General features: G+C 33.8%; 1 protein-coding gene and 1 long non-coding RNA gene across 2 annotated transcripts; one reads left to right on the forward strand and one right to left on the reverse strand.

Annotated features, from left to right (window-relative positions):
* Window positions 1–22,100: 22,100 nt before the first annotated feature.
* LOC119528783 lies at window positions 22,101–38,129 on the reverse strand. Its single transcript, XR_005215765.1, has 3 exons — window positions 38,073–38,129; window positions 23,534–23,590; window positions 22,101–22,179 (listed from the first exon to the last, which is right to left on the reverse strand). It is a non-coding gene; the product is annotated as an uncharacterized LOC119528783 (long non-coding RNA).
* Window positions 28,813–30,341, forward strand: LOC119528782 (MAPK-interacting and spindle-stabilizing protein-like). Its single transcript, XM_037829042.1, has one exon. The coding sequence runs from the start codon at window positions 28,918–28,920 to the stop codon at window positions 29,641–29,643; it is 726 nt and encodes a 241-aa protein (XP_037684970.1). The 5' UTR covers window positions 28,813–28,917; the 3' UTR covers window positions 29,644–30,341.
* Window positions 38,130–72,089: the final 33,960 nt, after the last annotated feature.

Consider the following 72,089-nt stretch of genomic DNA (forward strand, 5'->3'; position numbering starts at 1 on the left):
TAAAATTTATATTTATCAACTTCTAATCAGATGGACACAGAAGAAATGTGTGTGTATGTGTGCATGTGTGAGAGTTTGGGGATTTGGAAGGGTAGGAGCAAATCTTATAGGACTAATATTCAATAAGCATATTTATTTTTATATGTATGAATATAATTGTCTTGCTTTACTTCAAAGAATTCTCTATTTTTAATATTTCAAGCATGCATACATATTTATTTCACAATTCTGTGACTAATATCAATGTCCTTAGGTCTTCATGCTATTTTAACACTAATAACATTTTAATGTGGATATTTAAAAAAAATACCTTTGGCTTGAATTTTACATTTTATATCTATATTAATAAAATCAAAATATTTAAGAGGATAATACAGAATGTGTTTAACTGAGTATTAGTGGCATCATGATATCAAATTTACTACCACTGCATTCAACAGTGACTAATTAATATTTTAAAATATTCCATCACTTGTGTGCTGATTTGAATGTATTATGTCCCACAAAATGCCATTATCTTTGATGCAAACTTGTGTAGGCAGACATATTAGTGTTTAGATTTTGGCATCCTTTGGGTGTTTCCATGGAGATGTGATTCAATCAACTGTGGACAAGACCTTAGGATGAATAATTCCCATGGAGGTGTTGCCCCACGCACTCAGGGTGGGTCTGAATCAAATTACTGGAGCACTTTATAAGCTCTGACAGAAGGAGCAAGCTTGCTACAGCCAAGAGGGACATTTTGAAGAATGCACTGGAACTGAGAGAGGGGCTTTAGCTCATAGAGACATTGTGGAGATTGCTTTTGAAAGCAGACTTTTGCTATGGAGGAGCTAAGAGAGGACTAATGCATCAAGAGCAACTAAGAGTGACATTTTTGAGGAGCTGAAGCCTAGAGAGGAACGTCTTGGGAGAAAGCCATTTTGAAACCAGAACTCCAGAACAGATGCCAGCCACATGCCTTCCAAGCTAACAGAGGTTTTCAGGATGCCATTGGTCATTCTGCAGTGAATGTACTCGATTGTTGATGCATTACCTTGGACACATTATGGCCTTAAGACTGTAACTGTGTAACCAAATAAACCTGCTTTTATAAAAACCAATCCATTTCTGGTGTTTTGCATTCTGGCAGCATTAGCAAACTAGAACAACTTGTTTGAGGTTGAACAGAGTTCTTAGGTGACATAATAAAAAAATGTGGAATTATCATTGAAAATATTTTCTGCATTGTTTGTTGCCAACTTAATTATTAGCAAAACAAGGAATAAAAAAATATTCCATTGTTTCTTGTGGGTGATATTTTGCAATACAGGATGTGTTCCATGCATATTTTGTCAATGTCACATCTCCAGCTATTGAAATTAATTATATTCAAGTTAAATTTTGCAATTAGCCTACAAAGATGTGTTTAAATATTGTGGTTTTTTTCATCTAAGGAATGATATGCACCCATAGAAACACTTGGGAGGTTCTCAAATTTAATAATTGCTAACTTTCATTAGGTGTTGTATCTAAAACAAATTGAGTGATATTTTGATATTCCTTACTTTATTCAAATGATTTCTTTGTTGTGTATTCTATATTTAATTAATTTGTATATAACTTTCTCCAACCAGCATATAGAATTATTGTTGCTTAAAACTTGCATATCCTGCTTTGTTGTTTTCAATGTTATATATAGTTTAAGTCAAATTTTTCAAATCCTAATATTAAGATCATATTTCTTGGATGACTCCCTTAATGCTACAAGAACCACATCAAATGTTGTATCATGTATAATATTTATGCAATAAATATAAACCAATATTTTCAGTGTAATATAGCCCATGATTTGTAACATCAAAAGTAGTATCTACGTATAAGTAGAAATCTTTCTATATCTATAATTACAGTTCAAAATGGACTTAAATTTGAATATTTTACACCAGATACATGGGCATTATGCTGTATTTTACCCAAGGACATTACTGTTATGCAAACATATAGTAAATAATGCATCTCATCCTCCTCCCTCCCTTTTTTTTTTTTTTTTTTTTTACCATTTTAACCAATTTAAAGTGTAGCATTCAGTGACATTTAGCAAATTCACAGTGTTGTGCAACCATCATCACTCTCCATATCCTGAACATTTTCATCACCATAAAAGGTCAATCATATCCATTAAGCCGTCACTGCTCATTCTCCTTCCTTCCAGCCCCTACAAACCACCAATCTGCTTTCTGTTTCTATGAATTTTCCTATGGAGATATTTCATATAAATGGAATCATGCAATATGTGGCCCTTTGTACCAGGAGTTTTTCAATTAACATACTGTTTTCAAAGTTCATCCGTGGTACAGCTTGTATCAGTACCTCATTCCTTTTTATGGATGAATAGTATTTAATCATATGGATATACTACATTTTGTTTATCCTCTCATCTGATGATGGACACTTAGTTGCTACCAACTTTTAGCTACTGTGAATAGTGCTATTATTAATATTAAGGTATAAGTTTTAGTTTGAATTTTTTTTTCATTTTTTAAGGTATATACATAGGATTCAAATTGCTTGATCAAAAGGTAATTTGAAGTTTAACTTCTTCAAGAAATTGTTTTTAACAGCAGATGCACCATCTTAAATTCCCAACAGCATTGTAAGAGTATTTCAATTTCTCCACATCCTCACAAACACTTGTCATTATATTTTAATTATTATTATAGCCATCCTGGTTTGTATGAAGTGGCATTTCACTGTGGTTTGATTTGATTTCCATAATGATAAATGATGGTGAGCATAAATTTGCAAATATTTTCTCCATTTGGTGTATTGTTGTTTAGCTTTCCTGATAGTGTTCTTGGAGGAAGGAAAGTTTTTAATTTTGATGACAGCCAATTTATTTTGATGAAATCCTTTTGTTACTCATACTTTGGTGACATATCTAAGAAAGTATTACCAAATCCAAAGTTAACCTTATGTTTTCCTCTAAGAGTTTTAAAGTGTTAGTGCTTACATTAAGGTCTTTGATCCATTGTGAGTTACTTTTCAATATCATGTAAGGTAAGCATTGCACTTCATTCTTTTGCATGTGAATATCCAGTTGCTCAAGCACTATTAGTTGAAGAGATTATCATCTCCCCATTGAATGATATTGACACCCTTAACAAAAAGTGATTGACCAACCAGTAGCCATTGATTGTACACTTAGGATGGATTGTATGGTGTGTGAATAAAATTGTTTAAAGAAAAAACACAATTGACCAGAGATGCATGGTTTATTTCTCTAGCTTTAATTGTACTCCATTTATCTATATATCTATACTTATGCCAGTTCTACACTGTTTTGATTATTGTAGTTTTGTAGTAAGTTTCGAAAGCTGGAAGTGTAAGAACTCAATGTTTTGACTGTTCAGGGTCCCTTGCAATTCTGTATTGAGTTTAGAATGGAACTTTTCATTTCTGCAAACAAGGCTATGTGGATGTTGATAGGGTTTTCATATTGCCATTTTTAAATATTAAGTATCATAATCCATGACCTTGGGATGCCTTTGCATCTATTTAGATCTTTGTAACTTTCACCATACAAGTATTTCATAAAATTAATTAAATTTGTTACTATTTATTCTTTTTGATATTACTATAAATAGTGTTGTCTTATTAATTTTCTTGTGAGATTGTTCATTGCTACTGAGTAGAAATGCACCTGGTTTTCATTTGTTGATATTGCATCCTGAAAATTTGCTGAATTTGTTTATTAGCACTAATTTTTCATGGATTCTTTAGTGTTTCTGTATATAATATCATGTATTCTGTGAACAGAAATATTTTTATATCTTCCTTTGCAGTTCAGATGTCTTTTATTTCTTTTTCTTTCAGAATAGCTTTGGATACACCTTCTAGAACAATGTTAAATAAAAGAAGAAAAATGAGAACCTTTGTATTCCTCTTCATCTAGTGGGAAAGATTTTAGTCATTTACCACTGAATATAATGCTTGCTCTAACTTTTTCATGAATAACCATTATCATGTTGACATAGTTCCCTTCTACTCCTACTTTATTGAGTGTTTTTATCATAAAAGGTGTTGGAATTTCTCAACTATTTTTTTCATCAATTGAGAAAATCATGTGGTTTTATGTTGGAGATAGAATAATGTACCCCACAAAAGATGTATGCTTAATTTTAGTTCACATTCCTGTAGGTGTGAACTCATTTTTAAATAGGACCTTTTGAAGATATTATTAGTTAATGTGCAGCCAAATTGAATCAGGTTGCATCTTCATCCATATTACTGGAGGCCTTACACAGAGAGGAAGTTTGGACACTGTCAGAGAAAGTCACAGTAAGAAGCCTGTGGAGTCGGAGAAAAAAGGCACAGGAGAACATCAAAGACCTGACCATGTGACAGAGGACTGAAATACCCAGAATGCTATTGGCTCCAGGAGAAAGCATGGCTTTGGTGACATCTTGACTTTGGAATTCTAGTCTCCAAACTGAGCCAATGAATTATTGCTATTTAAGCCACCATTGTGTAGTATTTGTCGTAGAAGCTTTAGTAAACTAAAACAGTTTTAATTTTCCTTTTTTCCATTAATGTGGTGTATTGATTGATTTTCTTATGTTGAATAACAATTGCATTACTGGGATAAATCCCACCTGGTAAAAAAAAAAAAAAGCCTAATCATGTTAATATGCTTGATTTGTTTGACTAGCATTTTTTTTAGGATTTTGCAACTGTATTCATAAGGGAAATTCTTCTGTAGTTTCTTTTTACCTGTGATTTCTTTATGTGGCTTTGGTATTATAGCAAAGCTGACATGAGAGAATGTGTTAGAGAGTGTTCTCTCCCCTTCAAATTATTTGTAAGAATTTGAGAATGATTGGTTGAATTCACCAGTGAGATCAACTGGTACTACATTTGTCTTTCTTGGGAAACTTCTTATTGCCAATTTTGTCTCATTATTAATTTGTTCAGATTTTCTTTTCCCTTGATTGTGTTTTATGCTGTATGTTTGTAGAAATTTGTTGAATTTATCTAGGTTATCTAATTTATGGGTGGTTAATTGTTCTTTGTATTCTTTTAGGATTTTTTTCTTGATTTTTGTAAAATCAGTGGTGATGTCCCCATTTTAACCTCTGATTTTAGTAAATTGAATCTCCTCTGTTTTTCTTAGTCTAGCTAAATATTTGTCAATGATTTATTGAAACAGTTTTTTTGTTTGTTGATTCTATTGTTTTTCAGTTCTCTATTTTATCTCCACTCTATTCTTATTATTTCCTCCCTTCTGCTAGCTTTGGGTTAGTTTGCTCCTATTTTAATAGTTCCTTAGTGTATAAAATAAAGTTATTGATTTGAGATGTTTCCTCTTTTGTAATAGAGGCATTTAAACATATAAATTTCCCCCTAAGCACTGTTTTTGCTATATTGCATATGTTTGATATTTTATATTTTTACTTTTACTGGTATCTAAGTATTTTCTAATTTCCTGTATGAGTTCTTCTTTGACAAACTGAATGTTTGAGAATATGTTATTTTATTTCCATTCTAGTTTTGTCCCACTGTGGTCAAAATAAGTACTTTGTATGTTCTCAAATGTTTAAAAATATATTGAGATGCATTCTGTGGCCTAATATATGGTCTACCTTACAGAATGTTCCAACAGCCCTTGAGAAGAATGTTCACAATGCTGTTTTTTGTGTGTGTGTGTGGCAGATTCTATATATGTCTGTGAGTCTAGTCGGTACAGTCCTGTTTAGGTCCTCTATTTCCTTATTGATCTTCTGTCTAGTTGTTCTACCCATTTTTGAAAGTGGATAATTGAAGTTTCAAATTTCAAATGTAGAACTGTCTATTTCTCTCTTCAATTCTGTCAATGAATTGCTTCATATATTTTGGTTCATATCTTTTGGTTCTTAATTTTTAGATGTATATATGTATAACACTCATATCTTCTATATACTGACCATTTTATATATATATAATGCCTTTCTTTACAGATGCAAAAGGTAAATATTCATGTTGGCCATTATTGATACATTAGTTAGAAAATACCATAAACTGAGTACAATAAGAAACTCTGTCCTTTCATCTAACTATAGAGGGAGACACTCACTTGTACAATATATTCTAAAAAATATTTATATGAATTTTAAGTAATGTCTTCTGAGTCTTCTAGTATTATAAAGTGAGATCAGCATTTGTTTCAGTGTACTACTCTATTTCCTTCTATGCATCACTAACTATTATTACCACAGCAGTACGTGTGTCTCGGTGTTATGGAACATCCTGAATTTTACTATTAAGCAAGAAACATTAAAGTTGATTCTAAATACTCCACAATAAATTTAGTGAAATAGTGAATTGGCTACTATTGACTTCAACATAAATGAAAGTTGTAGCAGTTTGGTTCCATGTACAGAATATATATATTTGATAAGTTTTAATATTGTGAATGGTTTCATGTGATATTTAAAATCTCAAGACAGTGTACACAATAGCTTATTATAACATCATTGTTTTTCTGGTGAAAAGTGTTCAGATCAGGAATAAGAGTGTTGTGACCACCATTTTCTTGCAATTTGTTTGCATTTGCATTATTTGTATTATTTTGGATTTATGTATATGGATATCTGTTTATAGAGCCCAGATGTCTGTGTTTCTTTCCAGCACATCCCTAGCCAGACCATGACAGCTTCTTCAATAGTCCTTTTTTTGTACCTGTTCTAATTCATCAATTGAGATATTTATTTCTATTATGCTCACACTAAAAACAAATAATTCCTTGAAGTAGAACAAAGATGAAAATCTGTATTCACTGTTTCATTATATTGAATAATTCATGAGTGATACATTTTTAAATACTGTTTATTTGTACTGACTTTTGGAAATAATTTTCAATAAGGATGTATGTCCTATTGTTTAATATTTGGAACATATTACCAAGTACCCAGATGAGAAGAATGTTCATGGCATTTCACGGATAGTTTTCAAATTTAGTATTTCATAGATGGTCTGTTAGGGTTGTGAGTGAAATAAAAATTCAGGTGAAATATTTATCTATCACTGTTATTATCTGTTCCATATTCAATTTTCTTCCAAAAATATATACAAGTATATAAATAATTATCATTACCTACTTTTCTAACAGCTTTCTGTTTTGTTTTCCTGATTTTGCTTCTCTCTCACAGTGGAGACAACATAATAGTTAATACTTAATTAGTTATAATATTTTAAATTAACTGCATACAATATTAAATTTAACAGCTTATTTTTGCACTTATTGAAATACCACCAAAAGAAAAAAAAGAAACAATCACTAATATATAATTAGGGAATCATTATTAGCCAACACTTATTTATGGCCTTATAATATTTCATGATTTTTTAAATGAATATCAGTTATTACATAGAGATTTTTCCATAATAAAAATACATTCAATTTTAATTTGGAACTCAGCTACACCTTCCAACACAATAAAGTCTTAGATAAATGAAGTGAAATATAAAAACGTAGCATTTAGGTAATAGATAATACAAATAAACTTATAGATATTCTAAGGTCTTCAAATTACATTGCAAGAGTAGTTTCTTATATGGCTATTTTATATATTTTAGATGGACTAAGCTTTACAATGTTTTCCTTCATTGTAAACTGAAGCAAAAGAATACATTTTATATTGGATTGAGACAGTTACTTCACGTGTAATTCAAACATTTGAATAAAAAATGCAATAAAACATGATATTTTTTAATAAGGTAACTATTCTTATGCTATGAATGCTGTTCCCTTGGATGTAGTACCTTGTGCAATATACAGCCTGCGCAACTGCACAAGGCAACCTTAAATGGAAAGTAAAGATACGGTGCTCTCACATTTTCAACAACATAGAGCGTATTGTGATGTAGTTAATTTTCCAAGATACATTGATTAACAAAATGTAGTTTTAAATAAGTTGCCCTTCACAATGTCATATTCCTTAGGAATTCTTGAATAAAAGCATGCAGAGAGATCCAAGGTAATGTAAACACAAGCAAATTGCAAGAAAATGATGGTCTTGACACTTATTCCTGATCAGAACACTTTTCATCAAAAAAAAATGAAAACAATGATTTTGTAATAACTTGTTTCTGGCTATGAGCCCAAAACATTCACTACTATCAGGAAGATTATTATAAACACAGATATTGAATCTCTATATTTAATAATGAAACATGAACTGATTTGTATATTGTCATGAGATTTTTAACTACTATGTAAAACCATTCACAATAGCAAAACTCATCAAGTGTACATATTCTATACGTGAAACTAACCCTTTACAATTTTTCATTTATGTTGAAGGCAATAGTAGTCAGTTCACACTTTGCACCAAAGCAAGTGAAATTTCTTCACTGCATTATTTATGGGCAATCTATTGCAGCAATTAAGTTGGGGCCCAAAAAGGACAAAGTGCCACATAGTGGGGCAAATTTTCTGAAATATAGGACTCTAAATATCTTAGGAAATAGAGAGGAAAATATTGCATAAAACTAGAGGTTCATATGTTTTCTTATTACAAAGCACTCTAAAAAGGTTTACAAGTAGAAATGAGTTGTAAATTATTATTTTAAAAAGACAGATAGTTTCAGATTTTTTAATCTTTACTAGATTAGTAAATCTCCATTAGTAAAGACAAATGCTCCAACAATTTAATCTGTCCTTCATGACATTACATATTTTAACATTACCTGGGACAGTCACTGCTTTGCTACATTAAATTATATTACAGTCAGAGATTAATTGAAAAGACAGGTACATATAACAACTTGGAATATGTTTTCTAACTTGAATAGAAAATTATGAAAGGAAGAAATTAGTAGTATGGAATCAATTGTTGGGGGTGGAAGGAAACAGTTCATAGGACAATTGTAGAAGTGTTTGACATGTGAAAAGATGAAAATTTACCAGCTGAATTTCAACAACACCATAAACAACTAAAACTTTGTGTATAATTAGTTATTATGATTTACATGACTGTAATATTTTGGAAGGAACTGCCAATACAGGTCAATTCTTAAAGCATTGCACTTCTAAAACCTATTATTCTATGGCAACCATTAAAATTGTATACTAAAATGCATCAAAGTTTAACCCAAAATTTTAAATTGCTCATACATACAAAATTCCTTTTTACATAATTTTTAATCTATGTTTGAAATTTTATCAATTTTATTACATAATTTATTTAATTACATACCTGAAATGACATATGTAATTTTCTTATTTTAATGATTGGTGGGTGTAAACAAAGAACATACTGCTTAGTTATTTCATTTCATTTTTTATTTTTTGAGAAGTAGAAATCCATAGGAAAAGCCAAGCTGAATATATATTTCCCAGCCCCTTGTAAAGCAGGAAAATTATATTTTCTGTGTGTCTGAAAATCAATAGTTGATCATATCTGAAATTATTTTACTGTAAAGCAATATTTGTGTAAAATTATAAAAATTATATTCAAGTTAAGCTGAGTATACAATCAAATTAAAATATATTATTCATCTAAAATATAGTATGTAAACATATTCAATATAATTTGTCAATTATCAAGCTAATAATAACTTTGAGCTTTTATTTATTATAGTATTAAATGAAAGCTCAGGTTATATCAGATAAGAAATGATAGAGGATTGTAGGAAGATAGGAGAGTATGACTTCTAGGACTCAGTCCTTCCACCACAACAACTATTAGAGGCAGGAACTGTCTGAAACAACAATTTGAAACTCTATAGGCCAGAAGAACACTGTGCAACATCCGGGGAAAAACAGGAGAGGCTGGTAAATCATGATAAAGAACTGTAAATTGTCTGTGTGGCAGCTCCCAGCAACCAGCCACCACTCTTGCATCAAGCTGCTGTAGGGTCTGGCTCCTGGCCAGCTAGCCAGCGAGAGGAAGGGACATTGAAATCCTCTACCCCATGACCAGGAGTGGGCATGGTCAATCTCTGACCATGCTTTTTATTAGTTAATTTGAATCACAGGAAATCCAGCTCTGAGGGAAGTCATTGTTTCAACTCTTCCCAGATAAGGGCAGCAGAAGCCACTGTTTCAACACACCCAGACAAAAACAGCAGCAGCCATTATTTCATCAGGCCCCAGACAGGGACAGTGATAGTGGAGATGTAAGGATGCTGCATTTCCTCAGGCCTGCTGGAGAAAGTTAGCTGAAGGGCTACGTTTGCTGTTCAAGCCAGGAAAGCTCAACTTTGGGGAGCTATTGGAGAAGTTCTTGGCATCCTTCCTGATCTGCTCCCCAAGGCACTTTGGAGCTAGCATGCACCAGTTTTGAGTTCTTGGTCCCACTTTTGATAGGGAAAGACTGACTTTGGAAAGTCCTCCTGGCAGGCCCCTCCTCCCAGAATTTGCTCATGAGACAAAGCAGCTTGAGAAGAGAGAAAGGGGCAGAAGGATAATTCAAAGAAATAATGAGAGGACTTCCCAAACTTAGTAAAAGATGTGAATTTGCACATCCAAGAAGCCCAGGAAAACCAAGTAGGATAAACATGAAAAAAATACACCCTGTCATTTATCGATCACACTATGTAATGCAAAGGAAAAGGAAAGAGTTCTGCAAGCTGCAAGAGAAAAGCAATGTTTTACATACAAGGGAATCAAAATTAGATTGAGTGCTGATTTCTCATCAGAAACCACAGAGGCAAAAAGTTTAAAGTACATAAAGTTCTGCAAGAAAACCACTGTCAGCCAATAATTTTATGTCTTAGAAGACTGTCTTTCAAAAAAAGGGGAGAGATTAAGACATTTTCAGATAAACATAAGCTGAGGGATTTCATCACCACTAGACCTGCCCTACAAGCAATACAAAAGGGAATTCTTCAGACTGAAAGTAAAGTACACTAGACAGTGGTTCGAAGCAGCATAAAGAAATAAAGACCTGTGGTAAAGGTAACCATCTGGTGATTATAAATGCCAGTACAATTATTGTGAGATATGTAATGGCACATCTTCTTACAGGTACTAAAATGCAAATGCAGACAAAGTAAACATAGATCTATGGTTTTGCATACAAAATGTATAAAGATATGAATGGTAACCAGTACAAAAAAAGTTGGGGGAAGGGGGAGGAGGACAGAGGAATATGGGAACGTATTTGTGCATGCTATTAAACTTAAGTTGGCCATCAAACCAAATATGATTCCTGTATATTTAGGATGGTAAATTTTAATCCTATGGTAATCTCAAGGGAAATAGATGAAAAAATACATCTGGATAGAAATGAGAAGGCAATAACACAACATGCAATAAAAATCAAATAAATATGAAAGTAAGTATTAACAGAAGTGATGTACAAAAAGGTATATTATAAAGCTAAATAGAAAAATGGCAGAAAAAAGTCCTGTATTAGCAGTAGTGACATTAATGTAAATGGATTAAACTCTCTAGTCAAAAGGCAGAAATTGACAGAATGGATTAAAAAGTACAGTTCAACTATATGCTGTTTACAAGAGACTCACCTTAAATTCAAAACATATGTAGGTTGGGACCGAAAGGATGGAAAAATATACCATGAAAGTATTAAGCAAAAGAGAGCTTGGGTAACTATCCTAATATTAGATAAAACAGACTTTAAGTCAAAAACAGTTATGAAGGAAAAAGACGGTCATTATATATTGATAAAGGGACAATTCAGCAAGGAAATGTTACAATTATAAATATATATGTGCTTAACAGCAAAGCCCCAAAATATATGAAGCAAATACTGACATATTTGAAGGGAGAACTTGATGGATCCGCATTAATAGTAGGAGACTTTAATACACCAATGTCAGTAAGGGAAGGAACATCTAGTCAGAATATCTATGAGGAAATATGAAACTTGAATAATATTCTAAACCAACTAGACCTAACAGACATATGTAGAACACTTCACTCAGAAAAGTACAGAATATACAATCTTCTCAAGTGCACATGGATTATTTTCCAGCTTAGACCCTATGTTATGTCCCAAAACAAGTCTTGATGAGTTCAAAAATATTGGAATCATGCAATGAATATTCTTCAACCACAAAGGAATGAGGCAAGAGATCTATACCAGAGGGAGAAATGGAAAATTCACGAATATGTGGAAATTAAACAATACACTATTAAACAGCCAAAATGTTAAAGAGGAAATGAGGAGCAAAATTAGGAAATATATTGAGGCAAAATCCATTACTGGGAAAGCAGTGCAGAGAGGGAAACTTTTAGCTCTAAATCTTTACCTTAAAAAGGAAGAAAGGCATCAAATCAGAAACTTAACACAAAAACTGTAATAACTAGAAATAGAAGAGTAAACTAAACACAAAGTGAGAAGGAAGGAAATAACAATGATTATAGTGCAGATAAATGAAATGGGAAATTAAACTGTAGAGAAAATTTAAAAAAAGCCATGAGTTCATTATTTGAAAAACAAAAAAACAACAAAACTGGTACACTTTTAGCTAGGGTGACAAAGGAAAAAGGGGATAAAATTAATTAAAATCAGAAATTTTAAAGGAGCATTACTGCTAACCCCACTGAAATAAAAAAAAAAGGATCACAAGAGGATACTATGATCAACTGTATGTCAATAAATTAGATAACCTAGATTAAATGGAAGAAATCTTAGAAACAAAAAACTACTCCATCGACTTCAGAAGAAATAGATCTCAACAAACCAATAACTAGTAAAGAGATTGAATTGGTATTCTAAAACTTACAAACAAAGAAAAGCCTGGGACCAGATGGCTTCACAGGCCAATTCTACCAAATATTCCATGAAGACTTACCCCCAGTTATGCGCAATCTTTTCCAAAAAATTGAAGAAGACAGAATACTCCTTAACTCATTCTATGAGACCAACATCACCATTATACCAAATAAAATATGCCAGATGAAAAACTACAAGAAAATTAAACTACAGACCAATATCACTTTTGAATATAAGTGCAAAAATCCTCAACAAAATACTAATATAATAATATCTAACAGCATATTAAAAGAATTATACACTGTAATCAAGGGAGATATATCCCTGGTATGCAAAGATGGTTCAACATTAAAAAATCAGTTAATATAATACAGCATATTAACAGAATGAAGGAGAAAAAAAACACACATGATTCTCTCAATTAATGCAAAAAAGGCATTTGACTTTCTTGATAAAAATCCAGCACCCTTTCTTGACAAAAACACTGAGAAATCTAGGAATAAATGGATCTTAGTCAACATGAAAAGAGCATATATGAAAAGCACACAGCAAACATCCTACTTAATGTTGAAAGAGTGAAAGCATTCACTCTAAGATCAGGAACAAGGTAAGGATGTCCACTGTCGCCCCTATTACTGAACACTTCACTGAAAGTTCTTGCCAGAGCATTTAAACAAGAAAAAGAAATGAAAGGCATCCAAATTGGAAAGGAAGCAGTAAAACTTTCCCTATTTGCATATATATCCTGTATACAGATAATCCAAAAAAATCCATAATAAAGCTCCTAGGGTAATGAATGAATTCAGCAAGTGCCAGGTGCAAGATCAACACCCAAAAATCAGGAGTGTTTTATACACAATCAATGAACAATAATAAGAAGAAATCAAGAAAAAATCCCATCACAATAGCATCTAAAATTATCAAACATCTAGGAGTAAATCTAACAAAGAATATAAAGGGCTTGTACACAGAGAACTACAAAACTTGCTAAAAGAAATCAAAGGAAACCTAAATAAATGGAAAAACATTCAATATTCAGGGATCAGAAGGAAAAATGTCATTATGATATCAGTCTTACAAAAATGATTTATAGATTCAACAAAATTCCAATCAAAATTGCAACCTCTTATTTGCAGAAATGGAAAACCTGACCATCAAATTTATTTGAAAGGGAAAGGACCCTGAATAGCCCAAGCTATCTTGAAAAAGAAGAATGAAGTTGGAAGACTCACACTTAATCTTAAAATGCATTACAAAGCCACAGTAATCAAAACAGCATGTTACTGGCCAAAGACAGATATATAGTGCAATGGAACTGAAGTGAGAGCTCAGAAATCAAGTCTCATATTTATGGGCACTCCACAGGGAAATAATGTCTCTTCAACAAGTGTTGCTGAGAAAACTGGATCTCCATTTGAAAACACACACATACATACACACACACACACACACACACACAGGAGGACCTCTACTTCACAATGCATACAAACAACATTAACTCAAAATCAATGAAATGAAAGACATAAACATAAGATCTAAGAATATCAAACTGCTAGAAGAAAACACAGGGAATCATCTTCAGTAACTTGTATTGGACAATGTTTCCATAGAATTTACACCTAAAGCACAAGCAACAAAAGAAAAAGGTAGGTAAATGGGACATGAACAAAATTAAAAACTTTCGTTCCTCAATGTCCTTCATCATGAAAGTAAACTGACAACATAGGAGAAAATATTTGGAAACCATATATCCAGTAAAGGTTTAATATCTGGATTCTATAAAGAAATCCTCCAACTTAAAAACCAAAAGCAGACACCAAATTAAAAAATGGGCAAAAGACTTAAGCAGACCTTTCTCCAAAGATGATATACAAATTACCGGAAAGCACATGAAAAGATGGTCTACATCATTAGCCATCAAGCAAGTGCAAATCAAAACCACAGTGATACCATTTCACATGCATTAAAATGGCTGCTTAAAAAAAAAAAAAGGAAAGAATGAGTATTGGAAAGGATGTAGAGAAGAAGGAACACTCATTCCTTGCTGCTGAGAATGTAAAATTGTACAGCCACTGTGGAAGACGATTTGGCAATTTTTCAAAAAGCTCAGAAAGCTAACTTCCATAGGATCTGGCCATCCCAATACTAGGTATATACCCAAAAGAATTGAAAGCAGAGACTTGAAAAGATACTTGCACACAGATGTTAATAATGGCATTATTCACAATTGGCAACATTTGGAAGCAACCCAAGAGTCCATCAACTCATGATTTGATAAATAAAATGAGGTACGTACAGACAATGGAATATTATTCATCCATAAAAAGGAATGAAGTCCTGATACATGAGACAACCTTAAAGACATCATGTTGAGTGTAATAAGCCATTCACACAAGGACAAATATTTTATGATCTCACTGATTTGAATAAGCAAATTCATAGGGTCATAATCTAGACTATAGTTTACCAGGGTATGGTGTGGGGATAAGGAATGGGAAGTTAAGGCTTAAAATGTTACAGGGCTCCTATTTGGAATGCTGGAAATATTTTGATAATGGATGGTGATGATTGTAGCCCATCTTTGTGAAGATAATTGACAGCATTGAAATATATCTGTGAATGTGATTAAAGGGGGAAATGTTAGATTGAATATATAGTAACAGAATAAAAAATTTAAAAAAAATTCCCTGGAACTACACTACATAGTGAATCCCAAGTTAAACCATGAACTATAGTTAATAGTACAATTAGAAAAATATGCTATTAATTTTAACAAATGTCCTCCACCAATGCAAGATGTTAATATTGGGTGGTATATGGGAATCCTGTAGTTTATGTATAATGTTTTTGTAAATGCATATCTTTGATATAGAAAAAAATAAACATAAAATAAAAATGTTAAATCTAACATTCAAAATTGTTTTAAATACTGCAATTAGTAAAAATATATACTTTTAAGAGCAATGGACTTACTTTGGTAAACCAATGAGTCCAATTTTTTTCACTTATCAATATTAATAATGTAGTGATTCTCTTATTTTACTGTATTTGTTGTTGTTTTCATTCTATTCTAGAGAGGAAGTGATTGTTATGTGGTTTTGATATTTTCTTCATGACTATGTATATTATATTTGTGTTATGACACATATTTCTTAGAATCAAAGTTCAGGTAAAAAAAGAAAAAAACATTTTATTTCAGAATATGAATAGCAGGGTTTCTGGAAGATATAGAATAAATTAAATGTTATAAAATGGTCTTGCACTTATATTAATTTTTCTGTTACATTTGTATCACTGCACTGGATAAAGAAATGCTAATGATATTAAAAACTCATTTCATGGTTATAACTCATTTAGTCTGAATTGATAATTTACCTGTGTAAAATTTTAAACTAAATAATTATACAGTAAATGCTGCTTTAGTGTGCAGCAAATTATACATATACCTCACTCTAAAAGACTAAACTTTTGCATACCTATGGTAAGACTAAAGAAATTCCATTAGCTCTGCAAGAATATACCAAAATAATGAGAACATCAAAATATACTTTAATGGAGATTTTGTTTCTTTGGTATTTTTTTTTTTAGTATAAATCCCAAGGGTTTTGAAATAGCTACAGACATAAATAGCAGGAGGAAACACTGTAAACATATTACACACACACACACGCAAAAAGCTAGCATTTAAAATGTGTATCTGAGATATTTATATCCACAGGGATATAGATAAGTAGATTTCAGTCTGAAACAACAGTGATGTAAGATTTCATCTCATGAAGGTTGGAAGTGTTGGGCATATATATTTAATGAATGTAGAAAATGGAAATAATAAAGATAAGAGCAGAATCAAATAGAAAAGAACATGAATATATAATTGTAAATCTAAAGTGTGGTTCTTTGACAAAAAAATAATGAAACTGAAAATTCCTATAACTAGCAAAGAGAAAAAACTGGAATCACAAATTACCAATATAAGGAAAAATACTTTCATATAAGGTGGTATACATATTAAAATCTCTTTGGAAAGCCACTATACATGCAACAAAATGTCTAAAATAAAAAGACATATCCAAGCATTTGCAAGGGTATGGAGCAATTAATTGTGAGTGTGCTTACTTTACATGCATTTGGGGACCTGGCAGTGTCCAAAGGTGGATATACACATAAAATATGGATCTAACCTTTCCATTTTTAGTTTTACACTCAATAATATTATATGTATTAGTGCCCTCAAAGTGTAAAGATCCTATGGTAGCATTATTTATGAAAGCTAAAACCTGGGAACAGCTCAAATGCCCATCACAAATAGAATAGAAAAGTAAATTGTTATATGTTCAGGAAAAAGAGAATGCAGATAAACAAACTTGAGTTACATGTGTTAAATAAAGTGGCTACTCACACTGGGCGTTACCCTCTTTCTGTGAAATGGCAGATTTTCCTGAAGACAAAACACTTGACTACAAGGATGGGACTTTCTGAGAAAATGGAACATTTCCAATAAAGTTGCAGTTTGGGCAACCCTTAGATGCTTAGTAATAAACTGGCTTCAGTCTGGTAGAGATAGCCATGGAAATGGGTTAATATATCATACTAACCAACATACATCTCTTCCCCATTGTGTAAGACCTTCTTAAATAATAAGAAACTTAAATGTGAACCTATCATTGTAACTTCCCTCTTGCAAATATCATAAGTGCCTTTATAAAGTGCTATGAGCAGATGGATATTGACTCTCTCTTTGACTTTCCCAGGTTTGACATCTCCCTGCTCAAGCAGTTTCTCTTTCAATAAAAGTGTTACTTTAATCACAATGGATTACATTAACTTTGTTTCTTTTGTCACATGAAACAACACGGAAAAAAATCTCGTAAATATTATACCTAGGGAAAGAAGCCAGAGACAAAAGAATAAATACTGCATGATTCCATTTAAACAACATCCAAAAACAGGAAAACTAATTTGTGCTGTTAAAGTCAGGATAGTGAGTCCCCTCTCAGGAACTGTAAGTTGGAGGGAGCATCATGTAATTTCTGGATCCAGGGGCTAACAGGATTGCATTCACCTTGTGAAACATCAAATGCAACCTTGTGATTGGTGCACATTTTTCTATATTTGTTAAACTGTAACACAATTTTGCTAAAAAAATTGCAAGGTAAAATTTTAGGATTTCAAAAGATTATTTTGTTAGTGTTTTGTCTGGAAATACAATTTAAGTTAGGAACAAAATATGAAATCAAAACCACTTGAAACACATTCTAGGAGGTAAATATTTATTTCATAAACAAAAGTTGACTTGGCAGAATGAATATTCAATGCACATGTGAAAGAATACTAAAAGTTCATAAATAAAAACCCAATCCTATATTTGAAGGGTTGATGGCTTATTAATTTCTCTAATAGGTAGTGACATTGATACAAATAAGATTTATTATGTTAGTCAAATTAAAACACCTGTGATGAACACAGAATTTTAACTGTCAGTACCTGCACAACAAGCCTCATTAAATGGTGTGTCATTGAAGAAGATTTAAATGAGAAGATAATGAAGCAAAACTCTTGAAATATGTTTAGCAGAATAAATTCTGAAAGCATTGGAAGTTTTTTAAAGCTGAGAATATAGCTTCCTACTTTAATAACTACATGTTACACTGCATTTTTAAACACTGCACATAAATGCCTTGAAACAATTTTATAACAGAAACTGTCATTTCATATTTGCTTCTACCATTAGAAAAAAATGTGTAAAATAGTATCTGTAAATAGCTTCAATAAGTTAATAGAATAATAGCACTCTACCTGAATTAAGTTGTAGTAACACATACATGATGTTACAACACCTGAAAGAAAATTTAAAAATGCAATCAATGGGATATGAACGTGGGTCACATGTAAGCATGTGTTGTTTCTGGCTTATTTGATAATAAAGGCTTTCATTAATATAAATACTTTGATGTTAGAAAAATGATAATCTAGAGATTTGAAAATATAAGCACACAAGAATTTTCTTCTATTAGTAAAACCATGACTAAATTTGGTTTATGCAGGGTTTGAAACAGTGAACATAATGAAATCTGTCTCTTTTTGGCAATTAGTTTTATTTCTTATGTTTCAATTTTTTCATTAGTAAAAGGGAGACAAAAATGCATCAAACCTGATAGGGTTCTTTTGAGAAGTAAACAAAGTGGTCATATATGTTAGCTATTATTTTTATTGTTGCTTTTTACTATACATACATTAACAAGCAAAAGCATGAGGGAAAACTCAACAAAGCATGCAAAAATTATTAACTTTTTGGTATGGCAATTGTGGAAATAAACGCAACAATTATATTAAATGTAAATAGGAAAGAGCTCTTTATAGACACAAATCATAAAAAAAAGTAACAGGAAACAAAAATATAATTAAAAATTAAGAAACTAAGTCCCTACATCAGCATTTTGAATATTCACAGTCTGAACTAATGAGATCTCTAATAACAATCTAGATAAGAAAAAAAAATAAGTTGAAATTTATGTCTATATAAATTCAAAACAATTCTGTAGCAAACTTATGAAACTTTTACTTCTTTTATTCTTTTATAAACATTTGAATATAGATATTTGCCATTAAATAGAAATATATTCAGTTGATTGTTTTACACAATATTTGTGAAATCCCATATTTATTCAAAGAACTTACTGTATTTTATTATGTATTCAAGAGTTATACAAGGGGAAAATTCTACTAAATTCTTGTTTTAGGAGGTTTTTGATCATTATTCCTCAGGGTAAAATATCTAAAAATAAAAATTGTATATCAATTGTTTATACCAAACATTAAAGACATATTTATTTAATCCAAGTCTTATGACCAGGAACCTTTTATACAAGATACAAACATTTTAGAATTGTTAAATTCAATTTAGACAACTCTGGCCTAACATAAAGACCAAACTTTATTTTACAATTTTTCCTCTCCCTCTCCCTCTCTGTCCCTGTCTCTCTCAACTCTGTCTGGAAAACAGAGAAGATTTATAGAAAAAGCTGACATTTCCTTATTTCATTTAAAAAGTGAAAATCTGGTACAGAATCCAAGGCCATTGGCTACAACAACAAAAATAGACTGGAAATAACCTTCACCTGAACAACTCTTTTGCTTTCCATTTTTTTCACCATGGCATTTGCACTTTGAAGCAAACAGTGAAGGGGCATTGAAGGGTCTCTCTCCATATTCCATGTTGCAGGTACTTAATTGTTCAGGAAAGTTACTTATCTGAGAAATAAAACTTTAATGTTTCTGTATCTTCGCTGGTCTTCCCCAAAGGAGAACAAGAATTACCAATATTCCAAAGGCAGCTGATCTATACTTGGCACTTCAGTAGAAAATAGATGCTTTTCTGGTTATAATTTCATAATTGAAGATGTTCTCCCCAAAACCTTAGTTATTCTTATCAATGACTTGATATGTTTAACTTCTATCTAGATAATGCATTTATTTTATTCAAGTCCTAGTTCATTTAATACACATATTGGAAAATCACCTTAGGATTTAAAATAAATTCCTTCTAAAATGTGTTTGAAGGTAAACACAGCAATTACAGGGAACTGTATTAGTCAGGGTTCTCTAGGGAAACAGAACTAACAGAAGATATCTGTAAATATTCTGAGATTTTATACAAGTGTTTCATGCAACTGTGGTGATACACGAGTCCATGTTCCTTGGGGTAGACTGCAAGCTGGCACTCGGATGAAGGTTTTTAATGACTTCTCCATGAGAGGGTAGCTGGGTGAAGTAGAGATGAAAGTTATCTCTTCTGTCTGCTGAAGTTATCACCTCCCCAGGAAAAGCCTTCAACTGATTAGATTAAATGCATCTCATTGTGGAAGACACTCCTCTTAGCCAACTCTAGATGTAATCAGCATATTGATGATTTAAGTCCACAAAATGTTCTTGCAGCAACAGATAAGCCAGAAAACTGGGCACCATCACCTGGCCAAGCTGACACATGAACGCATGAACCTAACTATCACAGGAACTTAGATCCTATAAGTCTAAGATTTTCACATAAAGTATGTTATCAAAGTAAGTCACTTTTATAGACAATCAGTTTATTAAAAAAAAACAGTTTCAAATCTTACAAACCTTAATCTTCTCAAAAAGAAAAAAGCCCAAAAGAAACTAAAAAAAAATACACAAACATATCTTTCTTGAATTTAAATCATAATTCCCAGAATCCTTTTAGATATTTTATTTATTACTGATACTTTATCATTAAAAGTAATTATGTCTTCATCCTCTGAATAATGATAATATAACAATTATTTTATATGTTGATTACTTCTGTGGTTTTATCTATGATAGAGGTACAATTTAATGAAATCTGTTTTTGTTTTGTATATTAAGCACTTGTACCATGCACACCTTTGGAGGGAATGTCAAAATACATCATCTCTGAATGTTTCATGTTTTAGAAATCGTATTCTCCTTGTCAGAACAAGATATTTTCAAGATCTCAAAAGTTTTCACAAGAGGATTTTAATATTAGCATCCATGTCCTGAAGCATTAGAATTTAACTTGAATCAGTTGCTTGGACTATCACCACGTAAGACACTCAGCTGATAATTTGACAATAACTTGGTTGCTTTCCAGTATATGGCAATAGCGTGACTGAGATAATTACTATTTGAAAGAGACAGTTTAAACAACTTGATAATTGTACATTCTTTTAGATCACTGGCTCTCAAGTGTTAGTATGTGTAAAATGACCTGTTAATATTCAAACCTTCTTTCCTATGATTTGATGCATATTGATTAGAAAGATGATATTTGTATCCTTTTCTTTTCATTTCCTCCTTGGCACAGGAGAAGGAATTTTATCCCTTTTCCTCTGCTACTCTTCATCCTCAGTCTTCTCCCCTCATTCATCTCCTTTAATAAGATGGAGTCTGAGATCCCCACTGACACATGTTTAAATGGATACAGTTGCTGTTTCTTAGTTACAAACCAGATCTTACCCTCCCTTTTTTTTTTTTTTTTTAACTTATTGTGCCAAGGTCAGAAGAATTCTTGCTATTTCCAAGGTCCACTCAGTTGTCAATAAACTAGAGCTAGACATTAAGGTCTGGGGATGGAACAGGCTTTATGAGGTGCTTGATGTTTTCTTTCTTCCTTTTTATTACTACTTTTTTTAATTTTCATTCACCCATTGGAAAGAAAGAAGGAAGGGTATCCCTGCATGATGGCTTGTCCAGGAATTGGTTTTTGAGCTTGTTTTGTAGTCTTCAAGAGATTTGTGAAGATAGAGAAGAGAAATAAATGAACTCAACAGAGGGCACAGTTAATTAGAAAGATCTCAAAACAAAGGAGAGGGTCCACATGTTTATAGAACTTTAGAATCTGTTGTACAAACAAGTTTGAAGCTCTGTGATGTTGAGTGGAAGTTTTAGGATCACTCACCTATCTTGGCAACAGGTACACTTTAAACAGACATTCTGGAAGCTATTGGAGAGAGGGAGAAATGGGTAGATGTTATTTTACTGAAATTGAAATTCATTTTTAACATTGAGTCTTGAAAGACAAAGCAAAATTTAAGCTATTCTGTTATAAATATGGATGTTTCAAGCAACGTCATCAAAAATGTTCATCTGCATATGAAATATTTCCCATAAGACCAAAAGTTATGACACCTTCTATGGGTTTTGCAAACACATACATACATACATACAATCACAAATAAGTAAAATAATAGGGTGTGCCTTGATGCCAGTTTTCCCATAGAAAAATGTCTTTCAAGTTGATCTTTTCAACAATCTATAAATGTTAAATGAGTTCTGGTAAGAATATTGAATTTAGTTCCCCAAAGCTTTTCATATACTGATTTGGCAAATAATCCCAGTGACCATGGATCTGTTTCACCTATTAAAGGCCTGTCTCTGTTTAGAATTTAGTTCCACTAGACTTCTTAACAATCACAATTATTTGAGGTGTTATCAAAAATTTGCTATTCATTTTCCTCAGTTCCTTTTTGTTGTTTCTGTAATTGTGTTCATCTATTATGATTTTCTACATCTTAATCATAAGCAGACCTTCTCTAATGCCCCATGTTATTTTGAGTCTGCAAATTTATGAACATTTCAGAACCAACTACAGTATGGTTACCTCTATGTACCAGCATCGGATTTGGCAAAATAGAAATTATAAATTAATCATTTTTTTATTTCCCATAACATTAGTAGAGTTTTATGCTAGTATTATTATATAATAAAGAATGAAACTCATGGCTTTAGACTGAATCACCAGTGACACTCCATTAGCCCCTAATCACTGTCACCTACATACCTTTGTCAGTAATTTCAAAATTTTCATACTTGGCTTACTTTCATTCTTTCTAATACTACTTTCTACAAAATGTTGGGCAATGTCAATATTCACAATGATGATCCTTCTCGTACTCTGATTTGCCTCAGAATTCCTTAAACTAAACACCTCTCCAACAAATCTTCTAGCTTTCACAACTCACTTCCATTTTTCCCCAGATTTTATAGTTAATAATGAGTGCAGCCTATTCAAATTTCAAACTGAAATATTAATTTTTCTTCCATTTCTTGCCACATCTCTTAACTTTTTACAACATTTGGGAATACATTTCTTTTATCCCCAATTTATTTCCCTTCCTCTCTTTATGTTCTCACTTATTTTTGTAACACACTTGATTCAGTGATTGAAGAAGCAAAATAAATAAGCACTATTAGAAACCAGAGATGTAGAGCAGTAGCTATAGGCGAAGGTCACCATATAGGATATGTAACCTTTATCAGTAGAACTCAGACACTGTCCCCATTTGACCACTTACCTTTTTCTGGTCAACCCAACCAGAGGCTGAAAAGTTAGGGTGTCTAGCTGATGAAATCTACAGAAAACAGAAAATACAAGTGCTGAGAAGAGTCTATTCTTTTTGCTCCTTATCGTTTACACTTTTCCCTTATTCTTGGCCAAATTCCTTAGAACACAAGCCTAAGGCCAATTTTTGTGATATGTTTTACTTGAAAATTGGGGTGCCTTCATTTTCCAAGGCTGCTCTGATAAACATCACACTATGGCTTGGCTTAAAAACATGAATTTATTGACTCATGGCATGAAACATTAGATGTCCAAAATCAAGGCATCAGCAAAGCCCTGCTTTCATCTTGAGGTCTGTAAGGTCTGCAGCATTTTGGAGCTGACTTGCTGCAGTGCTTGGAGTCCCTTGGCTTGCATCTCTGCCTCCCATCACATGATAATGTCTTTATCTCCTCCTATGGCTTTCTCAGAAATCTGCATCTGAATTTTTTCTGCTTATAAAGGACTCCAGTAATATGGGTTAAGGTTCACTGTCATTCATTTGGGCCATAACTAAAACATGACTTTAGAAGATCCTATTCACAAATGAGTCCATAATTTAACTGTTAATATTTCTTCCTAAGGTCCTATTTGCAAATGGGTTTTCACACCAACAAGGACACAGATGAAGACTGAGAACATGTCTTTGTTGGTGTACATAATTCAGTCTACAACAGGGGGCTACAATAAAAGGCAATAATTTTTACAGGGGAAAGGGAATTGAAGTAGGGAGGGATGGAAAGCAAATACAAGCGTGTTTATTACTGAGTTGACTGTAGCTTCACAAGAAAACACAGCTGATTATTCAATTATATGGGATACCTCCAGAAAAGCAGTACAATTATGCCTTCGAAAAGTTCATTAGGGGGATGGGCAGGAAGAAAAGGTGTGGGCATGATTTATCTTTCCATTCCTTCCTATCTTCAGTTTCCCATTAGATAAAATTTGTTGCAAGTTTTTTAATTCCTCCATGCAATTTCAGATTGTGTTACCTAGCACTTCTGCCTGCCAGACAGTAAATGTGCATACATATACATGAGAATCTTGTACTTAATATTGTGTATTAAATTATTTAAAATATATGTAGAGGCAAAAAATGAAATTGTTCCATTAATCTCAAAGATAACTGCTAGAAAGGACTGCAGAAATGACCTGTCTCTACAAGGATATAAAAACAATAGCTTAAAATATTTTTAATTTCTAAGAAATTTTATGTTCTTAGAAACATGATGGAATATCCTTGCTCTCACAGTGAAAGAGAATTGAAACAACTTAACCAAACTCTCCAGTACATAAATAATAATATAACTAAATAAGAAGAGTATGACTGTCAAACAAAGTGATGTGATTGAAATTCCTTAGTGGAGTTTATTTAAAACAAGACAATGGGTGCTTAGAAGACAATAAACTTTCATAATTTTATTGTTTGTATTCATATTTCATTGATACTTGGAGATTTTATTACTTAGGAGAAAGCTTCAAACTTAGCTTAAAGATTGAAGAATTAGGTCATGTTTATAACTTAAATGTAAAGAAAGGGACTAAGTGAAGTTAGGGAATCATGAAGACCCATGTGGACGGCAAGATCCTACCTCCTAGTAGGATCGCAAATAAGAAAAGAGATGAGAGCAAGTATACTAAAGCTTTGTTAGTATATAACATCAATTACTGGTATGTTAATTTGTTTCCTTAAGTGGATATAGATTTTCAGTGTGGAATGATTTAGAATTAACTATCAAAATATTAGGAGTATCAGACCTGTACTGTGAATATTGTGTTTTAAGAAGGAAGATATCTGCTCTTAGTTATTTATGTGCTTGTTAAATAATTTACCCTGGTGGAAAATAGCCATGTAAATTTAATATAAAATTTGTATTTAATTAATAAATTTAGTCATAATTTTAGCATAAGTTCTTGCTTAGTTATTCTCATTATTGATGCATCTAACAGAAATTTGTAATTTTATGCATTTATTTATTGGATTTATAAAAATCAAGAGAATTTTTTTGTTGTTGTTATATCAGGCAATTGAATCACTTAAAAGGAAAATGTCTGAGATGATGCAACAACTAAGACTGTTTCCCGCAAAAAACATCATCCATCAACATTGGTACCATATTTTATTCCCCAGCCCCTAAGTATCTAACCAACAAATGTAGGCCATGGTAAAGACCTGAAACTGAGAAGTTGGCTTTCTCCAGCCTTTACCTAGCCTCTGGCTACATTCAGTGAAATTCACATGGGTTCTACTTCTTTCCTCCCTGTTCTACTTCAGAAATTCCACTTAATTGCACATTACTGAAAATCATAATGTCTCATATAAATTAAAATAATTAATGATATATTAAAATAAATATTAAAATAAAAAGGAAATAGTCATTTACCATCACTTCTATTATTGACTTTAGCCATAACTAAAATCAAAATTATTATTAAAATAAATTTTAAAAAAATATTTTCAGTGTTTGTTAAGAAGGCTTTCATTAGTAAATGAGAGTATCATATGAGTAAAGGCTTAGGATTTGGAGGTTCATTTCAGAGGTAATATTATTTTTAAATGTTATTCCTTGCTTGTTATCTATTTTATGGGTCATTTTAATTTATAATATAAACGCAATATTGTTTCCACAAGACACTACTTGATTCCAGATACTGTGAATTTTACCTTGTTGGATGATGGGAATTTTTATTGCTTCCATATGTTCTCGATCTTTGTTCTAGGAGGCAGTTAAATTACTTGGAAACAGCTTGATGATTTCAAGCCTTGCCATTAAACTTTGTTAGGTGGAGCCAGACATCTTTTATTCTAACCCTAAGTTTTCCTCACTCCTGGGTGATAACCTTCTGAATACTCTACCTGATGCTCCATGATTTATAAGGTGTTACACTCTGCCTTTTATGAGCCCTGGGGATTGTTCCCTCTGTTTATTTTAGTTGGTTTTCTAACACAAGTGTACTGATCATTATTCAATTGAAGATTCTTCTTCTTGGATACTCTGTCCTTCAGAGGCTAGCCAGTGGCCTCCTTGGGCTACCATATCTGTCTCCTCTTCTGAGACAGATGGGTTTCACATGGGTTCTGCATACCTGTGCTGTTGCCTGGAATTTCTTTCCAGGAAGTAAACTTAGCTAAGCATCTTCTTCTCTGTATTGGTTTCACATCTCTCAGGGATCACAGTCCTTTTTTGCCTGATGCTTAGTGTCTAAAAATCATTTCCTGTATTTTTTTACAGTTTTTAAAAATTGCATCAGGTAGGAATTTAAATTTGGTCCCTGTTACCAAATCTTGGATGGTGACAGAAGAGCAAAGGAGAATTCTTTGGGTTGTGCTCTGCAAAACATTCTGGAAGGAAAACAACGAAAATTGTACTTGAGGGTTAAATGAGTAAAAGGAGAGTAACTTCACAATAAACTCATGAACACCATGGCCATAGTCGCATGGATGGTCCTGGGTTCAACAACATGGAAAATTTTTCAACAAATTTGACTGGCTTATATCACAAAGAAGTAAGCCAATTGGTAACAGCAACTACTGACCCCGAGTCCCTGAAAAGATAGTACATCTTGAGAGAACAGACAAGTCATCATGAGAAAGGTTCATTTGTGTACTACTTCCACTCCAGAGATAATAACAATGCATCCTTGGTGAAGTAGGAAATTATTTTCAGCTCCAAATACTTTTCCTAAACTCCCTTTCTTCTGCTAGCATCATCATCTATTCACTCAGTGCATGACTTACATCATGGCATTCCACACAATTTTGCTTCTGGGCACAGAATTCACTATTTTTCAAAAGAAGTTAAGTAAAAAGAGCTAAGAAATTATGTGTTTCTGTGGGTTTCTTTTGTCTTTGGTGTATCACATCACCATAAACAGGAGGTCTGAAATCATGGCAGAACGTTCTACTAAAGACTTTGCAGTTGTGTAAGTTGACATATTAGAATTCGTGCATTTGAGACACTGCCCTGAGAATCCTATTCATGCTCTGAAGAAGCTAACAAATATATGGCAGCTTTTCCAAAAGTTTGGATATTGGATCCAAAGAGTTTGAAGTGAGTGGAATCTCTCATTACTTTCTTAAGAACTTATAAATTATTTTTCCATCCCATTGACTCTAAGTTCTCTGAGATTTTTGCATCCAATTATGACTGCTTGTGTTAAGGAACAAATCAAAGCTTGTATTAGATTAGACATAATTACTGGCCTTTTAGGATATTCATGGTGACCCAAAAATATGTGTTGTCTGGGGTTTTCATCTTAACCCTAATAGGGAAATGAGTTTGGTGCTTCATAGTGGGGGCAGGGAGAAGTACGGATAGAACTAAGGTTATTATCTAGGATTCCTCAATACTGTCACTTTCGATCATGAAAATGTACTAGAAGACTTTTGAAACCCTATAAAGGAATATGATTCCAGGAAGGAAACAGAACCTTCAGGAATGACTCTTTGGATCATGTTATTAAATAAAGATCCCTGCTAGCACAGTGTACAGAACATGAACTAGTGATTGGTGAGGAAAGCCACATTTGCCAAATACAGCCTTTGCACAGGTTTCTCTTTCCTAACAATCAAAACTTTGTGTGCTGCCTCAACATCCATCTCATTTCAGCTAAGCCATTTGCCTCAGCACTTTGGCCTAGTTATTAAACAACTCTCCACCCTTGGGGCATAAACTTCCCCAGAACTCAAACCCACATCTGCAGCCACTGAGTGTACCACCCACATGCCTCACCCAGAATCCAAGCTGGCCCCAAATGAGTAGCTAACCATCCCTACTACCCTCGGGCCCCCAGTCTCTTTCCCTTTCTCAGTGCATTTGTTTTAAACTAACCTATCCTTGATTCCCTCAGGAAATCTACTAACCTCCAACCCTGGATAACAATAAAGGCACAAGCCCACATGTCCCTCTCACTCTGCTTGTGTGCTCCACACCCACTGTTGAGCCACCCCATCCAATTGCACTTCCTGGAGACTCCTCATTGCACCCTTCTCTCCCTGGGACCTGTGAAAAGTAAACCATCTTTCTCAGGCATTCCTGTCTTGGTCCACCATTTGTCCTTAGTTAAATTAAAATCCAACTTAACTAATCCAAAACATTCTCCATATTTTCTTACTTACTATTTCATTTAAACTAAGGTGCTCTGATTCCTTTTCCCACTATTTTCACATAATATGTCATTGGTTGATAACTTTGTAATTTAAGCCATAGGTTCCAGAATATTAAAAAGGCATCATGGAGGCTGCCGCCGCTTCTGCCGCCGTCGCCCGCCAGGCTGCGTTCGGTTCGTCAGTGTTCAGTTCCTTCGTACCCATCGCCGCTTCTAAACCTTGCTACGGGATCGGATCCTGCCGGGAAAATGTCTGAAGAGTTTTCGTTGGCAGATGCACTACCCGAACACTCCCCTGCCAAAACCTCTACTGTTAGCAATACAAAACCTGGTCAACCTCCTCAAGGCTGGCCAAGTTCCAACCCTTGGAATAACCCAAGTGCTCCACCTTCTGTGCCGTCTGGACTCCCACCAAGTGCAACACCTTCTGTGCCTTTTGGACCTGCACCAACTGGAATGTATCCCTCTGTGCCTCCCACCGGACCGCCTCCAGCACCTTTTCCTCCTTCTGGACCATCATGTCCTCCACCTGGTGGTCCTTACCCAGCCCCAAGTGTGCCAGGCCCTGGCCCCACTGGGCCATATCCTACACCAAATATGCCCTTTCCAGAGCTTCCTAGACCATATGGTGCACCCACAGATCCAGCTGCAGCTGGTCCTTTAGGTCCATGGGGTTCCATGTCTTCTGGACCATGGGCACCAGGAATGGGAGGGCAGTATCCTACCCCTAATATGCCATACCCATCTCCAGGGCCATATCCCATTCCTCCTCCTCCCCAAGCACCAGGGGGAGCACCACCTGTACCATGGGGCACTGTCCCACCAGGAGCGTGGGGACCACCAGCACCATATCCTGCCCCTGCAGGCTCATATCCCACACCAGGACTCTATCCTACCCCCAGTAATCCTTTTCAAGTGCCTTCGGGACCTTCTGGTGCTCCACCAATGCCTGGTGGCCCCCATTCTTACCATTAAGTTAATGGATGAAGAGATGACGCTTTGCTTTTTGAAGTACATATATATATGCACATGACTGCATATATAAAAATTGCTGATTTCACTATTCTTAGAGGGCATTCGTGAAAGAACAACTCTTGCACCTCTCAGAGAAGATATCTGCCTCTTGTACTTGGATGTACATTTGGAACAATCAGATAAAAACGTAAATCATTCAAATGTGATTTTTATTTGGTTTTCATGGAAAGTTAAAGTGATTAAGTATATTGAATAGCTCTTTAATAGAATTTGTTTAAAACATGAAACTACACACTTAAAAATCTAAGATGATGTGGACTGTTGTTAGAATCTATTTCATTGGCAAGTTAGTTCAAGTATTTTTCTATGATCACTTTTTCCCTAAATAAACACACTTTGAAAACAGTCATATGGCCATAATTTAAACAAGTGATGCCTCTAAACATTTTGAGCTGCTCTATCTATAGGATAAATAAATCTGGTCCTCTTGAGGTTATATTTTGGATATACATTTTAAAACTGTCAGTAATTATTGCCACATGTTGAGTTAATTAACCAGCCAATGTTCTTTGTTATCCTTGAGCTTTGATTAGAAAAAACTTTTTCTTCATTTTGAGTTCCACTTAGCCTGTTTTGTTTTTAGCCAGATGGGTCGTACACCTGTAAAATCTGCCATTTTTGAAAAAAACAATTCTTTTTAATCCTGGCCAACGTGTACATAAATTATGTTCTTACAGAATTGGTGATGTCTTTTTATTCTTTTAGAATATATTATGAGATACCCATATTGCTTTGAGAAGAGCTCAAGGAAAGAAAAATTTTCTTCTTTGTTTTGAACCTCAAGCCAGAGGAAACCCCGGGAATTGCTTCATAGCAACAAGTAATTTGCGTTCCCACAAAACCTGAGGCAGCTATGCTGCCCAGACCATTCCCTGTAGCCCCACTCTCAGTTCTTTAGAAGGAGCACATCATTAATTCCTCCCTGATAATGGAAAACTGGCACACTCCTAGGGATCTACCATAAACATATCGCAGTTACATTTAGAGAACCTTAAGTCATACAAGCATGACTGTTCTCTTTGTACAAGTGCGAATCAAAATATGTATCTGTCTTTCAGTCTGGTTATAATGTGTCGTTTGTCTCCTGCATAGTTTCCTGAATCTGTTTGTAAAGCTTATGGCTAACAGTTCAGTTCTGTATTTGTTGACAGGTAAATAGTTGAATTGCGTGCCATCCATGAAAAAATTATCTAACACATGAAAATAAAAAATTGTAGAACTCTGCAGTTGAGTTTAAAGCAGTGTGACTATGTTGCTTAAATATTGAATATTGTTTGTAACTACCAAAACAACCTACATAGCTTTTTGGCAAAAGATAATGTTCTTAGATTTAGAATAAATGAGTGACAGTAGAGCTGACCTTGTTATTTGTCAGATAACATTTTGAAACTTTTTAATGTATCCATTGGACTTCTAAAATGTATTGTGGATTTCTTGGACCAGTATCGGAGAGATTTATGCTGGATTGCGCTGTTTTTTGTTAGAAATAAAGTATTTAGTAGTTTATTTCTCTTATAATTAAAATGTCAAGAATGCCAAATGCAGCCAATTTAATGGTTTAACAGCTACCTCCTTTTAAGAAAGCAAGATGATCACCCTTGAAAAGGACATTTAGTGTTTAAGCCTTGTTGTAAGTAGATGATAGATTTCAACCTTTCAGAATTGATAAAAGTGGAAAACTAATTTGTTTAGATATTTTCAGATGGGAATGTAGGCAGCTCTTAGTGTGCCATAAAGGGTCTTTTTTCTTTACTTCAAGGGCGAGTAGCAGCTATCTACAACATTCTTGGATTCTGTTGTCTAAGCAGTCTAATTTACAGGGCAGGTGGCTATAGGAGTTGTCATAGTTTAAATTACCAGTCAATATCATAATGTCAGTTAATTGGAAGGATAGGATGACAGGTAAAGTGAGATGGTAGCAAGACTCCTCTCCTTATAGTTTTGGTTGTCTTTACATTGAGATAAGTTGCCATCTCTGGCTTTAAACGCAATCGTTAATGTCATGCTGTAGAGGATGTAGTTTGACTAAAGTAGCAAGTTTGGGAATCTGTAATTACAGAATCCATTGTCTTGGTTATGGGAGAAAATTTTTTATTAAAGAATTTGTAGGGACATAAACACGAGATTAGAGATTACTGCTTCCCATTAGTATAACATTTTTAGTGTCCCACACTACCCTAGATCACTGCCATTTTAGCCCTTTGTTTTTAAGGATTTTCCAAGTGATATTAGGGAGATATTTGTTTGTTTTAATGTAAGAGTAAAATCAGAGGAATAATAAAATTTGCTTTTATATTCTCTCTTTCTGCAAAGCATAATTTCTCTCATTGGGGAAGTTCTTAATTCTTATGGGCATTCTGGACCAAATTTTTAGGTTCAGGGTGGAGTTAAAAGCAGAAGAGGTTTCAGTGAAGGAAGGGGGAAGAGCATCTAGGATTTTTTTTTTTTCTTTACAAAGGAATAATATTGTTTTCAAAACAAGTCATGCTAGGCTGAGATTGGTTTATGGAAAAGAATGCTTGTTAGAAAGTATGTTTGGTCTTGAGGGAACCCAAATTATGGAATATGTATTTGATGAGATAGTTGAGGTATTGAGGAATCGTGTTTCTGTGGTTAGAATCATAGATTTCAAAATAAAATATGTAAGCAGTGCTGAGGTTAAACATAAAAATGATTGAAAAAATAAAACTTTTAAGTGGAAATTTTGCAAGATACAGTATATCTGCCTTAGGTCTTCATTGATACACTCAGTTCTCAAGACTCAAGTGCTCTTTAAAGGAGTACTTAAAATGCTTTGGCTCTTTTTTTTTCTGCAGGACTCAGCCTTACATCGTTTTATGCTTGTGAAGCACTGTTTATAGCTCTAACTCCACAGCCCTGTTTTGTGTAAAGTGTAATGTATTTATCATTCAGGAATAGCCAATACATTTTTTAATTACCTAAGGAGTTCTTTTGTCCGTATTACTATTTATTGTCTTCAGTAGAGAATCATAATAGGGTAGAGAAGAAGGGGTGAATTTTTGGCCTAGGTGAATCACACAACCACAGTGGAAAATGGAATATTTTCTAGGAGAAAAGCTAGTTATACCCATGATATTTTCTCACACAAATAATTAGTGCCACCTACCTATACTCAAGTGTACAACTTTTGAAACCATCTGTGTAGGTGAACATAGCTCTATTTAAAGTTTAAAACACTGTGCCTAATTTGCATATCAATCAGTTGCCTCTTCCTTCTAAATGATTAGTGCCAACGTTTTCCTTCCTCATCCTGAATGATGTAGAACTGGTTTTATAAAATGCCAGAGTTATAAACTCTGGAAATTAAACTTAAGCACAGAGCTTCAAGTGTTTTTTGAAAAGCATAAGCTGTAAATTCAGATAAATTATACTATTAAGCTGTACTATGCATAGAAGGTAGTGAGTGGTTTTCAGGAAAGACTATAATCTTAAAGCAATATTTAATATTGAAGATAGACACTGTTGGTTTGTAGAGTCCTGCCAAGTAGAACAAAAATTGCCAATAAAATCAGTATTAGTAAAGAAATGCCATGCAAACTTCAGGCTCTAGAAGACATCTGAGAACTGCCTTCATTCAATAAACATTTAAATGTTAATGGTCCAAGTGCTATTCCAGATGCCTGAGTTACAGAAATGAAAGATAATCCCTGTTCTTGGGAGGCTCACTCTTAAGGGGTGACATTACTGAATTGATTAGTACATCCATTAGTTTACATAGGTGAACATAGTGTTGCTGGTAGAAATTATGTGTCAGTCTTTGGACATTTTTTAAGGGCAAAGTATGGTTTGGTTTTTTTTTTTTTTTTTTTTTTAGGTAAGAAATTTGATTTTTTTCAAAAGTGTGGTGCTAGTGCAGCTATTCACATGTGCTAAGTAATGTGTTTTTCCTCTCACTTTTCCCCTGGATGAAGGCACTTTCTCTGCCTGTCACTGATTAGCAGATACTGACTTGTTGCCATTAAGTCAACTTGACTTTTTATGCGTGTTCTATACTTTTTTGTATTTTTTCCTGAAATTGTGATCTTTCATCAACTTTTTAATGACAAATTTAATGTATGTAATTGTCTATGCATTTTAAGTTAAACTGCCTAAAATGTGATTTGACACATGTACATTTGTTTGTATTAAGAACTGTAAACAATCTGAGATGTTAGGTTTTATCACCTGCTGCTGTGTTTGTAAACAAAGACAAATGTTGCTTTAAGAAGTAATTATAATTAGGAATAGTCTATGGATGTGATACTTAATATTTTTTAAGATAAACTTGTTTGCTTTTGTGTATTATACCTGAAAATTTTTTTAAAAAATGTATTTTCATGGCTAAAAAAAAAAAAAAAAAAAAAAAAAAAAAAAAAGGCATCATGGAAAGCTAGAGAAGAAATGAGTATCACCAAATGATTTGACGTTGAAGCTGATGCAGTCAGTATCTGGTGAGATTTTGGGTCAACATCTTGGGGGGATAAAGTTATTGATTATACATGCATTGTGCAGGGATATTTTAAAGGGCTAAGGTAAATTTATTTATGTAAAGATAAATTTACTTTGGACAGCTAGCATGATGACAATTGCTTAGCATCTGAACATCCTGAGTATGTTTGGGGGATTGTCCTTGTTATTAGTCTCAGTGGGACACAGATTTAGCTTACCTTGCAAATGCTATATGTACCTCAGACTTCATTAATTAGATTTTGTCAAAAATAAGCAAGAGTCATGTGGAAAAATCTCTCTGACGTGGAAATTGTTATAGCAGGACCAGACCACTTGTTCAGCGGATGCAGCAGTGGGAGGACAAACATCTACTGCTTGGTAAATGCAACAGAGGTGTCTTCACTAGATCAGCAATGTAGCTTGATATGAGGCATTTTCCTACCTCTGTAGCTTTAAACCTAAAATTTTCTGACTTTCCTGAAGATTATGTGAGAAGCACAATACCTTTTTAAAAATTCCTTTTCTACTTATATCATCCACCACAATATATTTGTCTTAACTGAAGTTAAAAATATAAATGATATACTCAGTTTGCAAGTTTCAGTGTAGGACCTCATGTAATACCCTCCTATCTACTCAGTCATTCCTCCTAGAGGATGCAGGAGTAGCTTCCATGACTAGTCTCCTTCCTTTCTTTTGGGACTTCCTGTTCAGCTAGGGTAGATATTCCGCAGGTCTTACATGCTATATGTTTTATAGAAACGGGCCATCCCATGGAAACCTGGCAATTATCTAGCAGTGTGTTAATTAGATGGACAAGGTGGACTGTTTCAGGGGTGAAATAATAGGTCTATTTTCCTACAGAGATAACATACCAGTTCATTTCCCCATAGGTCTAAGGCAGAAAAAAAATTGACAATCCAAGCCACTTTTTTTCTGCCTCCTACATCTATATCCCAAGGATTCTAAACTATGGTGAAGTTATAGAAAATATGTTATTTATTAGCCCCTTAGCTGTAACACAAAAAAGATTTTATATGTAACTGGTATAGTAAAATACAAATGAATTTCTTTGAGAATACAATTGAAGAAACTGTATTTTATAGATTAGTCACTCTGATGTTATACTCTATCGATATTATCAAATTTACCTCAGTGGCTTAGAAATTGAGTATAACATTTGTTGTTTTGAATTTGACATATAAAACTTTATAGGTTCCTATAGTAAAACCTGATGAAGCTAAAAATAAAAACCAAAATCACATATAGATAATAAATCTTTATCCTTCCACATGAAACACAGAAAACTGCTGCCATTACTTTCTAATAAATGAAGAAAAATGGTATATGGAATAGACAAAGTTTTCTTTAGTTTCATATTTATATTTGGAAAATATAAAAAGTCTCAAGCAGAGTCTCACACTTCATTGACTCCATTAATCTTCTTTATTCTTATTATTGTTATTTTTGTTTCCTTCACCTCAGCCACCACATGAATTGTGTGCCTTAGGTATTTTCACTGCTCTGTATTTCTTTATCTCTAATAACCCAACACTCAGAAATAGCTGACCAAAACTTTTTGTCTATTACTCTTCTCTCATTTTCACAGTTCTACTGAAACTGTTCATTCTTTTAAATACTTAATTCCTTTAATTCCTAGATGTTATATTAGTTTTCTCTTCTCATCTGGCTTTGTTTCTCTCCCTATATTCCTCCTGCTATAATCAGAAACTTGAACAATCCATTCACTAATTTTCTAGAATCTCTCTCATTTTGAATTCTTCTCAACTGCTACACCAATCCTTTTATATATCCGTGATCTCCTCTATTCAGCCACCTACTTGATATATTTGATCAAATAAAGGTATAATTAAATTAATATATTTGAAATTGAATGTTTGATTCCCATGGCTCAACCTTCTGTGTGTCCCACCCTCTTCTTCTCTACCATGGTAAATGTCTCCAACAACCTCACAGTTGTCAAGTGAGAAGTTTTAGAGTTACTGATTTTTCTCTTTATTTTAGCCCTAACTTTTTATGCTTCTAATTCCAAAAGTCATTTCAGGTTTTGTCCATTGTTAATTTCCATTCAGAGCACATGTGTACAGTCCCCAAAATTTCATTTGGTGTGATGGTTTGAACCTATGTACTTCAGAAAATTACGTTCTTAAAGTTAATCCAATACTGTTGGTGTGGACCCATTGTAAGTAGGATTTTTGGTGAGTAGGATCTTAACTTAAGTTGAAATGTGACCCACCTCATTCAGGATGGGCCTTCTTCCTCTTATTGGAGTCCTTTATTAGCATGAAATTCAGACACAGAAAAAGCTGCAGAAGATAAGAGAGCAAACCCCAGAAGCCAGAAGTTGAAAGCAATGAAACCCAGAAGAGAAGAGAGAAGCCAGCAGATGCTGCCATGTGCCTTGCCATGTGATAGAGGAGTCAAGGGTTGCTGGTAGCTGGTCTATGGGGAGAAAGTGTTGCCTGATGATGCCTTAACTTGGACATTTTAATGGCCTTAGAACTGTAAGCTTGAAAGCTAATATATCCCCATTGTTAAAAGCTAGTCCAATTCTGTTATATTGCATTTTGGCAGCCCAGCAGACTAAAACACCTGGTAACTTTATTGAAATGGTTTCCTAACGGTTCTTTATCCCTTCCTTCTTGGTGTCCCAGGTACACCACCACCAGTAACAAAAGTCATGGTAAAAATTAAATGTGATCTCATAACTTCCCACCTAAAACCTTTCTAAGATTTCCAGTGTTCTTATTGCTAACTAATTTTGTTCCCTTCATGAGCATTCCTCTAAGGACCAGCATAAACTCATCTCATGCCACCAAATCACTACTCAGTTCTTTGCATGTTCCTTATTTCAGTTGTTTGCATGTACCAAGCACTTTTCTACTTCAACACAGAAAATTTTGTTATCCCTGATTTCATCTTTTCACATGTTTCCTCTTCATTCTTTAAAATAACAGCTTAAATTCTTTCTCCCAAAAGAGCTTTTTTGACAGCTGCAGAAATGGTTCAAGCTATCATAAATTTGTTTCTGTTTTGCTTTTGCTTTCACCATGATTGCTCTCATTATAGTACTCAGCAGAATTAATTAACATTTAATATATTAGTTTATTTATTTATATAATCTCTTTACTACATCACAAGCTTCCTGAGGGGATAATATTTGGAGAACTTTCCATTTTATGCCTAAAGTTGAACAAGCCTCTGGAATCATATTTGTTTATGAGAAAATTTTGGCAATGGAAATATGAGTGACATCTGACAAATACATTCTCTTCCTTTCCATGAATAGCAATGGAAAGAGTCTCCCAAATATTACGATTGATTCTCCTAAACTTGATGCCTTCTAAGTTTAAGCCCTCACAAATTGTTTTATTAGACTCTTCTGGAATTCCCTACTATTATGAACATTTTACATTCCTCTGACTAACCATACCCATCACTGTCCACCACTTTCTCTAAACAAAAGAAAAATCTCAAATAATAATGTAACCTGATATACATTTATTTAATCTATCTTTTCTGAATCTTAATTATATTCCTTTTAGTTTTTACTTTTTTTTTCTTTTTACACATTTTGTTTCAAAATGTAAACTCTATATTTACTCCTCTCACTACCTTAAGTCATGCTCTCTGAATCCATCTTTCTTCTTCTTTATACATAACTTAGGCAGACTCCCAAATCCTAAAATGTAATAAATTCAGTATGATTAAGCCATCAATTAAATATATAAATTAGTACTTATCTTATGCCAAGTACTAGGCAGAATTTGAGTAGGAGAGGGGCTGAATATATTCTTTCTGCCTACTTCCCTTGCTTTTTCAGGGTGATTTTCTCCCACTTTGGGGAATTGGTTTGGGAAAATGAAGAAAAGGCAGAAAAGGCAGAAATTAACACTTACTTCACTGATGCTGCACTGTCCTCTCTTGGAAGTTGCTGCTCCCCTGGTAACACTGACTGTTATTGCCATCTGTAAAGTGGGCATCCACATGCTGATTCAACTGTGGAATAAACGGAAGATTTTTAGGAGGACTTGAAGGGTAGAGATTCACTTCAGATTGACCTCTCCCGGTCATCTCTGATTAAATCATGCATGTCGTAGCATACACCATGTTTTTTTTTCTGAAGGAAGCCTCATTGGATAGAATATTAAAGAGAGGGCTCATGCCTCATCTACCTGACATACAACAACATTAAGGATTATTATTTTGCCTTTTAAGGGAAGAGAGGGAGACTTAGGAATACTGACATGTAGATGCCTCCTGGGAGAAGGAGATGTACAATTCATCGTTTTGCAGTGCCTTCCTATCTGATTGATTGAGCCTTATGACTTCTTCTGTATGGTATAGCAGATAGAGAAATATCTTACCTTTCCAAAAAGGAAGGAGAAAATATTCTACAGAACTTCTACTAGACAAAAGAATAATGACTTCAATAATTTAATTGAATGCATGTTGGGGGAATGAGAAGAGTGATACTCATAATAATTGTAACTTGGGCTGTCTCTTAATAAATCCTTATAATTTATCTTTTATAAATTGTTTTCAATTATCTAGAAATATGCAATTATTTAAATGTCTTGGATTTCTCCTTTGATGCCATCTTAGATGCCAGTACATTTGCAGTTGTTACATTTATAAACATGAGAAAGCAATGTTTTCTTTATAAAAAAACTGAATTTGCTACCCATCCACTCTTTTTGAGTTTTGAGTATTGATTATCTTTTATTTATAACAATTTTATTGAAATAAAATTTACTTAACATATAATTCACCTATTTAAAGTATACAATTCAGTGGCTTTTTGTGGATTCACAGCTGTATACAACTATCAATACAATCACTTTTAAAATAGTCTCATCACCAAAAAAGAAATCCTCTACCCATTAGCAATCACTTTCCATTTCCCACCAGCTGTAAGTAATCACTAATCTACATTCTATCTCTAGAGTTTGCTATTCTGCTAATGTATTATGTCTATGATACATTCTGATTTAATTTCTTTGTGTATGGTAGGTGTTAGGAGTCCAACTTCATTCTTTTGCATGTGCCTGTACATTTGTCCCAGCACCATTTGTTGGCGAGACTATTCTTTCTCTATTGAAGAATCTTGCACCCTTATCAAAATCAATTGACTAATAAATGTGAGGATTTATTTCTAGACTCCAAGTTCCATGTCATTGATCAATATGTCTATTTGTTATGCCAGTATCATACTCCCTTGATTACTTTGGCTTTATAGTAAGTAACTTGAAATCTTAAGTGTGAGCCCTCCAACTTTCTTCTTTTGCAAGATTTTTGACTATGATGGATCCCTTGAATTTTCACATGAATTTTATCATCAGCTTACACATTTCTGCAAAGAGTCCAGTGGAAATTTTAATAGCAATCGCATTGAATTTCTACATCAATTTGGGGACTATTGACATCTTAGCAATATTAAGTGTTCTGATCCATGAACAAGGGGTATATTTCCATTTATTTAGGTATTCTTCAATATCTTCCAACACTGTGTTCAGATTCCAGGGTACAAGTTTTGCATTTATTTTTAAAAATTATTTCTTAAGTATTCTATTGTTTTCAATGCTATTGTAAAAATGCTTTTTAAATTTCTTTTTTGATTAATTGCTAGTGTACAGAATTACAATTGATTTTTATATTACTTCTATAATCTGAAACTTTTCTGAGCTTATTAGTATGAATAGTTTATATGTGGATTCCTTAGGATTTTATATATACAAGTTTTTGTCATCTTCAACTAGAGATAGTTTTAATTCTTCATTTCTAATCTGAATATCTTTTGTTTGTTTATCTGCCTGAATGCCCTGGCTAAAACCTCTAGTATAATGTTTAATGAAAGTGGCAAGAATAGACTTCTTTATGTTCTTCCTTAGCTTAGGGGGAAAGCATTAATTCTTTCACTATTGCGTGTGATGTGAATTGTGGGTTTTCTGTAGATGCCCTTTATTAGATTGAGGAAGTTGCCTTCTCCTTTCAGTATATTGAATGCTTTTAATCTTTGAGGAGTATTATATTTTGTCAATTACTTTTTCTGCATCTATTGAAATGATCATTTGGTTTTAGTCCTATTGATATGTTGCATTAAAGTTATTTACGTTGGGTGTGAAACCAACCTTTCATCCCTGGGATAAATCCTACTTGATCATCCTTTTCAAATGTTGCTTGATTTGACTTGCTAGTAGTTTTCACAGGATTTTTCTATCTTTATTCTTATGATATCATGTCTGCTTTAGTATCAGGGTAATATTGGCCTCACAGAGTTGTAAAGTATTCCCTATTCTTCTATTTCTTGGAACAGTTTGTGAAGAACCGATTGTAATTGATACTAATTCTAATCTAATTGTTTAGTAGAATTCACTATCTTGGCATGGGATTTTCCTTTTGGTAGCTTTTTGATTACTAATTCAATATCCTTACTTGTTACAAAGTCTATCTAGTTTTTCTATTTCTTCTTGGTCAGTTTCATTAATTTGTGTATTTCTAGGAATTTTCCATTTCAACTAAATCTAATGTTTTGCATACAGTTGTTCAGTTTTCCTCAAAATATTTTTTAATTTTCCTAAGGTCAGTAGTAATGTCACCTCTTTCAAAGGTTTATCAATTTTGTTGATCTTTCTAAAGAACATAATTTTGATTTTGTTAATTTTCTCTTTTCTTCATTCACCATATTATCTTTATTTAGCTTCATTTTCTCTTTTGGAATTTAATCCATAAATTAAATTATCAACACACAGACACATGCAGATAAATATACACTAACTTAACTCTCAGAAGTTCTGCTTCAACATATATACTCAGGCCTCTTTTATTCACAAAAAGATAAATAAATCCTTTTTTGGTCTATTTACTCCATTGCAGCAATTTCAGTATTTCTTTTAATATCCTATCTTTCTATTGCAAACATTAAAATTATAATGCAAATCATTGACTCCTTTATCACACAAATGTCCCACACAAATGAAAAACATGAATGTCCACCATCTGTTGAAGCCCCATGTTAGAGTCTCTGAGAATCACTATGATGAGCAAAATGTAATTTCTGCCATCAAGTTGACAGTGACCATTCAGACATGTACATGGCATAACAATATTATTGTTAAAAAAAATGTTTTCAAATCAATAATGAGAAAATAATTCTTTCCCATTATACCAGGGAAGGTTATTGTACAAGACTAATCTAAATTCTGGGTTTAGGAGGATGAAAAGTACTTTGAGATTAAGGAATGGGGAAAATGGAATTCCTGAGAGAAAGAATAATTTCAGCAAAGGTCAGTAGTGAAGAAAGGCAATTTAAAAAAAATGTTTTAATGGTCTCTTGAGGTTTTGCATTGATGGGAAGCAAAACTTTGAACAAAATTATCAGAATCTTTAATGTCATGATCATGATGTTTTCAATGTTTTATTCAGTGAGTAATGTCATAGTGACATTCAGCATCACTGAGCAATTGATAAAATTTTTAACATTATGATTAAAGAGGCTAACCAAAGCACCAAGGAAACTGTTCTGTAAAAGGGAAATAATAAATGAAGAAAAAAATGTAAGAGTATATTTTAATACTACAAAAGATGATAAATTTTAGTATCAAACAGAAATGGAAATATGGTTTATAAATATTTGTCATTATACAATCAAAAGATCTGATGACTCCTTGGATGTGGAGATTAAGAGAAATGGACTATGTGAAGGTTATTCTTATTGTATTTATGGTACTGAAAGGATTATAATACCCTGATGATTTATTATCATGGGAAATATAATGAAGTGATCCCACTATGAAAATACAATTTGTATTTTAAATCTGAAACCAAAGATTGGCTCAGTGCAAGAAAGGAAGGTTCTCTCATATGGAGCTCTGTCCAACAGGATCATAGTTCTCCAGTTTAAGAATAGTTCAACTCTGCCTCTTGGTGGCCTGAATCTCTTGAATCATCAGTTCAAATGGTAGTGCATACAATTCATGTGGAATCTGTTTTGACAATTTGATACCTGTGTCTTCACATATATAAACCAACTTTTGTTTCTTGAGAAAAGAAAATTACTCTATTAAATATCTGCTAACTTTTGTAATTTTAATAGCAAGGATATAGTAAGATAAATCAGCAACAGAAGCAGCAGAATACATTTAAAAATATTTTTATTGCTCTCAAATTTTTCTGTCTTCTGGCACAGTTTCTCTCTCTGTCACAGATATATTTGTGTATGCACGCACACACACACACAAAACATACCCAGCGTTATTTTTCCATTGTTTCCCTGCTTATTACATTATAGAGACTGATTCTTACCTAAAAAAAGTGAGATGACATTAGAATTATTTTACTGGGTTAGCCTGAGGGAAGCCTATTTTCCCATGTCTTTTTATGAAATATTCTTGGTGTAGCAGATTATCTACTTTCAACAGAGACTCACTGTATTATAAACCAAAAATACTGTAATAGATTCCCAAGAAACCTAATATTTCATTGACAGTCCTTCATTGACAGGAGTAAATAAAGACAGATCGTTTGTCTACCCACCATTTAATAGAATCATAATGAGAAATATCCGGTAGAAAACATTTTTATTCTTAAATGACATGTGTTTGATAGCTTCTGTGAATTCTAGAAAGTACATCAGTCCCATTAATTTTCAGTGAAACATAATGCCTATTATCATCACAAGTTGAAAGCCTCAAGAACTCCTATAACAGTTATCCCACAAAAGCTTTAAACATATTTATTAGTTCACTAAGATAAGAAAGTAATATTAATGAAAATATCTCTGACAATTTATGTCTCATTTTAGATTCAGGAACACAAATGCCAAAGTGCAATTTATGAATTCCCTTCCCCTGAATAGGTATTCAAATAGTTGTGTTACCAAATATGTAATGTATTTAAATATATATGTATTTGTGTGTGTCTGTGTGTATATATCTATAGCTATATCTATGTATCTATATCTATATCTAGATAGACAGATAGACAGACAGATAGATAGATAGATAGATAGAGAGATAGATAGATAGATGGGATATCACTGTGGTGTTTCATTACACTTTGGGTTTAGATTTAGAGTGCTACCTTATTTGTTGCATACTCTAGAAAACTACTATGATTATATAAGTGGTTTTCTTTAAATAGTTTTGTTCCATTTCCACTTGGTCAATAGAGGAACATTTAATGACAGCAGTTTTTCATGTAAATCAATTTATAATTAATTATTTTCCTGGAGAAAACTGCAAATTGAAAGCTTAAATTAAAAATGTTTACATTTTTCCTCTGACAGGAACAAAAATCGTCCATGAGGATAAACAGATTGAAAGAAAAGCCTGAAAAAAATCATCCATGATTCTTAAACTGCATAATAAAAATGGGCAAAGGAATGTTACTTTCTAGATTTTTTAGAACATTAAATGCATATAAAATTAAAGATAATTTTAATTTAAATTTTTGCCATAACTTTTATTCATCTATTTTTTATATTTTGTAATAGGAAATATATATACAGAAATATCAAATTATGTTATTACATGTCTTAAGAAGAGAGTAATTAAAATTGGTCTAAAACATATATATAAAATATCAAAGTAGGTATTTGGGAGAACTGTTTTAGAACTTCTGTAAGATTTTTTAGTTAATCCCATTCATTATTCTGGTGATGCAGATTTTTCTTTTTAATATATAGATGTTCGGGGCAGAAGAGTGTGGACTTACATGTAACTGTGATTTCCAAAGTAAAAACAGTGTTTATCAAAACTATAAGAGGTGGCAACTACCTGGCTGTAATTAATTCATTAGTTTGTGCCCTAAAATAGATTTCTACCTGTGCTGTACATTTTTCTTGTGTAAAAATATCTGACTTTTGAAAGAATATTAACATTGATATATATTTTTTTTCTAAAGGATGAAGCAAGAGGAAGAAATTATTCCATTAGTGAGGGAAGCACTTAAGAAAACAGCTTCTGATTTATATGCTATGATGATTAGGTTTATGTGTCTACTTGGCCAGGTGATCATACCCAGCTGCCTCGTCAAGTGAGCACTGGCTTATCTGTTGCTGTGAAAACATTTCATGGACTTAAATAATCAATAAATTGATAGTATCTATGACTGATTACATCTGCTATTGGCTAAGGGGAGTGTCTTCCGCATTGAGAGAATTTAATCTAATCAGTTGAAGGCTTTTACGGGAGAGGTGATAGCTTGAGCAGTCAGAAAAGATAACTTTCATCTCTACTTCAACAAGTCAGCCTCTTCTGGAGAATTCATTGAAGACTTTCATCAGAGTGCCAACCTGCAGTCTGTCCTATGGAATTTGAACTCATCCCCACAGTTGTGTGAGACACTTATAAAATTTCATAGTATTTACAGATATCTCCTGTTGGTTCAGGTTCCATACAGAACCCCTGACTAATGCAGCTTTGGTACCAGGAGTGGGGTGCTGTGATTTACAAATATCAAAAATGTTGAAACAGCTTTATAAATTGCAGGGGAAGATTCTGGAAGAATTGTAAGGAACCTGATAGAAAAGACTTAGATTGATTGAAGAGACTGTTGGTAGAAATATGGACACTAAAGATACTTCCAATGAGGCCTTAGGCAGAAATGATGAATGTGTTATTGAAAACTGGAAGGAAGATGATCCTTGTTTTAAAGTGGTGGAGAGTTTGGCAAAATTGAGTCCTGATGTTGGACGGAAGGTAGAATTTGAAAGCAATGAGCTTGGATACTTAGCTGAAGACATTTCCAAATTAAATTTGTAAATACAGCCTGGCTTCTCTTGCAGCTTATAGTAAAATGTGAGAGGAGAGGGATAAGCTGAGAATTGAACTCTTGGATACAAAGAAATCAGATACTGATGGTGTGGAAATTTCTGGGCTTCCAGAAAGTGAGTCACCAGGGAATAGTGATCCACATGAGGAATTAACACAACATAGAACCAGCCAGCCATTTCAGTGTGAGTCAGGATTGGAGATGGAGTTATCCAGAAAGGAATTGTGGAAAGTCCTATTGTCTGATGGGGTTGGGACCCCTGTGTGCTGCATGCCAAACCAACACATTTTTTTTTTGCAAGATCTGTATACACAGAGCCACTGCCAGCCTGGACTAAAGGGGACAAAAGAGTGACAGATTGAAGGAAAAATGACTTCAAAGGCAAAACCATAGTAGCTAAGATCTGCAGCTAACGAACCTCAAGCCATGAGAATGGACCCACCTATGCATGTAGAAAGGGTGTGTTTGCCCTGCAATTTGCAGAGGGTGGGCCTTCCACCCTATTGTTCAGGAAAAGTGTTGCTGCCCTTGACCTTAGAGAGGGGTGGAACATATTCCCATATATTATGTCCCCCCAAAAGCCATATTCTTTAATGCAATCTTGTGGGGGCAGGTTTATTAATCTTTCTGATTAGGCTGTGACCTATTGATTGAATGTTTCCATGGACATGTGACTCACCCAACTGTGGGCAATACCTTTAATTAGATTATTTCCATGGAGATGTTACTCTGCCCATTCATTGTGGGTCTCATTTAAATCACTGGAGTCCTATAAGAGCTGAGAGAGAGAAGGAACTCAGTGCTGCAGTAGAGAGTCTTTTGGAGAGATGCTTAGGAGCTGATGCTATAGATGGCTTGAAGACAATTGTATAAGCTAGCCCAGAGTTTGCTCCAGGGAAGCTAAGAGATACAAGCCCAGAGGACATTTTGTAGAAAGCCATTTTTGAAACCAGAACCCAGGAGCAAAGGAACAGCAGATGCTAGCCCACATTGCCTTCCAAGCTAACAGAAGTGTTCTGGACAGCATTAGCCATTCTTTAGTGAAGCATTAGCGAACTAAACACCAAGGTTTGGGGGAGAGCCTGGCCATTACCTCAGTGTTCTAAGAGGGTTGAGAGTGTATCCTGGAGATGGGAGAGAGTTGATGCCACCCTGATGTTTGAAGAGGATGGAGCCAAAAACATGGTGGTCTCCTCAAAGCTTGGAGAGAGAAGGGATGTGCCACTGTGTAAGCCTTTTCAGGGGGTGGAACTGCTACTCTCTCAAGCCCTGAGGATAAAACGTCTTTCTGTAGATGATTCTCAGACTTTGAAATCTTGTAGGAAACCCTTAGTCAATGCTGGCAGGCCCTTCTGTGGACACACAGTGGGGATGAATGGGACACTGCAGGTGGAAGAGATAGCTCCAGATTTCTTAACAGAAAGAGATCCAAAAGTGGATGGACTAGTGAATAGTGAACTAATGAGTATGCCCTTCCCTGAACGCAAAATAATCCTGTTTATTTTTGCATGTCCTTCTGAATATATAGTGGTATTGTGGAAGGTAAACATTTGTCAAACCTAAAAACATGAATCTTAAATATTTTGTTTGATATTTATATAATGAATATTCAAAGGAAGTGACTCACAGGACAGTCTTACAATTGAATTTGTCATGTAAGCATTCATTTGAAAGCATGTTCACTGTCTTAAAGCAGACAAACCATTATTGTCAATAGAGTAACAGAAGTGAAAACGAAAGTTATAACAGAATCTGATTTGAAATGTGTGAATTACTTTACAATTCTAAGGTTTTCAGAGTTGTGACTATGGCTCTATATAAAGGTTTACACCACCTTTTTCACTGAAAGGCTATGCAGTCTCCCATTGTTCCAATAAAATTGCACATGCGTTATCTCCCTTTCAACTCATAATAAGTGAACAATAGCTAATTGTTTTGGATGGCATTCTGCATGAATAACATATAGTTTTGATTGAAGAATGCATTCCCAATAGCAAAAAGAACAATTTTAGTATAGTTGTAGACTATTTCCTCTAAGATATTTATAAATCACGGCCAAATTGGGAAATCTTCCTGACCTGTTTATTTTGTCTCTATTTTATGTTGAACTGAATAGAACAATTTAGTATACTTAGAATAAAAATTCTCTTAGGTTCCTTCATTCAGGCAAAAGAATAATACCAGTAATAATAATGATGATGATGATGATGATGATGCCATTTACAAATCAAACCCTGAGCCCAGTTTTTTACATCTTAATTCAGTCAGATTTATCAATTCAGTGAATCAGTTGCTTGCTGGCTTAGGTTTTGGGAAAATTACACTGATTTCAAAATTTAATAAAATCATATGAGAAAGAACTCAGTATAATTTCTGCAGTCAGAATTCCAAATAGCAGGAAGTAGCTGTGCCACCTGAGCAGGATGATCTTGCTAGGATTATGTTCAGCAACAGAACAGAGGACTGAAGGATGACACCTCATAAATTATTTTGAAGATTAAAATATACAATTTAAATGTTCTTTATAGAAAGGCATACTGAAATATTTAGATATTGACATATTTAGTTGTAAATGAAAATCATGTCTGAAATTTTTATTTTAGATATATATTATATATATATATAATATTTTAGATATATAATTTCACATGCACATATGTTTATATATAGAGAACAGGATAAATAAAATGTAAAAAAGATTAGCATTTGTGAATACAGGTGATGCACATATGGGGATTTTGAAATTAGTTCAGCAAGTTCCTGCATTTGTTTCATCTTCTGACTCCCTGAAATGATTTATTTCCTCAGGTATTTGATGGTTATAACTTAATTGCAAGGTTTACTCTACTATCTTATCAAGCAAATATTTATGGTGACTGAGTCATGATTACAGTAATGGTCAAAAGGTGAGAGGTTAAGCAAATTAAGTTACATCTGTTCAAAGAAAAATTGGGCATCTATTAAAAAGATATCAATAAACTGAAAGTGTTAAATTAAGGATTTTAAAATACTCAGAAAAACTGTAAAGGCTAAAGAAATATATATATTGTTGAAGGCATGAGGGCAAAAGAGACAGTAAAGAATTATGCTTTTTAAATCCAAGAGAGGAAGGAAATTAAGAGAAATCAATTTGTTCTTAGCCTTTGGAGTTATAGTGCCTTAAGGCATTTGTCTATTCTTGAAAAGTTTACCAAGCAGTGGAAATACAGAGCAGAACTAAAGGAATAGAAACTAAGTCCAGAAATTGCCATAGAGTTAGAGCATCATAAAGCCTCCTCCCTTTAAGTTTGGACCTAACAGGCTACATCCAGACATAAGTGTGAATAGGAAAAATCTATGGCCTGACAAGGACTCATATTTCAGTCTCCTAATTTATGAATTTTGATAAATGTGATTCAAGATTGCAGATTTTCTCTAACCTTTTAACACATAAATTCTCTCTGAAGGAATAGAACATTATTTTGGCCTTAAATTATTTCCTATGATTTGTTAAAAAACAGTACCCAGAATTCAATAAAAAGTAATTAGCCACATCAGGAGACAAAAATCGTCTTGTAAAATCAATGTAAGATACTGAAAATAAAAAGAGACCAAGGAATATAGGTAATAGAACTCTTTGACATGTATATTGAATGTTTGTTTATTATGCTTACTAGCCACTTGTAATTGCTGGCGATTGTATAGAACAGCATAGATACAGAAGAGTCTTATCATAGAGAGTTCTATTGGACAGTGATGTTCTAGAAGGGCTCAATGAGCAATCAGAAAGAGGAAATGACTGTGCCTTTAGTTGTATTTTTAACTTTGTATAGCTATCATACATTTCACTTTAATTAATAAATTTTGAGTTACTGAAGAGTGGCTCTTTTTCCCCATGAGAATTTCAAAATGGATAATACTGGGCTTATTTTTTAAAATAGTAGTATTTTATATATTACCAAAGAGCTAAGTTGGGTTGTAAATGGGCTGAATGGAGTCCCTAAAAAGATATGTCCATTCACATCCTAACTCCTGGAATGTGTGGACATGACCTCATTTGGAAAAATCATTTTGCAAATGTTATTATGTTAAAGATCTTGAGATAAGAGCAACTTGAATTTTACAGGCTGGCCCTAAATTCCAATAAAAATATCCTTGTAAGAGACAGAAGAGGAGAAGCCAAAGAGAGAAGAGAAGGTTATGTAACAATGAGGCAGTGTTGAGAGTTCTGCAGCCACAAGCCAAGGGATATCTGGGGCTCCCAGAAAATAGAAGAGGCAAGGAAGGATTCTACTTTAGAGATTTTAGAGGGACTGCAGCCTGGCCAGCAGACACTGATTTCAGATTTTAATCCTCCAGAATTGTGAGAGAAGAAAGAAATTTCAGTTGTTTTAAGCCACCAAGTTTGTGGCAATTTGTTAAGGAAGCTCTAGGAAGCTACAATATTGGCAAATAAATTTAAGTTTGCCATATTTTCTGAATTCATTATTTTGTCCAGAGTAGCATTATTTTAACTCCTAAGTCTTAAAATAAGATTTTTTTTTGTTTTATTGAACTTTCAGTTAGTTTTCATTTTTTCCCATAGTAGCAGTAGCCTTTATTTATTTCTTTTTCTCTCTCTTATTCTCTTTCTGTCCTTTCCTTCTTCCTTCTCTCCCTCCAACTTCTTCTTTCCTTCTTTCTATCCATCTTTCTTTCTATCTCAGTGTAGCTTTATTTTGTCCTCTTTTTTTTGTTAAATGTCTGTATGTTCATTTCTATAATAAGTCTATTAGGAAGAAAATATTAGTTAAATTTTAATCTCTGAGATGAGCTGCTTTCTTCTGCAGTGGCTCAGACTGGAAGACTGGAAGTAAGATAGGCACAGGGTTTTAATAATCTTTAATTAAAACAAAATAATATAGACAAAAATTGTCTATACCTGGATTGAATGGTTTTCAAGATGTTTCAAAGAGACTCAAGAAGAGGGAAAATGTTAAAATAAGGGGAGGGGGTGTTCAATGTTTTTCGGTTTGTCAATCTTATGGTTTTTAATGAATTTTATAACTATTTTATGAACAAAGCATTAGGGTTATATTAAATATCTCTATTACTAAATATATTCTTGAAATAAGTATCAAAGATAAGTCATGATTTCCTGAGTTATATTTTAACAGCAGTATAATAATTTGAATTACACACAGAGGTCATGCTGACTGGGGTTAATGGCCATTTCATACTTAGGAAAACTTTTTCTTCTTTTTTTTACAATTAAGAGGAATTATCAGGTTCTCTAAAATTAAAACATCCTCCAGAAATTTCACTTTCCACCTTGTAGTGTTTATTTTATTGTTAATAGTACAATTTTCTTACACTTAAGTGCCAAATCAGCACTCCAGAGGACTTGAAAAAAAATTGGCAAACTAGGTCTCAATAATATAAAATTTAAATAAATCTTTAAGTATCATGGCCTCTAAAATATGAAGCCACAACTTCCAAAACTAAACATCACTGGTACAAATTATTTTACCTGAGGAAATAATGACCAAATGCATGGCATATTAAAATTTAACAATTTTAAAGGAAATAATTATTTACATTGCTTTACAAGAAAACATTGTTCTCAGTTATCTTAAATCCAAATGTCTCAGAAATTTGGGCTAATTTTCATGGACAAATAGATGGTGGTTGTGGATATTCTTAAAATTGTAGTCATCTTTTAGTGAAGTTTTTGTATATTTTACATACTTACATACATAAATATTCACATGTCCTCCAGATAGCGATGCAGAGGAGAGGGGTTATGTTTTGTGTTTATGTTTTGTATTCAAACATAATAAACAGGCATATAACAAAGTCCTTAATTTGCAGAGCACAAACTGAGGCTTTTATTTTTACTGTTAGTCTGTATAACTTTAAACTAAATTTTTAAATAAACTTTTAGTTTTTGAGTAATTTTAGATATACTGACATAAAAATACACTGACAAGATGAAAATGGAGTCCAAAGAGTTCCCATATACTATTCATCAAGTTCTCCTTAAAGTTGACATTTTATTTTTACATAATTTTGATACAATCATCAAAACCATTATTATTACTATTAACTAAACTACAGAAATCATTTAGATTTCATCACTTTTTTTTTTTTTTTTTTTTTTGCTTCCTTTGTTTTTTTACCAATGTCCTTTTTTCTTCAAGGAACCGTCCAGGATACCTGATTTAATTTAGTAAAAGTTAATTTCAAACTGTAACTGAATTGAATACATTATTTAGAATTCAGATGCATTTAAGGCAACAATGCTTTGAGTTATGAAATGAGAAGTAATTTTTAAAATAAATCCTCTGGTTATTAGCTTTATTCCATTTTGACTAAGGTGCCTGTGTAGAGGGTTTTCAGATCTTGCCCTTTCGTGTCACTTTGATGGTGGAATTGGTTTATTTTCATAACCAGCTGACATTTTTATAGTAAAAGTTATAGAAGAGCTAAATATTCAAAGGATGAAAATTTGCTCTGAGATTGAGGCTTCATGTTCAATTTTTTCTCATCCAAAATTGAAAATTTTATTTTAAAATTTGTCATTTATTGCCTGTAGTAGTGAATACTCTTTTTTCAAATATTGTTTTAAAATCAAACCGTATGTTATATCTGATCAGATGAGGAATCAAAATTGTTCTTCCAGCAATTAATTGGCAATGTATGTTAGAATCATAAAAAGTTTGACATACACAAGAACAGATCAGTAATTTAATCCCACTCCACATTTTCATGATGAAAAATTTGAGAATAAAGTCTGTACGCAATTTTGTAATTAGGTCATCAAATGGAAGGTAGGATAAATAATCTTCAACAATCTCACTTTAATTTATGCCTGTCATATTATCAGGACATGATTTATGTATTTATGCTTATCTCATGGTATCCTAACTGCAATTAAAAAATAAAATTCCAAGCCTCACCTCAGAGGTTTAAAATAACAAAGGTATATTTGTTGGGTTTTTTTTTGTTGTTGTTATTGTTGTTGCACAACTCAGATCATGGGTTGAGGCAGGGAGCTCTGGTGCACATAATTATTATTCCTATTATTCAGGAGACAAAGCTTTTTCCATCTAGTTCTGATGTCTTTTCAGATCTCAGATTCTTTCTTTGCTTAATTCACATCTGGTCAGCAGGAAGCAGAAAGGAAACCATGAAGGTGTTAACAAATGTTATTTCATTAATATTTATTTATATATTCATTTATTTTACACTCATTGTGGCATGCCAGTATCACCTAATATCATGGCCCAACTACACGTAAATGGCTGAAAATGATAACTATGCTTTATTTCAAGGAAGAAGAAATAGAGATGTAAATTACCCAGTTTCTGTTTCTGGGCAGAAGTCCTTGTCCATTTCTCTCCAATGCTCCAGGTCCACCCTCTGAGAAGGTTTTACTTGTCCCATATGCTCAGTAGCCACATATGAAGAGGAGAGAGGGAAAGGAAGAATACTTTTCTTAGAGGATGAGAAGCTTTCTGAATGTGATTCTTTCTTAAGGCTGTTTTAATGTTTTGAGTTCATAACAAGATTGTTCCAACATGGTTTTTCATTATTTGTTTTTGAAGACTTCAAACCACCAAGCTATCTTCCTTGCAGGGAGTAAATATTTTTATTTCTTGGCACCCTATAACTAAATCTTGTCCATTAAGTGAAATATTCCTATTACTATAGTTTTTATTTAAATGTAAAATGGCTTGAATTTTGACAGTGTTTGTGCTTCTGTTGTTTTAATCCAAATTAAAGACAAACTTGAGGGGGTGATGTCATCTACATGGCAATGTAAACAGCTGCTGAAAACTTCTCTCAAGAGATTCAGCAGAAAAGGGACACCACTGACTTGTTCAGAACCCTGGAGGATGGTTTATACTGGAAAAGGTCCTTACAAACACTGAATTAAAGGCAGAGAAAAATATCGGATAGGAAAACTCCATCCCAGACCAGCTGATCCTCTCCCATCCCCCTCACTCAGTATCAGAGAGTGCAGGAAGGGCACAAAAACAGTAGCTGGGATCCTTCCCTTCTCCCAGTGGGGACACAGACTGTAAAATATCTCACAGCAAGAGACAGATCTCCACCATCTGGAGACCCAGGGTACAGAGGAAGACATTTCAAAGCCCAGGTCAGTAAGGGATGAAGAGTCTGAGAAAATATGGAAAGAAAGTGTGTTTCTATCCCTGGGTATGAAAGACCTTCCCCACCCTTGAGGAAAACAACATCAGGTGGCCTGATCACTGCCTGAGTGATAGCTGAAGACTGTGGCAGCTGAGGGATAACTCTGCCACAAATGAAGTTGGAGATACAGCCCCACATTGTGTCAGATTTTGTAGGCAAAATGAGGGCACAGTGTTCTGCAGTTTCGGCCCTGCCGGGTCAGACACTGCCTGGGCTCCAGAAGAAATTTCAACACCAGCCGGGACAGAAAGAACAATGAAGAAAATGGTAACTGAAGATTTTCCAACTCCTGTTAAAGACATAAAATTACAGGGCCAAGAAGTGCACAATGCCCTAAATAGAATAGATCTAAATAGACATACACTAAGACACTTAAAAATTAGATTTCCAAATGTCAAAGACAGAAAGAATTCTGAAAGCAGCAAGAGAAAAGCATACAAGTCATGCTTAATGTGGATCTCTCAGCAAGAGAAAAGTGATTCATTGCATAAAAGGGAAGAGTGACTGTGTGTCTCTTAGCAGAAACCACAGAGGAAGGAAGGCAATGATAAATGTGTTGAAGATACTGAAAGAGAAAAACTATCAACCAAGAATTCTATATCTGGAAATACTGTCCTTCAAAAATTAGAAAGAGTTTAAAATATTTACAGATAAATAGACACTGAGACAGTTTGTGAACAGGAGACCGCTACAAGGAATACTGCATGAAGAGCTATGGGAAGATAGGAAAAGACAGGATAGTGACATTTGGAGAAGAGTGTAGAATGAAGATAATCAGTAAGCGTAACTGAGAGGGTTAAAAAGAGAAAAAAAAATGAGATATGACATATAAAATCCAAAGACAAAATGGTTGAAGAAAGTATAGCCTTTACAGTAATAACATTCTATGTTAATGGATTAAACTTTCCAATCAAAAGACACAGATTGGCAGAATGGATTTAAAAATGGGACCCACCTATCTGCTTTCTACAAGACACACACTTTAAGCCCAAGGACAAAAATAGATTGAAAGTGAAAGTTTGGAAAAAGATATTCATGCAAACAAAACCCAGAAAAGAACAAAGGCAGCAATACTAATATCAGGAAAACTGGACTTCAAATGTAAAACAACTAAAAGAGACAAAGAAAGACACTTTTAATAAAAGGGACAATTCATCAAGAAGACATAAGAATCATAAATATGTATGTACTGAGCCTGAGTGCACCAAAATACATGAGGCAAACACTGACAACACTGAAAGAAGTAGACACCTCTACAATAGTAGTTGGAGACTTCAATACATCAAATCATCAATGTACAGAACATCTAGAAAGAAGATCAATAAGGAAACAGAGATTTTAAATAATAAGATAAATGAACTAGACTTAACAGACATTTAAAAACAGTGCAACCCACAACAGTAGGATATATATTTTTCTCAAGTGCTCATGGACCATTCTCCTAGATAGACCACATATTGGGCCACAAAGCAACTCTCAATAAATTTTAAAAGTTCAAAGTTATACAAAACATTCTCAGATCATAATGGAATGAATTTGGAAATCAATAAAGTGGAAGCCTGAAAAATTCACCAATGTATGGAAGTTAAACACATCTTCCAATAGATCAAAAAAAAAAAAAATTAAAAGAGAAATCAGTAAATATCTTGAGGCAAATGAAAATGAGAACACAATGTATGGGACATATCAAAGGCAGTGCTAAGAGGGAAATTTATTGCTCTAAATGCCTATGTTAAAAAAAGAACAAGAGCAAAAAATTGAAGAATTATATGCTCACCTGGAGGAACTAGAGAAAGAACAGCAAACTAATCCCAAAGCAAAAAGAAGGAAAGAAATAATAAAGATTAGAGCAGAAATAAATGAAATTGAAAACATTAAAATGAGATATCAGCAAAACCAGAAGTGGTTCTTTGATAAAATCAATAAAATCTGTGGACCCTTAGCTAGGCTGACAAAGAAAAAAGAGAAAGGATGCAAATAAATAAAATCAGAAATGTGAAAGTGGCATAACAACTGACCCCACAGAAATAAAGGAAATAAAGGGAGGATATGAACAACTATATGCTAACAAAGTAGACAATTTAAATGAAATGGACATCTTCCAAGAAACGCATGAACAACTGACCTTGACTTGAGAAGAGTTAAAAGACCTCAACAAACCAATCACAAGTAAATCAGAAGTAAAAAGATTGGATCAGTCATCAAAATAACTCCCTAGAAAGAAAAGTCCAAGACCAGATGACTTCACATGTGAATTCTACCAAGCACTCAAGAAAGAATTAGTACCAATCCTGCTGAAACTCTTTGAAAAAATTGAAGAGGAGGGAAGGCTACCTATCTCATTCTATGAAGCCAGAACAAAGTATACCTAATATCAAAGCCAAAGATGCTACAAGAAAAGCCTATTATAGACCAATCTCTTTAATGAATATAGATGCAAAAATCCTCACCAAAATATTTCCAAATTGAATCTAGAGGCCCATTAAAAAAAAAATATGCACCATGATCAAGTATGTTTTATTCCAAATATCCAAGGATGGTTCAACACACAACAAATCAATTAATGTAATACATCACATCAATAAATCAAAGAGGAAAAACATATAATCATCTTGATTGATGCAGAAAAGGCATTTGACAAAATTTAACATCCTTTCTTTATGAAAGCACTACAAAGGATAGGAATAGAAGGAAACTTTCTCAACATGATAAAGGGAATATATGACATACACACAGCTAATATCAAACCCATTGGGGAAAGACTGGAAGCTTTCCATGATCAGGAACAAGGCAAGGATGCCCACTGTCACCATCGATATTCAACTTTGTACTGGAAGTTCTAGCTAGAGAAATTAGTCAAGAAAAAGAAGTAAAAGGAAGCTGAATTGGAAAGGAAGAAATAATGCTTTCACTGTTTGCAAATGGCATGATCTTATACGTAGAAAAACTGAAAAATCTACAGTCAAGCTACTTGAGATAATAAATGAATACAACAAAGTGGCAGGATACAAGATCAACATGCAAAACTCAGCAGTGCTTCTATACACTAGTACGGAGCAATCTGAAATCTGAAGAAGAAATCAAGGAAAAATTCCGTTTACAATAGCAACTAAAAGAATCAAATATTTAGGATAAAGTTTAACCAAGTCCACAAAAGACCTATACACAGAAAACTACAAAGAATTGCTAAAAGAAATCAAGGAAGACCTAAGTAAATTGAAGTACATATCATGTTCCTGGATTGGAAGGCTAAATATAGTTAAGATGACAATACTACCAAAATTGATTTATAGATTCAATGTGATGCCAACTAAAATCCCCAAAACTTATTTTGCAGAAATAGAAAACCAATAATAAAATTTATCTGGAAAGGTAGGGCACCCTGCATAGCTAAAACTATATTCAGAAAGAAAAATAAAATGTCATTCTATCAGACATTAAAGCATACTGTAAAGCTACAGTGATCAAAACAGCATTTTCCTGGCATAAAGATAGATATTCTGTCCAAAGGAATGAAGTTGAGTGCTCAGAAATAGACCTTCTCATCTATGGACAATTGACCTGTGATAAGTTGATCATGTCAACTCATCTATGACAGATCAGCCTCTTCAGTAAATGGTGCTTGGAGAACTGGATATCCACAAACAAAAGGTTGACAGAGGATCCCTGCCTCACACCTTATACAAAAATTAACTCAAAATGGATCAAAGGCATAAACATTGGACTGAGTCCATTAGTCTTTTAGTCTAATGGCATAAACATTAGACTGAGTCCATAAGTCTATCTCAAATGTAGGGAAATATCTTAAAGATCTTGTGATAAGAGGTGGTTTCCGGGACCTTACACCCAAAGTACAAGCAATGGAAGAAGAAATAGATAAATGAAAACTCCTCAAAATTGAAAACTTTTGCACATCAAAGGACTTTGTCAGGAAAACAAAATGGCAGCATACATAATGGGAAACAATATTTGTAAACCACATATTAGATAAGGGTTTAATATCCAGAATATTTAAAGAGATCCTAAAACCCAAAAACATAAAAAACAAACAACACAACTTAAAAATGGGCAAAAATACATGGATAAACATATTTCAAAAGAAGAAATACAAATGGATCAAAAACATTGGAAAGATGTTCAACTTCTCTAGTTATTAGGGAAATGAAAATTAAAATCATGAGATATCATCTCACACCTATCAGAATGGCCACTATCAAAAAAAAAAAAAAAAAAAAGAGAGAGAAAACCAGATAATTACAAGTGCTGGAAAGTATGTGGAGAAAGAAGTACACTTATTCTCTGTTGGTGGTAATGTAGAATGGTGCAACCACTCTGGAAGGCAGTTTGGGGAAGCTAAATGTAGAATTTCCATATGATCCAACAAACCCATTGCTAGGTATAAAATTGGAGGAATTGTAAGCAGGGACACAAATGGACATTTGTACATCTATGTTTATAGTGGCATTATTCACAATTGCCAAGACATGGAAACAGCCCAAATGGCCATCGATGCACTAGTGGACAAACTGGTATACACATACAATGAAATATTATGCAGCTGTAAGACAGAACAAAATCCTGAAGCATGCAACAGTATGGATGAACCTTGAGGACATTACCTTGGAACAATAAGCCAGAAACAAAAAGATAAATACTGTATGGTCTCACTAATATGAACCAACTATTTGAGCAAATTCTGAAAGTTAAAGTTGAAAACACAAGGTATAATGAGTTAGAAAGAGGTTAGAGATTGGGTATTTAATGCTGATGGAGTACAGAATGCTCAAAAAGATTGATTGCAAAGGTCCAGAAACAGATAGCACAATAACAGTATGTGATGTTACCACAATACTATAACTATGATGAACAAAGTTGAATGGGAGTATGGTTGAAAGAGGAAGGCTAGGGACATGTATGACACAAGAAGGAAATATAGAGCATAACAACATACTATATAATTTAGCAAAACATAGTTTGGACAATGGTGGTGAATAAGTGTGCAAATACAAGTAAGTTTCCACATGAGGAACAACAAATGAATGTCACCATTTTAAGGTGTTGAAAATGGGGTAGTACATGTAAAAAATACAATGAATGTAAACTAAGGTATATAGCTAACAGTAACATAGTAGTAGTATTCTATTAATTGTAACAAAAGCAATTAAGAAGATGTGAAGAGAGCAATATACTTATTCACTGTTCATAGGGAGGTGGAAAGAAAAGGTATAGCCCCTCTGGAGGGCAGTGTGGTAGTTTCACAGGAGGATGGGTATGGGGTTGTCACATGATCTTGAAACCCCATTATTAGGTATATACTTGGAAGAACTGAAATCAGAGACAGGAATAGACATGTACATTGGTGTTTATGGTGGCATTATTCATGATTTGCAGTGGATGGAAGTGGTCCATGGGTACACCAACTGATGAACAGAAGGGTGAAATGTGGTGTATACATACAATGGAATATTGAGAGGCTTCAAGAAGAAATGAAGTTGTAAGGTATGCAAATAGGTGAATGATCCTTGAGGACAGTATGTTGAGTGAAATAAGCCATACACAAAAGGATAAATATTGTATGGTCTCACTAATATAAACTATCTATAATGTGCAAATGCTAAGATTGAATAAGAGAGCATAGGTTATCAGGGGACAGAATGGACAGAGAGTGGGCAATTGATGATTTAAAAAGAAAGAATGTTCAATTAGGCTTATTGTAAAATTTCAGTTGCATCTATTCCTGAGTTGTAATGGTTATTTCAAATTATGAGATGCTGAACTCTTTGGCTTTAGCCTGGTAGTTCCCTAGAACTCTGGGTATCTGAGTGACACCTGAGACCCAGAGATAGAGTTCTGAAGCTATGAAGGTCAACATTTCTCCATACAGCAACTGTTAAAGAAGCTGAAAAAAAAAAAAAAAAAAAGATCAGAATACAATTAGAGATATGAATGAGGTGGACTTGGTTAGCACTAATGTATGCCAAAATACAGGGTAAAGGATGATATTGACTGTATTTTGAAGCTTCAGCTTCTATGTGAGACTAAAGAAGTGATGCTTATTTGGTACAAAATTTAAATTTTCTGTAGCATACTACCTAATTTAAGCTGTATGGTCAGTTTATTTAAACAACATAATTACATGGAAACTAGAATGGGGAATGAGGTCCTGTTATTCTGTACAGGTTAGTATAATACTCTGATACATTCCAGAGTATTTGGGGCAGAAAATTAAAAAAAGAAAAGTATTTGCAAAGTCCTACTGAGGGACTAGGGACACGTGGAAATATTGAACTTCCCCCTGAGAAACTCTAGATATTCTCTCAAACACTAGGGAATCCCAATTTAATAATTCAAGCCATCAGCCTTAGGACTTGCACTTATGAAACATACTCCTGCAAAGGAGAAGCTAAGCCTATTTATAGTTATGCCTAAGAGTCACCCCCAGAGAACCTCTTTTTGCTCAGATAGGGCCTCTCTCTCTAAGCTGACTCTGGAATAAATTCACAACCCTTCCCCCTATGTGGGAAATGACTCCCAGTGGTGTAAGTCTCCCTGGCAACATGGGACATGACTCAGAGATGAGCCAGGCCCTGTCATCATGGAATTGAGAATGACTTCTTGACCAAAATGGGCAAAAGTAATGGAACAAAATAAAGTTTTGGTGGATAAGAGATTTCAAATAAAGTTGAGATTTCATTCTGGAGATTATTTTTATGCATTATATAAATATTCATTTTTAGTTTCAAATGTATTAGAATGCATAGAAGGAAATACCTGAAACTGTTGAACTGTAATCCAATGGCCTTGAGTATTAATTGTATAAGTATATAGCTTTTATCATATAAACATTAGATTGTGAAAACCTTGTGACTGACACTCCTTTCATCCACTGTATAGGCAGATGATTAATAAAGTAAAGACACAATAAATAAATAAGCAAATAATAAGATAAATAAGGGCTATGGGATGTTTTGGGCATTCTTTTTTATTTTTTAATTACAAAATTAAATTATAAATTTTAGTAATGAAAGTTTTCTAAAATTGATTGAGGTGATGAATGCACAAGTATATGATGAAACTGTGAACCATTGATTGTTTTCTTTGGATAGATTATATGGCATGTGAATATATCTAAAAAATTGCATTAAAAAGATAAATGATATACTTTGTGAACAAGTCGCCCCACCTAGGATTAATCATCTGTGCATTGCAGTCCTTCCCTTTTTGGTATTCTTCTGGACTACTTATTTTATTCATCTCCCTCATTACCACTATTTAAGTAAAGAAATAAAAAGATAGTGTTCTATTCAATTTTCCATGTAGAGGCAGTTTGAAGTAGCTGCTCTGAACTATATACAATATTAACAAATAATGAACAACAAAAATTTCTAATTTTTTTATCAAAACAATCAAATGCTGACAATTTCATATGATTCAGTCTACTACCATTTTTATCCTAGTTGTAGACTCTTCATACAAAATAGGATACAATATATAGGACTGGATAGGAGAAATTAAACTAATGAACAACTTTTGGCAAGCATGAGAATCAATGTAGTATCTATGAAACAATTTAAATTTTGTGATGAAATGTTCCTACATCACTGATGATTATATTGTATTAACAATGAAATGGCTAAAAAATTGGCTTGAGGTGGATTGTGGGAAGATGACAGAATAAGGAGCTCCAATACTCAGTCCTTCTACCAAAACAACTATTAAATAGGTAAGAACTGCCTGAAACAACTATTTTGAAACTTCAGAGGCCAGAAGAACACTGTACAGCATCCAGGGAGTAATGGGTAGAAGAGGCTGATAAATTATGGCAAAGAACAGTAAATTGCTTTATCCATGTGGTGGCTACTAGTGCCCAGCCCTCACTCTCACACTAGGCCCCTGTGAAGTGCAGCCTCAGGCTAGCTGTTGGTGACAGAAATGACATAAAAATCCTCTTCCCCAAGACCAAGGGGAGGCATGGCTTATCATAGATCATGGCTTTTGATTAGTAAATTCAGTTTCTTGGTGGTCGGCTCTAAGGATAGCTATTGTTTCAACTCACTCTGACAAAAGTGGAAGCAGCCATTGTTTCAGCCATCCCAGATAAGGGTGTTGGTGGTGAAGTCTTAAAGATACTGTGCTTCCTCAGGGCTCAGGAGGCAGTTAGCTGAAAGGCTGTATTTGCTAGGCAGGCCAGGAAAGCTCAGATTGAAAAGCCTTTAGAATAGCTCTTGGCACCCTTCTAGGGGAATCTGAAGCTCATTTGTGCCCTCTTTGTGAGTTCCTGGCCTTGTATTGGCTGGGAAAGACTGACTTGGGAAAGTCCTCTTCAATGTACCCTCCTCACAGAATTTGCCTTCCAGGCAAAACCTGCTTGTGACCAAAAATAAAGGAAGATAAAAACCATAGAGGCAAACAATCTGGGATAAAAGCATACCAGCTTCAAACAGCCAGGAGAGGGAGATCTGTCTCCTGGGAAATGAGGGTACAAACAAACTCCTGTAAGGAGGGAAACTACAAAACAATTAACATGAGAGAACCCAGAACACTGGGCTCCAGAAATACAGAGAAATCCCTGCACACTGCATTCACCTTGGGCAGGCTTTCCTTACAGGATGGGTGAAACTAAAGAAAATCTCTGTCCTATCACCAGCTAGTTACAAAATCAAGGATTAGAGAATAAATGCCAGAGTCAACATTTAAAAATATTAAAATGTACAATGAGCAACAAAAATGTACAAGACAAAAAAAAAAAAAAAAAAAAAAAAAAAAAAAAAAAAAAAAAACAGGAAAAGAGGGCCTATCCAAAGATAGAGGATTAAAATCTGGAAAACACCAATTAAGAAGATGAGAATGTAGACATAATGAACAAAGCCCTTAAAAATGATCTTAATGTTCAAGGAGATGAAGGAAAATACAGAGAAAGAACTAAAAGTTATAGGAAAGCAATGAAAGAGAAATATGAGAGTCTTAGTAAAGGGACAGAAATTTTGAAAGGGAGCAAAACAAGCTAACTGGGGTTGAAGACCATGATAACTGAAATGAAAAATTCCCAGGAGGGTTTCAAGAGAAGATTGGAACTGGCAGAATAAAGAATGAATGAACTTAAGGCAAGACATGCAAAATGTGTCATGCTGAGAAGCAGAAAGAGAAAATAAATATTAAATGTAAAAGTAGTCTAAGAAATCTGTGGGTCACTATCAAGCACACCAATATATGCATTATGCGAGTCTCAGAAGAAGAAAGAGAGAATGAGGTAGAAGGAATACTCAATGAAATAATGACAGAGAACTTCCCAAACTTAACAAAAGAAATGAATATTCACATCTAAGAAGCCGTAGAATACCAAACAGGATAAACATGAGGAAAAATGCACCTGGCCTATAATAAAGACCCAGTAGAATAAAAAGGACAAATAGAGTTTTGAAAGCTGCAAGATTAAAGCAACATGTTATGTACAAAGAAGTCCCAATAAGATCAGATACCAATTCTATAAAAAACCACAAAGGCAAGAAAGCAGTGGGTTGAAATATTAAAATGCAACAGGAAAACAATGGGCAGAGAAGAATTTTATATCTGGTGAAATTTTCTTTCAAAAATAATGAGGGGTTAAGACATTCTCAGATAAACAAAAGCTGAGGGCACTGAATCTGCCCTCCAATCAATGCTAAAGGAGGTTCTTCAGACTGAGAGGAAAGGACACTAGACAGTGGTTCAAAGTGGCATAAAGAAATAAAGACTAGCAGAAAATGGAGCCAATCTTTTTATTGTAAATGCCAGTATTATTGTAGTGAATTGTTTGTTATGTAACTGCACTTCTTACTTCCTACAGGAGCTAAAATGTAAATGCATAAAAAGTAATGATAAATGTATGCTTTTGGACAAAAAATGTACAGAGCCAAAAGTATGAAACAAATACTTGTAACAAGCACAAAAAATGGGGGGACTATGGGAAATAGGAAATTATATATGCATGCTATCAAAGTTAAATTGGTATCAAGCCAAACATGATTGTTATGTATTTATGATGTTCTATTTTAACCCTATGATAACCACATAGAAAACAGAAAATATATCCGGATAGAAATGAGAAGGCACTCAATATAATAGAACAAAAAAAGGAAATAAATATAAAGCTAGACTTTAACATAAGTGAGTAACAAAAAGATATGACTTACAAAGGCTAAATAACAAAGTGGCAGGAGAAAAATACCAGTGTATTGTTATCAGTAGTGACTTTAAAGGTAAATGGAATAAACTTTCCAGTCAAAAGGCAGAGACTGGCAGATTGGTTAAAAACACCACACACCTATATGTTATCTGGAAAAAGACTAAACTGAAACTCAAAGATACAGGTAGTTTGCAGGTGAAGGGATGAGAAACACATACCATGCAAGTAGTAACCAAACGAGAGTTGGGTTGGCTTATGAATACTGGGTGAAATAGACTTTAAGTCAAAAAGAGTTACAGGGACAAAGATGGTCATTATATAATGATAACGGGGCACTTCAACTGAAAGATGTAACAGTTATAAATATATAAACACCTAACAGTGGAGCCAAAGATATATGAAGCAAATACTTGTAGGTTTGAAGGGAGAAACTGACAGTTCTACATTAATAATAGGCAATTTTAATATACCACTACCAATAATGTATAGAACATCTAGTCAGAAGACCAGTAAGTTTGTACTAGACTTGAATGATACTCTAAACTAACTAGACCTAACAGACATTTATTCAACAAAAACAGAATACATATTCTCCTCACATGCACATGGATCATTCTCCAGGATAGCTCATATGTTGGGTCACAAAACAATCCTTAATAAATTCAAAAATACTTAAATCATATAATGCATATTCTCCAACCACAATAAAATGAAGGTAGAAATCAATAACAGAGGGAGAATAAGTGGAAATTAAACAGCATACTTAAACAACCAATAGGTTAAAGAGGAAACCAGAAGAAAATTTAAGAAATATCTTGAGGTGAATGAAAATGAGGTCAACATACCCAAATTTATGGAATGCAGTGAAGCAGTAGAGAATGGGAAATTTATAACTCTAAATGTTTATATTAAGATAGATGACTTCAATTCATGTACCTATCCCCAAATGTGGAAGAAATGGAAAAAGAAGAGCAAACTGAATTCCAAGTAAGCAGATGGAAGGAAATAACAAAGATTACAGCATTAAGAAAATGAAATAGAAAACAATAAAACAATAGAGAGAATCAACAAAACCAAAAGTTGGTTCTTTGAAAAGATCAAGAAAATTGACAAACCTTTAGCTAGAGTAGCAAAGAATAAAAGAGAGAGGATGTAAATGACAAAAATCAGAATCAAAGGGAGGCATTAATATCAACCTCACTGAGATAAAAAGGCTTATAATAGGAGACCATGGCCAACTATATGCCAATAGTTTAGAGAACCTAGAAATAATGGAAAAATTCTTAGAAACACACAATTTACACTGACAAAGGAAGAAACAGAAGATACCAACAAATCAATTACCAAATAAAGATTGACTCAGAATCAAAAACCTCCCAATGAAGAAAAGCCCAGGAAGATATGAGTTCACAGGTGAATTCTACCAAACATTCTATGACTTAACTCAAATTCTCAAACTCTTCCAAAAAACTGAGGAAGGACCACTCCTTTTTCAGTTTGCTAAAGATGCCAGAATGCAATGTACCAGAAATGGTTGGCTTTTAAAAATGAGGATTTATTAAGTTACAAGTTACAATTCTAAGGCTATGAAAATGTCCAAATTAAGGCATCAACAAGAGTATGCCTTCTCTGAAGAAATGCAGCTGGCATCCAGGCTCCTCTGTCAGATAACAAGGCACTTGGCTGATGTCTGCTTGTCCTTTGCTCCAAGATTACATGGCTTTCAGCTTCTGATTCCAGTGACTTTCTTTCTGAACATCTGTGGGATCTCTCTTAGCATCTCTGGGGCATTTCTTTCTCTCTTAGCTCTCTCCAAATGTCTCTGCCATTTATCCTTTCATAAAGGACTCCAGTAAAGGATTAAGACCTACCTTGAATGGGATGGGTTGCATCTCAATTGAAACAACCTAATCAAAAAGTCTCACCCAAAATAGGCCTGCCCCCACAGGGATGAATTAAAGGAACATGACATTTTCCTGGGGTACATAACAGTGTCAAACAAGCACAACTCCCTAATTCATTCCATTAGGCCAACATCACATTTATAGCAAAGTCAGGTAAAGATACCACAAGAAAATAAAACTACAGAACTGTAACTTTCGTGACTATGCATGGAAAAATTCTCAGCAAAATACTAACAAAATGAATCCCACAGCATATTAAAGGAATTGTACACCATGATCAAGGGGGATCTATCCCTGGTATTCAAGGCTGGTTCAACATCAGAAAATCAAATAATTAAATACACCACATTAACAGAAAGCAATCTCATATTCTCAGAATCTAGAATATAGGTTACAAGTGGTTAGGGTAGGGTTAGGGAATGGGAAATTAAGGCTTAAAATGTACAAGGTTCCTATTTGGGATCATGGAAATGTTAGGTAATGGATGGTCATGATGGTAGCATAAAAGTGAATGTAATTATCAGCACTGAAATATATATCTGAATATGTTTAAATGGGGAAATTTTAGATTGTATATATGGTGATAGAATAAAATATTTTAAAAATCCATGGAACTACACTACACAGTGAGCCCTAAGTTGAACCAGGAACTTTAATTAATAGTGCAGCTATAAAAAATGTGCTATCATAAATTATATCAAACCTTCAACACCAATGCAAGATATTGGTGGTGGGATGGTGTATGGGACTCCTGTATTTTTTGGAGGATATTTCTGTAAACCCACAACTTCTCAAATTAAAAATATTAAAATAATTAAGAAAAAAAGGGAAAAATGGAATGATGCTTTTTACACTGTAAGTTGTATACATGATGTGTTATTCTGCTTTAGTTTCTTAAATTTTATTTCATTGATATTGTTCACATACCATTCAATTTTCCAAAGATCCAAAGTGCACAATCAATTGCCCACAGTACCATCCTATGGCTGTGTATCCATCACCACAATTATTTCTTTTTCAAATTTTAGGACGTTTTCATTACTCAGAAAAGAAATAAAGATTAAAAAAAAAAAAGAAGAAGGCTCAAATCCTCCCGTACCACTTACGCCCTTCCCAATTATTAACTCATGGTGTTGGTATAGTACATTAGTTCCTGTTGATGAAAGAATGTTAAAATATTATTAACTGTAGTACATGGTTTGCAATAGGTCTATTTTTCCCTACATACACCTCTATTAACTTCTAGTTTTGTGTCATACATGTGTTCTAGTTCATGAAAGAGATTTCTAATATTTGTACAGTTAATCATGGACATTGTCCACCATAAGATTCACTGCTTTATACATTCCCATCTTTTAACTTCCAACTTTCCTTCTGGTAACATACATGACTCTAAGCTTCCCCTTTCCAAACAGACACACACCATTCAGTGCTGTTATTCTCACAATAACATGCTACCACCATCTCTGTCCATTTCCAAACACTTTTGTTTAACCTAGTTGGACATTCTGCTCATAATAAGCAACTGCTCCTCATTCTTTAGCCTTGTTCTATATCCCAGTAATTTATGTTCATGCCTTTGAGTGTACATATTATAATTAGTTCATATCACTGAGACCACGCAATATTTGTCCTTATGTGTCTGACTTATTTCACTCAATATAGTGCCCTCAAGGTTTCTTCATTAACCCTTTTTTAAGACGGTTTTGTTCACCCCCCATACTTTCCATCCTAAGTAAACAATTGCTGTTTCCCTACATAGTCACATATTTATGTATTCACAACCATCACCACTATCCATATAAGGAAATCTCCAATTCTTCCACAAAGAAGGAGGAAGAGTCAAAGAAGGTAGAGAGAAAAAAGAGAGAGAAAAAGAAAGAAAACAAAACATGACAGCTAAAAAGCAATGAAAGGAAAGATAGAATTAAACTAAAGTAGGATAAAAGAGGCAGACAACATCATCAATGCCGAAAGTCCCTTACCCTTCCCTTATGTCCCCCTCTTACAGGCATTTGGCTTTGGTATATAGCCTTTGTTGTATTAAAGGAAGCATAATATAATGTTTCTGTTAACTATAGTCTCTTGTTTGCATTGATTGTATTTTTCCCAAATACCACCCTATTTTTAACACCTTGCAAGGTTGACATTCATTTGTTCTACCTCATGTAAAAACATATTTGCACATTTTATCACAATTGTTGAGCTCTTCAGGTTTCACTGAATTATATAGTCCCAGTCTTTATCTTTACTCTTTCTTTCTGATGTCCCACATGCTCCTAACATTCCTCTTTCAACCATACTCATAGTTATCTTTGTTCAGTGTAATTACATTGCTGTGCTACCATTACCAAAAATTGTGTTCCAAACCTCTCACTCCTGCATTTTCCAATTGGTCTGTAGTATTCCCTTTAGTATTTCCTGTACAGCAGGTATCTTTTTCACAAACTCTCTCATTGCCTGTTTGTCAGAGAATATTTTAAACTCTTCCTTATATTTGAAGGACAGTTTTGCCAGATATAGGATTCGTGGGTGGTGGTTTTTCTCTTTCAGTATATTAAATATATCACCCCACTTCTTTCTGGCCTACATGGTTCCTACTGAGAAATTTGCATATAGTCTTATCAAGCTTCCTTTGTATGTGATGAATTGCTTTTCTCTTACTGCTTTCAGGATTCTCTCTTTATCTTTGACATTTGATAATCTGATTATTTAGCATCTTGGTGTAGGTCTATTCAGAACTATTTTGTTTGGGGTATGCTGTGCTTCTTGGATCTGTAATTTTATGTGTTTCATAAGAGATGGGAATTTTTCATTGTTCATTTCCTCTATTATTGTTTCAGCCCCTTTTCCCTTCTCTTCTCCTTCTGGGACACCAATGACACATACATTCATGTACTTCATGTTGTCATTCAATTCTGATATGTTGCTCATATTTTTCTGCTCTTTTCCCTATCTGTTCCTTTGTGTGTAGGCTTTCAGGTATCTTGTTCTCCAGTTCCTGAATGTTTTCTTCTGCCTGTTGATATCTGCTGTTGTATGTCTCCTTTGTGTTTTTCATCTCTTGTGTTGTGTGTTTCATTTCCATAGGTTTTGCCAGTTTTGTTTTTTTTTTTTTGCAAACTTTCAAGTTCTTCCTTATGTACACCCAATATTTTCTTTTTGTCCTTTATCTCTTTTGCCATATGTTCCCTAAACTTGTCGAATTGATTTAGCATTAGCTGTTTCAATTCCTGTATCTCAGTGGAAGTGCAAGTTTGTTCCTTTGATTGGGCCATATCTTCATTTTCCCTGGTGTGATTTCTACTTTTCTGTTATCTAGGCATCTGGTTTCCTTGATTACCCCAAGCAGATTTTCCCAGACCAGACTGGGCTCCAGTCTCAGGAAAGGGCTATGTTCAGTGTCAGGTTTCCCCAAGGATGTGTCTTAGAAGCTTGAAAGACTTTCCTGTGAGGTCTGTAGCCACTGTGTTTTTCCTAACCTGCCCTTCAGTTGGCATCTGTCAGCCTGTTGCTCTCCACTGGTGTAAAGAGGCATGGTCCCCTTATTTCTCTGCTTAAGTTATTTCTGTTTTGAATTTGTTCCTCCAGTCCCTGGGGTCTGAGTTCTGTAGGGAAGGTGGACTGGTGCTTGAGCTGGGCCCCACCTCCCTCCCCTTAGGGAAGATACACCCCCTAAGGAGTTATCATCTGCATTTGAATAGCTTATTTGTCTTTCTGGCTCTGTTATCTCCACCTCTGTTTGGGTCAGAGTACTGCCAACTGAAAATGGCTGAGGCTTTCTCCACTGAGCCCTTCAGATTGAGACAGAGAAAAAGGGAAAGAAAGCCCCATTTTAGAGCCAGTCCACAGCCCCCAGTTTTACTCATTGGCCAGAGGTAACACCTGGTCTTCTGGGCTTCCCCTCCTGGAACTGATGAGTCCTCTGGTTCTTTGAGGTCAGTCATCACTAAAAGCCTCTGTCTGCTTGTTAGAGGTTTTTAGCTTGTATTCAACTGTCCACATTGGTTAATTAAATCCCCACTTGAACTTGGGCTGAGTTATATTTGCTTGCTCAGAGAGTGCTGCTTTCAGTACAGTGAGGTTTTGCAGCTCAGCCTGCTGTGGGCTTAGGGGGCTCCCAGTATGGGTCCACAGATTTACTTACAGATTTTGTGCTGCAGTCTCAAGCCAGGTTGGTGTATGATGTGTGGACAGACATGGTTGTCCCCCAGCAGTTATTCCAAATCATTTATTGGCTGTTCCTGGTTGTTTATTAGTTGTTCCAGGGGGCTAATGAAATTCCACTCCTCTCTATGCCACCATCTTAAGTCCTAGTCTTCTTTATTTTAATTCATTTTACTCACAATTCTTAAATGAATTTCTATAAGCAGGATAGACATTGATGAGCAGTGACAAATGGTTCAATGTGTTTACCATGATTGGGCTAAAAACATGCCCTTTCTGTTCCCCATTTTTCTAATGTTCACTACTGAAACACAGAGAATATTTCCATTATAGGTGGAATGTCTAGGATAAAAGTTTACCTCTGAATTATGGATTATTATTTTCCCCTTATAGAACATGATGTAGTAACTAGGTGAGAGCAGCATCTAGATGTTTTAATAAATACATCCCAAAAGGTAGCATCCTTGAAGTAGACTGCCCCTGAATATGCCATATGTATATTTGTAATGCCAATATTATTTATTACTAGATTGCATAGATTTGTCACTTAAGGTATTTCTATGCTATTTCCCAAAATATCATAGTAATTATAATAAATCTACATGTAAATTTATATGCAAGTCTACATTTCCTTTTATTTATTCTATTATTTACCACATATGACTGTATTTACCTAAGGAATTTCTCACTCTAATATTATTTAATCATCCATATTCCTGCGAGTATTCAATGATCTAAAATGAGGATCACCATTTTCCCACTATGTATTTTAACACAAAACTTTAGTAATAACTGCAAATACTATATTTTATCTACTTCACTATATTCCCTGTCTTTTGTTATATCATCCAGAGAAATTATTTAAAATTGAATTAAATCCAAAACGATGTACATATGTTTGTCTATATATCAAACAGATGAATATAAAGTCACGAGAGTGTTGAATTTTACTAATATTGGATTTGGGAAACTTGTATTGTGAGAATTAGATTGGGGGCAATTTAAAGAGACAAAAATTTATTATTTTCAAACACTTGTTTTTATCATGAATGGGTTTTGATTATTATCAAATGCCTTTTCTGTATCAATTGAAATAATCACCAGGTGTTTTCTCTTCATTCTGTTACAAACAGAATTAAATTAACACAGGATTTTCCTGGTTTATTGAGTCATAATACTATAACAGTAATATTCATATTTTTCTTGACACAAACACAAAAATTGTAGTAATCGTACCCACTGAAAAGGTTTGCAACCTTAGGATGTCTTTGTTATTTTCACACATTGATCTCTAATTGATGCCCAAGTGGAAATATACAGGAAGCTGATGAAACTGCCAAAATAATGGAGAAGCAAGGTGCTCAATGCTTCCAGTGACAAAATGAAGATACATGGAGTCAAAGAATTAAGATATCTCCACACCAATAATGTAAATTAAAGAACTAAGAAAAAAATCCTCTAAAACATGAGATTCTTCTATATATCACAAGTGATTACAGAATTATAATTCTCAATATAACATTAAGATTTTAAATTGTTTATAGTGCTTATTTGGAGAAATTTAGCACATATATCATTCTAACAAATATCTGCCAGCAGATTGTGAAATTTGGATACGAGAAACAAATTAATGGTAATGCATTTCATATTTGTGTTCCCTCTGTAATGGCTTGATTATTTTCCCATAAAGAATTTATTATTTCTACCCAACAGACATTGATCAGACTTTTTATATACATTGCTGAAAGTAATATTAACAATGATTTTCAATAATAAACTTAACAGCTATTATTTATCTCAGTGTCTAAGTGACAGACCTAATTACCCATTTAAAAATAACAAAAAAAAATGGAAAGATAGGACCCAATATTTTCTGCAGACAAAAGTTAGGATTAACAGCCAGTGGCAAATGAAAGCAGAAAAAAGTTTTAACAAAAAAAGGTATAAGATCAGCAGACTAGAAGTGCACTAAAGTCATGACCACCGTGTTTTTTTACAGAAAAGCAATATGCATCAGAGACAGTTTGCAGTATAGAAAACAGTAACTTAGGTATTAAATTCTTGCTAAGGGGATCTGTTAATAATCATAATTAAAAGACTGAAACTGAAAATGCTTTATAAATTATTTGGTTCTTGATACTGATTGTATTTTTAAGGGAAGATAGAAAGACGGGGAAAATACTCACTGACTAAGTGAAGTTATATCAGATATTTTTCTTGGGAATTTTTGAGAGAAATAAACATTTGTAAATTAGTTTACTTTTATTAGGAAATTTGCCCAATGAAATATGAAATTTGAATATAAAATAATGAGAAAAGAGTTATTAGTTGTGACTCTATAATTATAATTATGTTTGTGTTTAGAATCTGTAATAACAAAATGATTATTCTTAAATGACAATAACATTCCAAAATACATGTCCTTTGTATTTTCCATCAGGTACATTTACTTTTGTATCCAACAAATGAGATTGCCCTTGACTCAATAAAATATTCCTTCTTCTCTCCTTCTCCCTCTCCTTCTTCTTCCAGCAATGCTATTGATAGTGTATATCACATATTGATTTCCAAAATGGAATCTCAACCTTCCACACAAAGACCTGGAAATTTATCTCTGTGAATTTATCACCTCAATTTCATGGAATTTTTCTTTCACATTTAAGCAGATAACTTAGAAAAATCATGCACTGGTTTTCTCTTCCATAGCATAAAGTTTTTATTATAGCATATACTAT

Source organism: Choloepus didactylus, chromosome 3 (genome assembly GCF_015220235.1).
Source record: "Choloepus didactylus isolate mChoDid1 chromosome 3, mChoDid1.pri, whole genome shotgun sequence".
NCBI classification, from domain to species: domain Eukaryota; kingdom Metazoa; phylum Chordata; class Mammalia; order Pilosa; family Megalonychidae; genus Choloepus; species Choloepus didactylus.

Bases quoted from the DNA above. Each gene is read 5' to 3' on its own strand.
- LOC119528782 (XM_037829042.1), top strand. From the start codon at position 28,918: ATGTCTGAAGAGTTTTCGTTGGCAGATGCACTACCCGAACACTCCCCT.